A 72,089-nucleotide genomic window follows, 5' to 3' on the forward strand; every position below is an offset into this window, starting at 1 on the left:
AAAAATATTAATTAAAAAATATTTCATATATCTTCTATCACATGATGTTAATTTAAACTCATTTATGGATCAAATTTCACAGCATGTGTTCCTTTCTCTTGCAAAGAGAAAGTTTTCCTCAAAGCAGAGCAAATTAATGAGAATGGTTTCAAGTCACGGTTGGGAGTCAGCCTACAAGCACATGCTTAGAAGGCCAATGTACATTCAGCTGTACCTCAGCCTGATATACTCTGCCCTTCTCACCCCCAAAAGGTTCAATCTGTATCACTAATGAGTAATTCCTTATATGGAGTCAGATAAATTACTAATGTACCCAAACTAACAGGATTCAATATGAAACAAAGTAGCTGGAGTCTAATGACACCCTGGTGGTCTCCTGGTTCTGTTTTTAGAAAAACAAGCTCATTCTAGCTAATTCACAAAAATAATACTTTAACAAAAAAGCATTCACTTGGCATATATTATTTCCCTAAAATACTGTGTGAGCAACTCAGACTTAAATAATATTGGGATATAAGAATTAATAAGGACACCTAAAGAAGACAAGGGGCGTTAAGAACTGCTTCCTGTAATCCTAACCACATTATCTCATATAATTTTCAGAACATAAAAATACAATAAAAACTATAATGGAAATAGAGGGATTCATTTATTACTTTTTTGGTTTACAAACAAAGGCACCCAATAATGCTTCTATTTACTGCTTATAAAAGATTATCTGTTTACAATTAAAACAAAAAATACAAACCAAAAAATCCTGAATCAGTTCCTGCAGACAAACACAAAGAAAGGGGAGAAGTGAGTTCCCCCCCCCCCCACTTCCAAGCTTTATTATACAAATACAAAGAATCTTCATTCTATGCCATCCTTAGGTCAAAGAACAACATATTGCCATGTTTCTCTGCACTGAGCTGTAAGACATATAGTGTTGCCAGATCAAAATTAAATAAACTCTTAATGACATCACAATTTAACACACATGTCCCAATTAAGAGTGAAAAATGGGAACTATCTAAAATGTTTTAGAATACAGTTTTATCAAATGAACTAAATGAAATGAATCTATTTTATAAACTGTCTTGTTAAATGAGTTTGTGAGAAACATACACACAGAACTAAAAACCTTGTCTATGAAACGATACAGAGAACAGATTTCCAAAATCTTTGAATCTGACTTAAATCCAAAATCTAGTTGGTGAGGATTAACAATCTATACACTCTTTATACTAACTTTAGAATTTTAAGTCCTAGGATGACACACTTAATTTACCCATTACCCTTCTTTTGACACAATTCTAAACACAAAATTAATACAGTAGCCTCAGCACCCTCCCAATTCGTATTTAACTTAAATTATAAGAACAGTAAAACAGTTCAGAAGACAAAATACTCCCAAAGCACTTCACAGGCCTAGCCAAGTTGCACCTGATCCTCTTGTTAAGACACAAAGAAAATTCATCTGATTCTAGGTATCTCTGGCAGAATTACAAAAGTCATACAAATGTTAGCATGTTTTCAACATGTTATGGAAATATATTTGGAGAGATGAAGTACTTAATGTAAATATATGGGCCACCTTAAATCCAAGGCATCATTATTTATTCCATTTTCACACTGTCATGGTCTCTCACACCTTATACAAGGTATGGTCCTTGACCAAAGACTTTAGTATCATTCCAAAGAATATATAGCTATTTACATACATATTTCTTTTAAAATAATGTTTAAAAGTTTTACTACAGAAAATCTGGCTTCAACATGGAAGCATTTTTCTTTTTCAAGATTATACACCTGCATGGAAGAAGGTGATTTCTTTTACATTTAGTTTTTCCACAATATCAAAATAAACTTTTTATACATTGCATTTAAATTGACAAAGGAAATTGAGAAGTTACATGTAACTTTGTACTGTGAACTGAACCCTTTAAACATATTCACGATACATTGCTGATGATTTAAATACAATACAACTTGATCAGCTTAATTAGAACAGTGTAATGCTGAACAATCTGTTAAACCAAATATATGTTAAAATAGTAAACTACTATTGCAATTTAAAGGGAATTATAATGTATCATTAAAATATACATCAATTTTCTTGCTATTACTTGTTTCTATAATGCATTTCTTTCTAAAGCTAAAACCACATGCAGAAAAAATAAATGATATCTTCAAACTCATTCAACAGTTTGCTACTTTATATGGTATGTAAATAAAGTCCTTTATTTTATACACATTTTGTATTATTTTCTTTAAGGAATTCAGCTTTCAAGGTCAAAATTAATGTTTACTTACACACAAGGACATTTTCTTGATGTTATTAGTAGCTGCAAATACATTCTTCCATAATAATGCACTTTCAGATCTCATTTGAAAAGCAGTACAAGCCTTTTAAAAGTCCTATGATATAATGTATAAAGGAAGGAGAGCCCAAGTATGGTGAATCCTTCCCTACACCCACCTCCAATAAAGTCCTAAAAAATCCTCTTGCTTCAATATATAAACACAATCTCACAGGATTGATTTTTATTTGACTGAAATTTGGACAAGAAAAAAGTACTCCTATTCTTTTTGATACAGTTTCAATGAATTTGTTTTTGTTGTCCTTTAAAAACACACAGCATATATTGATATGGATTTTCAAACCCATTTAGATCCAGTGGGTTTTTAGAATAATATATAGCCTTCTCATTATAAAGCAACTGATTACTTATAGAAAAATGATATGCACTGGACATTTAATCAGAAAAAGAAAACTGGAACACGTTTTCATGTTTGATATCACTCAATAACTTATAGGATGAAGTGAAAATAGTTTGGTTATAGTCTTAACAAAACTCAAACCCACTTCAATTGATGAAAAAAAAAATTGAACATTAAAGAATCAGACATCTACCAACTTAGCTAGTATTCCTGTCCAAATAAATGCTACCCATTGCACTAAATAGTAGAAATTATGTTAAGGCATATTTTAATTAATATGTCCCAAAAATTGCACAGTTATACTGGTCAGGGTTCCTATTTCCTACTCTTGCCCTCACCCTATCCCTTTCTTTCCAGGGATCAAAACGTTTAGTTATGGTTTTGGTGGCTATTACAGATTTGAGCTGGCATACCACAGTGTGTTCATTAGGTTTTATGAGCATAAACATTAAATGTTACATAAAATGTACCATATTTTACTCCACATTCCAATCTAAGATGGTTTAATGTTTGACAAAAAGTGAGATGACTTTAAGTACATTTTACATTTTGTGCATTTTTAGACCACCATATGCATAGATGTTCTAAAGCTAAATTCTTGGTCTTCAGTATCTCATAGTGCTGGATGCTCGAAAGTATGACAGAAACTTGTAACACAGGCTAACTACAAAGTACCAGATGTTTCTTGCCATTTGTGATCTTGCAATAAAAATGCGCCAGATCAGGATCACAAGGATAGTATTGAAACCATACCGTATGTTCCGTAACCTGAAAAGCAAATGGAGAGATATGCTAGACAATATTTTCTACAATAAAACAGAGCACCCCTGGGCTCAATCTGCAGTACCCATCCCACTACACACATAACATACACACACACAGAGTAGACATCCTCAAGTTAGAAAGTGGAATTCAAACTAACTTGACTATAAATAACCTGCACAGTAATACATCAAAGTACTACCTCAATCAAATAGGAATACAGCAAAGGGTTTTCATAATAGTGTATTTAGAATATAAACTTATTCAATGAATATTACTGAGCATCCCTGTGTGCCCAGTATTGTCCTAGGCATGAATAATATATCTGTAGGTAAAACAGATACATGCCTTGAACTTCTGGAGCTTCCTAACTGATCTAAAAAGGTTTGTTCATTATATACATTATAGTACAGACAAAATACAATAAGCATTTTTGACATTTTTAGTTGCTTTCAAGTTTTAAGGCAAGTAAACTTACTCCTTCATTCAAAGCTGACAATCACAGTCAATGGTCAACTGACAAGTTCTTATCCAAGAGTAAAATATGGCTTTAACTCTAAAAAGGATGATCTTCCTATTCTCAAATACCAGTCATATTACCTTGCTCATGTTTCAAAACATTTCTGATGGTTTCTAATGGTGTTTGAAAGGAATACAAACCTTTAGGTATGTGTTCATGTTACATAAATTTCATTACTTTCAGCATGTATTACAAGATAGAACTGCAATATGGGAACAACAGTGCAGAGAAAAGAGCTTTGAATAAGAAGTTAAAGATCAATATTGCAGTTTGCTTTGCTATAAAAACTTTCCTAAGTCTCAAGTTTTCTCATCCACACAACTAGCTGCCCTGCAAAAAGCTGCATAGAGTTATGAGGCATCAAAAGTACAGTAATGTCAAAGTCTTGAAAATATTACCAAGATAACAAAAAAGATACTACAAACAAAAGAAATGATCATTAAAATTATCTGCATCTCTGAATGGTGAATTACCAGTGATTTTGATTCTTCTGTTTTTTGAGTTTATTTTTAATCAGCATGTATACTTTTATAAAGAGACTAAGAAAATTATAACTATTTTACAAAGATAAAATTCTGTGCTGAATGATGTATTGCTATATCTCTTCTCTTATAGAGATTATTTGAGTAGGGTTAAAAAAATCTTTAAATATTTAATTTCCAAATATTAATCTTTAAATATTTAATAAAAATATATTTTTATTTTCTGCTAATATCTTTACTTCTTCAATAGCAACATAAGAGAAGACAGTGGTGATTTTAAAAACTAAATTTCACCCCAACTTCATACTAAGGAATATATACATTGAGGAAGACGATAGTTTTCAATAGTTTCATGCCAAATCAACTGCCATTAGTTCCAACCCAAAGGTAAGTACTTTTCCTAAATATAATACATTTGTAATGTATTTTAGATATACCAATTTACCAAAACAGTTGTGTAATATTTCATAAGGTAGACAAGATGCAATCAAACCAATGTAAAACTTACTTGTTCAAATGTTTTCTAGCTGCAGGAAGGCCAGACATTTCTTCATTCAATACATATTTCTTAGTTCCCATGCAATAGTTTTCTATATATTCTGCCCAATGTAATTGCCGTACATCAATATTGAAGGTCTACATTAACAACAACAAAAAGTTAAATATTTTCCTGAGGAATTTTTCTACAACTTGTCAAAATTCACTTTTTCTAAAAGGCAATCCCAAATAACAAGGTAACAAAATATTATAACATAGTATTAATTTTTTATATTGTCTATTTCTTTATATTCCTATTTTATTTCTAGTTCTTTTATATCTGCATCCTCTCTTTTCTTCCTATAGTTCCTTGTGTACCACACAGATTAATTTTCCTAGAGAATACTTTTGACTTTAGGAGGGAAAAAAACAAAACATGTTACAAAAGCTGGCTTAGAACTATAGATAACAGTTACTAGACCATTTGATGAAAAGGATAGATAAATCCAGAAAAATAATCTTTACAGAAATACTATTTCTTAGCAAAATAAGAGTTGTCTATTGCTCAGTTCTCCTAGCATTCAGTGGAATAATTTATTTGGAGTGACAAGGAGATTATTCACTTTACACCATCACTTACCTAAAAATGGGTAAGTTGGGGAGGGGCATTTGAAATGCTACTATAAATTAATTAGTAAAATATGAAAATACAGAAATATTGCACTAAGATGGGAGACTTAGCAAAGGAGATGGGTATAAAGATGGGTATGGGCGTGGGTGTGAGATTGTCCCACAGGAAGAAAAAAAAAAAATGGAACAGAAATATATCTACACATCTAGGCACCAGAAAATAAATCAAAAAAGGACAGATAGATGACTACTGGATAACTTCTCACCAAAACCAATGTAAGTCAAAGACTGTGAGATGTTTTCCAAGTATAAAAGAAAGGTATTGCTAACATAAAATCCTACACCCGTGGAAATATCCTTGAAAAACAAAGGTGAAATAAAGATGTTTCCTGAAGAATAAAAACTGTAACAATATGACATGAGTGTACCCACAGTGAAGTAACTACACTAAAGAGGATTATTCAGGGCAGAAAAACTCCAGATTGAGTCTACAAAGTCTGGAGATGGAAGAAATGAAGATCAATAAAAGGATCTTCATTTCAATTATTTCATTTAATTAATTTCAATTATGCTGGTAAATCATATAAATAGTTACTGCATAGACTGTGCTACAATTTGAATATGTCCCTCTAAAAGCACATGGTAGAAATTTAATCCCCAATGCAATAGTGTTGGCAGGTGGGGCTTAGTACAAGGTGATTAAATTACGAAGGTCCTACCCTCACAAACAGATTAATACTGATGATAAAAGGACTTGAGGCAGAAAATTTGAATGCTTGCCCTCTCTTTCTCCTTCCATCATTGGTGAATTAGGTCTTCACCAGATACTAAGCCCCTTGATCTCAAGAATTCCCAGCCTTTAGAACTATAAACAAACTTCTGTTTATGATAAATTACCCTCCTCTGGTATTCTTCTAGAGCAGCACAGACAGACTGTAACAAAAATAACCTGTGAGGCTTAACATAAAATTAAGTTATGTAATAACAATAGCAGAAAGGCATTGGTTATTATCAGAGAAAATGTAAATTTTATAGTAGCTCTTGCTAAACTAAGAAAAGATATTATAATCTCTAGAGTAACCTACTAAAACAATTGAAAAAGAATGTATTCTATGAAACTTAGACCGGAAAACATGAAATAGTGGAAAAAAATATCACCTAAAAAAAGCAAATAGAAAAAAAAGAACTTAGAACGAGTAGGACACATAAAATGTACTGAAATATTTAAATAGAAAATTATCAGGAATTATGTTTTGGACTAAGTTCTCCAAAAAAGTGTCAAAAAGAGACTGGAGGGCTGGGGTTATGGCTCAGTGGTAGAATGCTTGTCCAGCACGTGTGAGGCCCTGGGTTCAATGCTTAACATAAATAAAAAAAATAAAGGTCCACTGACAACTAAAAAATATAGATATATAAAAATATGAGGCTGGGAAAAAAAACCAAAAAACTCTAACTATAAGCTACTTATTAAAAAAAAAAAACTTTTAAAAGAGGATACAAACTGGTTGAACATAAAAGAATAAAGAAAGACATGCCATACATTTCTACCAGTAATGTATGAGGATGTCCATTTGCCTAGGGCCTCTTCAGACTATGCTGTCAAAGTCTGTATTTTTTGTAAATCTGCTAAGTAATAAATAAAAACTTAGTCTAGTTTTAATTTAATTTCCTCGATTGAGTGTAACGTTATCTTTTCAAATGGTTAACACTCATCTTCTGTAATTGTTTTTCTCTAGCCCATTTTCAACATGATTATTGGCTCTCCCCGCCCACTATTTTTACATAAGCATTTTTTTTATGTAGTAGAAAATGCATACTAAAATCATAGAGATACCACTATACACTAAAGTAGTATGGGATTGACAGGAGTTATACATTAGCACTTAGAATGGCCTTATCTACTAAATTGAATATACAAATGCCTTATGACCCACCACATAATGACCCAGAATATATACACACTTTACACAAATGTGTGCTTATGTTCATAACCCAAAACTGAAAATAAATGTCTATCAAAAGAAGCATGAAAAAAATACTGGATGACAGATACCATTTGTGTAAAGTCAAAAAATGGGTAAAACTAACATTTAGTATTAGGATCCAAGACAATTATTACCTTTTGGAAAAGAGAGGAGGTAATAATTGAGTTACGCTAGAACCTAATCAGGTACTTCTCAGTAGCCCTGGCTTGTTAATGCTGCCAAACTAGTTAGTGCTGATAGATACTAGGCTAGTGCAAAATTTATTTGCAAAGGCAAATAATTCTCATTAGACACTGCAGGTGCAATCTATACCTTCAAAAAATTCCAAAATAAATTCTCAAGAAATATGAATTTACAGGAAAACATATAACAATAAAAAACAAAGAAACAAGGTGCCATGAGTGAGACTCAGCTCAAACAACAGTAGCAGAATAGACACTATCCATCCTTTAGGTTTGAATTATCAGGTAGAAAATTTTTTAAAAATTATTTTTAACATGTTCCAAGAAAAAAAAATACTATAGGCTATTTAAGAAATATCTGTGAGATTAAAAAGTACGATGAACTTGTTAAAAATGGAAATATAAGAACTGAAACCCAAAATTCAAGTAGATGGTTTAAACTCAGCTGTGATTGCCATAGAATTTAAATAAATAATTTAGATTTCAGCCCAGAAAAAAAATGTGAAATACACTTAAAGATCTGAAGGCAGAATGACCTAACATATAATAGGAACTATGGAAAAAGATAAGAGAATGGTGGTATTTGAATGCATATTTCAAGAAATTGCTGCTATGTGTTTTACCAACATTGCTAAAAGATACCATCTTCAGATTCAGGAAGCCCAACCAAAGCAACCAGACATATTCATAGAGAAACTGCAGAACGTCAAATATAAAAGGAAAAGCTGAACATGAGCCAGAAATGACAGCTCTCTTATAAAGGAAGAGCAAATTCCTGACTTTTCAATAGCAACAATATTGACAGAATATAAAGAGTAAGTTACCTTTAATGTGCACCAAGGTCATGTTATAAAACCTAATAGTGAGCTGAGTTCAATACTAACAATCCCCTAACTAAACTATATTCTGGTATTCTAAATATATTTCAGACAGAAAGAAAATATTTGAGAAAAACATTGATAAACATAGTTAAAGCTAAAACTAAATGAACTAAACATTTTCTAATTGTGGAGCTTACCTGGAGAACTAAAGTAATGTACAAACGTATACATGGTTTGCAGGTGCTAACCACAATAAAAGCATTTTAAGTTTGTATAATGTTGTGGAAAATATCTATTTCTCAGGTTGCTTAATAGTTTTCTGTTATGCTACTTACTTATAAAACAGAAAACACTTGCCTTTTTATCTTCTGGGTTTAGTTGATTCATTAACATATTGACATTGTCAGTATTCCACACCCAAGAATTACTTGTGAAATATTCGAGGAACACCATAGCTTTGTGAAGACGAGTTATTGTTTTCATCATCCTGTATTACAAGAAAAATTGACAGATTCATATACTGCCTAGATTAGGAAAAATCCCAGGGTACCAGTTTCCCCAATATATTAACATTAAAGTATAATTTTAATATGTAATTCAACAAGTGTATCAAACCAGCAGGGAATAAGAACATTTCTGCATCTTGGGAATACATTTTGCAAATCCAAAATGAAAAAAATTTTCTTTGGAAATAGCAACAAATAAATTTAGCATTGCTTAAATAGAATTCTGCTGATATACATAATTATTTCTTAATGGCTGTGCAGTACACCTTTAAGGTCAAATTTTCTATATAAAATATTAAAGCAAATAAATGGATCCAATCAATTTCCTCTTGCTTTTTTTTCTTAAACTACACTTTTCAGATGCATTTCCTAAGATTCCCTATGAATTTATAATATACTGTTATGATTCCAAATCTTTAGCATCACTGAGGCAAAGTATGCAGAAATATTCACACAAAAACTTCCGCTTTAATACTGACTGGGCTCCAATCTTGATCAGCTGAATGTGCTATGAAATCAATGACTCATGCTGAAACTTTCTGAAATAGATGAATATATCATCTCCCCATGACCCCACCAATGTCCCTTTGCATAAAAATAAGGGAGTATAAACCTTTTTGTTTCTTTAAAAAGGACAAAGGTCTTAATCATTGTATCTGTTATTTATTATTGCTCACTGTTAGTCATTGATATCATAACACTAATCTGAGCAGTAACAACTATAAAACAATAATTACCCAAAAGGAAGAAAGAACTTTTTGAAATAAAATAACACCAAAAAAATCCCAACTTCTGAAGACAGAAAATAAATTTATTGAGAAATAATTTATTGAAAACAACTTTGAAAGAAGTCCATTTATGTTCCCAGAATAAGGATTAGCATTATATGTAGTTTAGAAAGTTCCCAAATTAGAGCTTTAGAAACTGGGGATATGGAAGAAAACTGGAATATCAGAAATGGGGAAGAAAATCAAAACAGTATCACTATCTAAGTAATTTTGGTAACATATTCAATACATTTAGAAAGAAATCTTGAATCCAGAATACAGGAAAATGAGGCAATATGGACCATGTAAAGAAAAACTATTTCATCCAATAACGTAATTATAAAATAACACATCTGTTAAAAACCAAAAAAAAAATAAAACATCAAAAGCTGTATTTGGACAGAAATAGTTCACATAGATAGAAAGTATTTGGGGTGGAGACAAAAGACATATTGCTTTTAGAAGAGGTTAGGCAATTAAAAAAAAAAAAAAAAAAAAATATATATATATATATATATATATATATATATATAACTAAATACTATCACAGCCAGTATACTATACTTGAATCTACACACACACACACACACACACACACACACACACACACACACACAGTTAACATATTTTTCCAACATCTATTTTATTAAAAAGTTTTTCTCCCTTACTTCTTTTTCAGTGATAATTCTCACCTATTCTTATCTTCGGATTCATTCAAATGAATGAAGTGCCCTAAAAAAAATCAATCCAGGATTCAACTACTCCAACAATAATTGCAGGGAAAAAAAGGTGGGGGAGATATGAAAGGTCATAATAAGTGAAAATTTATAAAATATTTATCAGGCAATAAAATTGAATTGAATACTGGATTGAATACTATGGGGGATTAAAAAAAAAAAACTAAACAAAACCCCTTAAAACTCTACACTATTACTCTTTGATTAAACAAATAACAGAGCAAATAAAATGTTTGTGACGAGTGATGAACATTCTGAATATTTATTCTTTATTATAGCAATCTTCAAAATATAGTCAATCACAGTCCTGTAAAGTAGTGTAAAATCTTAATGATATCTAATCTAGCACTTGTCAACCTTGGCTATAATAATGAGTCAGATAATTCTCTGCTTGTGGCAGGTCACTGTTCTGTGTTCTGTAAAATGCTTGGCAACATCCATGGCTCTACCACTAGATGCCAGCAGCACCCCCCACCTCATTGTGATAACTAAAAATAGCTCTAAATATTGTCAAATGTCCCCAGTTGAGAATCACACAGATGAAAAAAAATCAGATTCAGAGAAGTTATGCTACATAGAGTTAAGCTAAATAACCAAAAGCCATGAAGCCAGTTGTTCTAGATGCTGTTTTTAACACTAAGGAAATGTTAAAATTTCAAGAGCTAAAATAAATAATTTATACTGCTTCTATATACAATAATGCCATGCATCTTGGTCCCCACATTATAAGAATCCATGATGCATATCTGAGTTAGACTATAATTACGTCAAGATAAATAGCAAGTCAGATTTTCATCTGGCTGACACTTAAGTTAATGCAAATGAGTAAAATGGATACCATGAATGACATGAGTTTAATGTAGAATCAGGCAAGGTGTAAAGCTCAGTACCTTGGCTAAGTAAATATATGAATAAATTAAACAATATAAATTTTAAGACTTTAGTACTTAACTTTTATAAAACTGCCTACATAAAAAAACGTTTATGTCCTTTGTTACTTTTAGACTACACATTCCCAGAAGTCAATGATCACTCCTGCTTTGATACTTAGCCTCACATTATTATCTCCCATCCTACCTGCTCGTCTATAATATCACCCAGACTATATTCCGCTCAAGAGGGAAGGTAATTTATAACCAACAGAATGAAGTAGAAGTGACACTGTGTGACTTCTGGGGCTAGGTCAGAAAAGGTGGTAAGTTTTCTGCCTTGCTCACTGGAATACTCACCCTTGAAGCCTTCAGTCACCATGTATGCTGTCCAACTCCCCCCGAGGCTGCCATGCTGCGAGGAAGCTCAAACTAGTCCATGTGTAGAAACCACATGGAGAGACTCTCAAACTACATGAAGAGAGAAAGATGCCTGGCCACCCCAGGTGCTCTGCACCCTTCCTCCCCTTTACCACTTTCTCCACAGTATACCTGTGTTAGTCCTTATCTGAATGCAATCATTTGAAAGATCCTGAGCTAGAACCTGGCCAAGTCTTTAATTCCTGATCCACAGAAATTATGACTAATAACTTGTTTAAAGACACTAAGTTTGCTGTGATACATGATACAGCACAGAAGACAGTAACTTAGTACTATTGGGAGTGCTGGGGAAGGGTACTATTCTAAAAATCTAAATCATGCAATATTGGCTTTATAATCAGGTGGTAGACAAAATTGGTAAGGCCTTTGAGAAGAGTTACTGAAATCTGAAAGGATCAGGAAAGAATATTAGCAGAAGATTTTAAAGAGCTCTGAGGAGACTCTTAGTAAGGGCGTAAAATGAGGAAAATGGGTTCAGGACTGTAGTTTGGTGATAGAGTGCTTGCTTCGCATGTACAAGGCCCTGGTTTCAATCCCTAGCACCAAAAACAAACTGGAAGCTAAAAGAACAACAACAAAAAAAAAACCCACAAAATTGTCACCTGTAATAATATGGAAGATAACAGAAACTATACCTAATAAAAATTAATCCGGTCAAGACTTCCTGAAAGAGAACAAAGATGATCTTTACAAATGAACTGTCTGAGGGCTGGGGTTGTGGCTTAGTGGTAGAGTGCTCGCCTAGCATGTGCAAGGCACTGGGTTCGATCCTTAGCACCACAAACAAATAAATAAATAAATAAAGATAAGAAAATATACTTTTTTAAAAAAACTATGAACTGTTTGAGGACTGAGGATACAGCTCAGTTGATAGAGAGCTTGCCTCGCATCACAAGGCCCTGGGTTCAATCTCCAGTACCACAAACAAACAAACAAAAACTATTTGAATGATATTTGGAGATAATGTAAAATACCAGCCAGGAATTCTTTAAGAAATGGTTTTTGAGCATAGATCACATCCAAGCTAAGAATGTAAGATTCTTTAATACTTTCAAACAACCTAAGATAGATCAAAGAATCTTTCAGACAAAAGAACTCTAGATCTTAAAGACATGTAGTGCAGAAACTTTGCTGTTTGAAATGCAGGATGTAAGATCTAAAGGTATTGTCCCATAGCAACTTCCTAAGAGACCCAGATTGAAAAGGGTTTGTCTCAAAGTGATCTCAAAATATAGTTTTGGTCTAATGGAATGAACTGCTTTAAAAGAGATACACTGAAAACCCACACAATCTTTAAAACAATCACATTAGTTTATATGTAAAAGGGACAGACAGAATACAAAATGAAGACATCTCTGTATCAAGGATCAGTAAACAAGGGCCTACACACCAAATCCTGACTACTACCTGTGTAAATAATATTCATTTATATAGGTTCATTCATTTATATACGTCTATAGCTGCTTTTATTCCTTCTATTTATTTATTTTTTATTTTTGGTACCAGGGATTGAATCCAGAGGAACTTAAGCACTTGAGAAACATCCCCAGCCCTCCCCCCCCCGCCCTTTTTTTTTTTATAGGGTCTCACTAAATTACTTAAAGCCTCGCTTAGTTGCTGAGGCTGGCTTTGAATTTGCACTCCTCCTGCCCCAGCTTCCCAAGCCACTGGGATTACAGGCATGTGCCACAGAGCCTGGCTGCTTTCACTCTTTAACAGTAGAGTTGAGTAGTATCAACATAAACCACATGGCCTACAAAGCCTAAAATAATTATTGCGTGGCCCTTTTTAGAAAAGTTTGATCACTTTGAGACAAGCTCTTCTCAATCTTGCATGTTGTTACGGTTTGGGTGTGAGGTGTCCCCCAAAAGCTCATGTGAGAGACGATGCAAAAGGTTCAGAGGAGAAATAATTGGGTTGTAAGAGTCTTAACCCCATCAGTGATTTAATACCCTGAGAGGGATTAAGTGAGTGTAACTAAAGTGGTAAGGTGTGCCTGGAGGAAGTGGTTCATTGGGGGTACATATTCAAATCTGGTGATTGGAGTCTCTCTCTGCTTTTTGATCACGATGTGAGCTGCTTCCCTCCACCACATTCTCCCGCCATGATGTCCTGCCTCACCTCAAGCCCTGAGGAATGAAGCTGGCCTTCTATGGACTAAGACCTCTCAAACTGTGAGCCCTTAAATAAACTTTTCCTCCTCTGTAATTGTGCTGGTCAGGTCTTTTAGCCAGAGCAAAGAAAAAAGCTGATGAAAACAGGTATCCTAGGAAGTTGCTATGTGTCTATCTAACACTTTAGATCTTAATTACTTCCTTCCTAAATCCTGCCTTTCAAACAGCAGTTTCTGTGACACATCTGTGTCACCCCTGCCCAGGATGCTTAACTTTTTAATAGGCAAGAAGAAGGGTAAGTAGGCTATTCATTTTCACACATAGATCATTTTTGTAGCAAAAGGATGACTCAAGAGGGCAGAGTCAAGAGCCTCCAGGAAGTCCCAGAGTAGAAGTGAACCCTAACTAAGAAACTATCAACAAATTCCTGACTGGAATTCAGAACTGGCTGTGTACTTCCTATTTTCTCTTTGTGAAGAATACTGCCTGAAATCACTATCCAATGCTGCTTCTTCATATGTTGGGTGTGGGTATATGAGTAGCTAGTAACTTACTTGAGTACACAGGTTTTCAGATTAACATTTGAAATACACTTGAGGAGCTATATTTACAATATCACTCCTGAAGAGCCTGATCTGCAACTGTATCAGATTTAAATGACAAAATCTTGGCTTCAAGCTGATGCCACAGGGATCCTGGGGGAAAGTAGCAACTTTATTTTCCATGTGGAAGGAATAAAAATTGTTTTGGCCAAAAGGCTGACTATAGCAACCTGCCCTTTCCAAAAATGACTTCAATTTTTATCTCATTTGTTCATTTACATCATGATCTTAACCATTCTCTATATCCCTTTACCTTAAATCTAGGAAGATCTAACTCTCTTATGTCCTGAAAGAATGAGGCAAAAGTGATAATGCATGACTTCCTTAAGTAAAACAGAAAAGGCAATGTAGCTTCCACCTTTCTAACTGAAATACCACCTCCTCAAAGCCTTTAGCTGTCATATATGAATTTAATTCCCCAAAGGCTACCATCAGGCCTTGCAAAGAGCCTACGTGGAGAGATTCTGATACCATAGGAAGGGACCCCTGGTCCCTAGGTGCTCCACTGTGCGCCATTACACTTAGCTTTTTCAGCTCCATCTGATCACAACCACATGAAAGTCCCTAAGCCAACACCAACCAGCTCATTTCCTGCCCAAATTCCCAATTCTGAGAGAAATAATAAGTTGAAAAAAAAGTAAATGTCTAAAAAGTCTCTCAATTTCAGATGATTTCTTATATAGCAACATCTACTTTGAATCATTTAGTAAACTTGAGCTATTCATTCTTCAAGTTTACTAAGCCCTATTTCTCTGTGTGAGGCACTGTGAAATTTTAACCTGTTTTACTTTTTTTTAAACTATTTGTGATTTTCCTGCCATAATCTGTAATGACTTAATTAATATAAAGAAAACATGTACTGCCATCATTAATTTTTGCCTGCTTATTTAGCCATGAAAATATGCTGTCAATGGTAAATACTCCACTTTGAAGATCATTGTATAAAAACTTGAAAATATTTTCTTTAAAGTTATTCAACACTTCTCACATATGTCCATGTGTATGAACATCATGGACAAGTGAATCCACAGAAAGTCCCTACAATTAACTCAGATCCTGATACAGTTTACACTATAACTAGCAGATACCTCACTTTTATTTCTTGAGTAGCTGATGGAAGTTCTGGAATCAGCATCTTCTTTATACATAATTATTCTCTAAACAAAGGTTCCACTGTAATGCCAATGTAGTTAAAATAAGTAAATATTTTTGTGATACATTTCACTGTAATTGTGTGGTAATGACAGCAGAACTGAATGTAGGGTTTCAGTAAAAATTTAAAAAAAAGAAAACAGGAGAGAAGAAAGGCTATTACAACTATGAGGAAAAAAAATTTTCCATTTGCTATTAACTTTTTAAAAAACTACATATCATTCCCAACCTGGAAAATTAGTCAAAAACTGTAATTACCATATTATAAGCTGAATGGACAGCTGAGATATTTCAAGTAATTAGATTTTTAGAATCATCTTACATTTTTTGTATAAAACTGTACCATCCATTTAAAATAAAACATCTTACCCTTAATCTCCTGTGAAAATTCACCCCTAGGTTTTTAAGGGGGAGAGGAAAGGGCTCAATTTCAGCTTATAATAACAATGACAACCCTGATGTAGGACATTTCCTATTGTTATGGGATTCTGGAGGATCAATGGCCCAATAAAATGAGATCGATAGTTAGTGTCCCCAAATGTCTCCCATTTCTAAAAAATGTCCTAGCATCTTGATTGTGATTGTGATTAATAAGGTTAGTAATTCTAAAGGTAAAGCTCATGCTAGCGACTTTTTGTCTCTCCAGCAAGCTTCCACCACCTTACCAATACATAGTGTATTTACTGCTATTCTTCTTACCACGGTTTCTGACCTGTCAACCTGAGTGCAAGATCGAGCAATAATGCAGGTACTGTATGTCTGACACCCTTCCAATAATGAAGCAATAGGTTGTTGGAATAGAACTTAACATTGGGGTGCCTGTATACTTGGTTTAAAGGATTCATCTTGAAGGAATGGTTTAGATAATATCCTGTAGGAAAAATAAGCGTCAAAGCATTTTGAATATTATTTGTTATTCAGAAAAGTACCTAAAGTTAGACCTAGAATTCAACACATAACAATAATTTATCATCCAAATAAGTTAGAGTGACTTACAACACTACCTTTGTTTTTCTGACAAAGCCTTAAATTCAAGAGTCTTCTCATTCACAAAAGGCCATTAAGCCTTATCATAAGCTTAAACAGATACAGAGTTAATATGCATTTTAGTGTAAAGCATGGGTTGTTTAACAGTCAGAGGAACAGATAAGACAGAGCTAGTCACCATTACCTTGGGCTTCTTCCAGTCATCCTGAGGTAGATATCATACAGGAATGCTGGGGCCTTATGGCTTACAGCAATCCAGTAATGATATAAAAGGTGATTGGAGGTTAGATTTACATTGGGCCGTCTGAAGGCCTGTTCGAGAGGATTCCTCTTGAAAGTGGAAATTACATGGTATTCTGAGGAAGAAAAGTTGTGTAACAGCTTTGATAATAACCATGTAATGAAGTTTTGAAAAAAAATGTTTTTACAATGCAATATTTTACCAAAGATGTCAGAGTTCGTTCATTTAAAAAACAAATTTTTCTACTCTCTATAGTAGCTAAGAGAATATGGGTATTAGACTTCCAAACTTGAGCGGTTTAAAAACTGCCACTATTTATAAATTTTAATTAGATAAATGAATTTTTGCTAAAATTCACTCTTAAGATCTTTTTAATGTTTTACCTATGTCAGTTTATAATGTCACTTTCTATATTTCACCTCTCACGATAGCTTCTTTCTTTCTGTTCCTCTTTCCAGATTCTTATTACTGTACTTACTTAAAAAAAAAAGGAAAATCATCATCCTTTGCTTATGAATAATTAAGTTGTTCAAATTAACATACATCAAATAAGTTTAAAACGACCCAAAAATAACCTCTGCTGCAATTTTTTTAGGTTACTCAATGTCAACACAATCAACTTGGTATCATCTATGTTAAAGACTTTAATGAAAATGTATATTGAGATATTCACTAAAAAAAAGAAAAGAGCCAATGTGATTTTTCACTAAATTTTATAACACAATGGAAGACTATTAAAAAATCCTTATGTAAAGTGTTTCAATATTCTCCAAAGAAGAGTACTTAAAAATCATCCTTGATTTTTTTTCTTATATTTCTTTTCTTTTTTTTTTTCTTATATACACTAACAGTCAATGTTTAAACTTAAATAAAAATGGCAGAGAAAAGCCCTAGGACAAATGCCATGAAAGATATACTTTAAAAATCAAAATTGCTTTGCAGGGGTAACAAAAATTAATCAATGGTAAAATAAGACCCATTACTAAATCAATGCTGTAAGTATGTTTTACTTTAAATTTGAAACCATCAATCAACAATTTTTAAATGATTCCATTTCAATAGGCTTTATATATTATTCCTATTTTAGAACTAGTAACATATCATACACACTATTTGCTGTGGATCTGGGAATTTAAATACATTAATAAATGTTAGTAGAAAATATTCTGGCAAAATGTATCCTAATTCCTACTACATCTTTCATTTATTACTCTGGGGGCCATTTAATACACTAGCTCTTATAAGCAGGAGTGATACTGCCTATGGATCAGCAACATCAAGACTATGGGTACTCAGGAGAGTGAAAAAAAGCACTATTCCCGTACCACAGGTTATCTATAAAGGTTGCTGCAGATGGCAACAGAAAAACAGCAAGGGTCAGACAAGGGTAGGGTGGATGGGAATATACAGCAGGATATTTTTACATTTTGAAACACTATTAAGGATGGACCACAAGGCAGTACTGGTAGGTATTACTTCTAAAATGGCAATTAAAATAAGAACAAATTGGTAACTCAATGTCCTTAATGCCTCATGGGTATTCTAACAATAAAAACTCAGTGAACATTTTAAGTTAAGATATATTCTAACATTCAAAAACACAGATAAAATCATACCAACTTCACCCCAGTGGAAAGGATTAGTGCTGCCTGTCGTGCAATTATACACCATGATGTTTCTTGGCCTGCAAAGACAAAGATGAAAGTAATGAAACATAAAAAGAAGCTAAACCACCTATTTAAATCTTACATGATATTAAAATAGAAATCTATAAGGACAATAAATGAAAAATTATTCTTAAGGATTTTCTTAATGTCTGATGACCAACACTACTTTTATCTTTCCTCTCCCCCAGAATTATAATTTTCTTTTCTTTTTACATTTTTCTTCCTTATATTAATGGGAGTATGTTTTCAAAAGCAAAAAAAAAAAAAAAAAAAAAAAGTAACAATCTCGGCTCTTCTATCTCCTAATTTTCAGAGACTCAAGTTAGGAAAAAAAGTTAAACTTAAGCGTTTCCTATAAATTTTGTTACCTTTTAAAAGAATGCTCACAGATTGAATAAAGTTGCTCTACTGTACCGTGTTTAATATATGTAAACCACTCTCAAATTCCAACTCTTTATACATTGCAAATTTATATCAAATTTTCATGTGGATTAAAAAAAAAAACAACCTTGGGAAGGACTCTTTTCTTTTTAAAATCCCTAACAAATTTATATATTCTGTAGGTACACAGAAGAATTAACATTGATTTTTCATTACTACTGATGAGTCCACTTGTTGTTGCTAGGGATATATCAATCCTTACAGTTGACTGTAACACTGCCTATATATTGCTATGGCAATATCAGGACTAAGGGATTAATTAACTTTAGTCAGTAGCTCTGTTTTCCCTTCTAAGTTACTATATATTTAATAAGCAACATTGTCACCTCATATACCTATTAACTCCGGAATACCAGGCTGCCGCAAGACTTGTGTTGACAACTACATCTACAGGAACAAGATCTGCAAGGGCATTGTTGGAGGCACGCATTGTTCGGAGAATTCCTTTCCCTGCCTTTGTTGAAATTAAAAACAAAACCTTAAGATATATAAGCTGAAGTGTATATATTTTAAAAAATACACTCACAGAAAAATACACAGAATATTAAATAAATCAAAAAGTTTACTTACCGCAATAAAAAGTCCACTTGGTCCATTAAAGTTATCAATCCATCCCTGTTGCCAAAAATTAAAGGAAAAAAAAGGAAAGGAGTGCTTAGAAATATTATGAAACTAGAGATGTGTTATTTGAAATCTACAACTCCAAATGTATACAGGTCATTTTCTTTCAAAAATTAAAAAATCTATATTACAGTCCAGAATATTGATCCCAGTCCCAAATAGAAGTAGTCTTCTTCTGGATTGCAAATGATTAAGTAAAAATATTTTTAAGGGGTCACATACTGTTCCATTAATTCTCTGCAAAGGAAATTTTATAAAGTAGAGTGTATACTGTCAATTATTTTTATTAAAGTAAGCCTAGTTAAGCCTGATTATATGCTATTTACTAATGCAGCATCCTGATTGAGGGAAAATGGCAAGTACTCCCTAAATTTACTGAACAAAACAGAGTAAGAGATTAACAAAGTAATAAAAGACATGCTATTACTTGCTACTAGCACAAATCTAGGTTCTTCCAAAATCAATTTACCTACTGGTTAATATTTCTGCTTTTTCTTATTCCAGAGATTTACAAATATCAAAATACCTTGTTTTTTTTAAACAGCAAGTTCTCATAGAAATTTCTTGTATCTTTCTTAACTTTGTGATCTATATAGGAAGTGAGTTCTACTACATCTTGGAAGGCCTGTCTTTTTTTAGTAATAAAAAACAAATGAAATTATGATCTCCTTTAATCAAGATAATACCATAGCTTTTGATTTAATTTTCAACTAGGATTCTTAAAATGTTGATCTACATTTCTACGTATATCTATATTCATGTTAGAAATCAAAGTACCATCTCTTCCTAGGAAAAGGAAACAGTTTTGCCAAAGTAAGCCATGTTCAGTAAATAATACCTATTCTTAAAATCAAACTTCTTTTACACAAATATGACTTAAAATTCTCAATTCTAATTATTTATAAAAGATTTCTAACAACTTACTGGAAAAGGTTCTTTCCAACTGGCACCAACAATTGATGGCCTTACAATCGCCACATTTAGCTTTGCTCCTTCTTGTTGTACAACATACTCTGCCAATGCTTTTGTGTATATGTAAGTATTAGGTCTGTCTCCTATCAGTTTTGGTGTGATATCATTTACTAGTCCGTCATCCATCCACCTGGTGAAAAAAAAAATGCATACAAAAATATTTCCAGGTATTTTAATTTTGAATTAAAAAAAATCACTTAACTCAACTTTGTACATTCAAAAGACAAAGGAAAAAGTTTTGGTTTCATTAAAATTCATGTATAGTCCACAATCCTTATATGCAATTTCTATATCCAAAAGGGTCTGAAAACCAAGAGTTCTTTCAAAAATCACATAACAGATAGCAAAAGCTAATCTGAAGTCATTTATGGTCTTTTAAAAATATTATTTAATTTAAATAGCTACATAATTCATATGTATTCAACCAGAGGTGTCTGCTACCTGACACCAAACTGAGGTAATTCCATATCACACAGCACATAAATTATACTTCTTTTCTAAAGTCCAAATAAACTCCAACTTTTCAGATTTTACGAATTTTCAATCTGTATAAGACCACCTAACAGATTTGTGATTCACTTACAATAAAAAAGGTCTAGTAATCTAAATATTCAAAGTGAAGCACTGAAACTGTATATCCTCATAAAACTAACACATGCTAGGATAATCAATAAATGAAAATATGTTGAAGCATATTATAAAAATTCAGTTAGCAACATACTATGAAGTCATAAAATTCACCAATTCTCTCGGTTCTCTTAAAGAAATGGTCTACTCTAATCATCTGTAAAAGAAGAGCGATAGACTAGGTAATGTCTATAATCATTCCTGGTCAAAATTTCTGATTTTTATAAGTTATATACCAATTTTTGGATACCTCTTCCACATTTGTCTATGCTATCTATATAAGTAGACTCAGTATAATGTCACATTGTAATGACACCAATACAAACTGATGAGGAAGCATAAGATGGAGAAGATAATATTCTTTTATATACAAGTACTTTTATATATGAAAGAAAAATAACAAAATTAAATTCAAGGGAAACTGGTATCCAATGTAAGAAAAATTCCACAATGGAGGTGAGTTTTAAAACTGGAAAGGAGGGATTGAGAATATAGCTCAGTTGGTAAAGTGCTTGTCTCCTACGCACAAGGTCCTGGATTCAATCCCCAGCACCACCAAAGGTGGTACATGCCTGTAATCCCAGTGGTTAGGGAGGCTGAGGCAGGAGGATCCCAAGTTCAAAGCCAGCCTCAGCAATTTAATGAGGCCTTATGCAACTAAGTGAAATCCTGTCTCAAAATAAAAAAATAAAATAAAACTAAAAGGACTGGGGGCTAGGGTTGTGACTCGGTGGTTGAGTGTTGCCTTACATGTGTGAGGCACTGGGTTCAATCCTCAGCACCTCATAAAAATAAATAAATAAAATAAAGGTATAGTGTCCATCTACAACTAAATATATATAACTAAACTAAAGGGCTGGGAATGTGGCTCAGTGAAAAAGTGCTGCTGGGTTTAATTCCTAGTTCTAAAAAAAAAAAAAAAAACAAAAACCTGGAAGGGATAGATGACAGATCGCAAAAAATAAAGAATTAAGTTACAAGCTCTTTCTCAGTTTCTTGATGTTTGCTCATGCCAATGCTAATAAGTGAAAAAATAATATGTTTCATTAACTTCCACATTCAGCTTCTAACTACTGACCTGTGAGGAAAATGAAGTATATATCTGGAATCAACTGAGAAAGTAAGTCATAAAATAGAAGTCAGGAAATTACCTAATGGATATCATAGCAACCTCTCATAACTACTAACTTCTTTTAATGGATTATAATCTATCTGTTCCTTATAATGATTAGCAAAAAAAAAAAACCCCTTTTTACAAAATGGACCTGTATGCTTACTTTGGAGAAAGCAGGGCATAGTAATTAATGTGTCAAAAGTCAATAGAATGTTTGGGAAGAAAGGGGACTAAGGTGAGACAGAGAACATAAGAGAAAAAAAAGCCCATAGAGACATTAAATGAAGATTGATGTACATGTGAAGATATGACAGATGCTGGAATATTTCTATTATTGTAGCCTATAAAAGAAAAAGTGATCCACTTTCCGTTTTTTTTTTTTTTTTTCTCTGAACCTGTTTGTTTCACTTGACAAGAAAACTGGCTGAAGGAATGAGAACTGGGCCATGGTAGATGCATACTTTATTTAATTCCCATTTATCAAATGCTCACAAATATCATTCAAGTCTAAACTGCTGATGGGATCCTAGTCCTTGGGAAGATAACCAGTGACACTTGGAATATGAATTAAAGGACTATGACTCCTCTCATTCCCTAATAATTAAAGACCTCTCTATTGATAGACTCCATTGTGGTGGGGGTTGATAATCCTTGAATAAACTAGACCCTAGCTACTGAGCAGGCAATCATTAGTCTACACAGGGACTTTTGGGTTGCCAGAATTGATTAATTGGAAAACTGAACCCCTAGTGTCCTAGTTTGTTCAGGTCTTTCTCTAATCATTTACACTTAGTAAAAAGTGAAATTTGTACACTAACTTCACAGCAACACCCAGACATAAATCTATACAATAAAAAGAGCATAGTAGACATGCAATAATTTGTTAAGAAAGAGATCAATGTATGCATGTATGTGGGGTGGGGAAAGGGAAAAATAGACAAACTCAGATATAAAGCTTTGAGATAAAAGCAATGTATACAATTTCAAACAAACATACTCTAAAGAATCAATCAGCTTCTTGGGATCTACAGGAGGTGGATAGACTACTTCATCAATATGCTTTCGATTACAGTAGGCATATGCTGTTGACACATGCATGAACACTTCCAGGTTCTTCATTTGTTGTGCAAGGAGAATAAGCTGTCGTGTAGCAATTACATTTAACTGCACAGCATCTCTGTAAAAGAAACTGACAATGAAAAACTGGAAACCTATGTTACTTATTTTACCTGTTTAAAAACATCTTTTTCTCATTAGAAAGGCAGAGAGAGACAGAAACAGGTTCCTGATTCTTTTCAATTTACCCTTCTGCTCTGATTTTGATTTTTACTTCAGTATTAAGTACATTCACTGTAGCAGCTATGTTTAAAAAGAAATTTTCTGACTATAAGATAAATAAGTAAATAAAACAAATAGGATTTAATAAATTAAAGTACAAATTTTAAAAACTGTAATTACCTAGAAATAAAATCAGATAATTTCAGTCTTTAGCTTTTATGTATACGTTTTGAAATCATTCTAGACTTCTTTTGAATTCTAATTTCTAAAAGTATAATCTTTCACATTTGGATGTTTCAAAAGGAGAAGAAATTAGGATGATTAAGTAATTATAAAATGCTACTATAGCATTATCAGTAACTAAAACAGCCAAATAAAACTTAGAAATATTAAATTATATAATCAAATAAGAATACATTTATTTCTCTCTCTGTAGAAATAATATAAGTTTTTTAAGGCCACTTACAAAATATAAAGAGTATTAAAATAAAACTATTAAAACAGGCATATATAAGAACCAAAATGACTTACATTTTACCTTCCTGGAATTTATTTATTTTTTCCTCTGTATATAAAGTATGTTCACACCAATTTATGTACTCTGTTTTTTTTTTTTTTTGCATTACAATTCTTAATACACATATATACCACAATTTTTTATATCTGTTTATATATAAAGTATGTTGACGTGAAGCAAATAATTCCACAAAAACAAAGTACATATGTAGAAAAGCAATAAATGAAGCATCATCTACTAATAACAAAAGCCTAGAGGGTCCAAAATAGTCATAATGAATGGAATAGTTTGACAAAGTAGGTATTTTTATCACAAAGAAAGAATAGTCATTAAAATAATTATGTAAAAGCCATAAACATGGAAAACCTGTATGAATAATACAAAATTGCATACATTGAGACATGAAGCAGGATTAAAAACAAAGCTATGAACTTGAGTTCAATTTCTGACTTGGCCTACCTATCAGCTAAGATACAACTAAAGAAGTCAGGCTCAGTTTCCTCACCTACAAATGACAATAATGAAATCTATCTATTAGACTATATAGAATGAAATCAAACACAGCTTATAAACACTTAATATTGTTCTTAACACAGTCCCAAAACAGGCAATCAATGGATATTAGCATAGTAAAATGGTAGTTAAGTTTTGTTTTCTATTCAACTTTGTTTAGTTTTTTTTAATCATTGATGAAGAGATAACATAATGATTATGTTAATAACATAATGTATGTGAAAATCGCTGAGAATAGACTTTTAAGTGTTTTCATTAAAATTAGCTCCAAAATATATACATATTTCAAAATACGTTGTACACAATACATATGCACAATTTTGTCAATTAAAATAATAATAATAAAAGGAGGAAAGGTTGAAATATCCAATACCAGTGAACTGGCAGGTTACCACACAGTTGGTAACATTATAAATTGATACAATTGATCTGAAAGAAATTAGGAAGAAGTGCCAGGAACTGTAGAAATGAAATATTTATTAATCTAGTTTACCTATTTTTCAGCGGAAAAACATTTTAACCTTAATTTTTCAAACAAAAAGAAATTTAAATTTTGTTTTTATATAAGGTTACTACATAAACTGTCACATATCAACACAACAGAATATCATGTCATCAAATCACCATAACCATAAAGAAGATTTTAAAAAATGGAAGATTTTTCTGTATTAAAAAGTAAAATTAGAAAATCTAAATTTATAATTATATGAAATAATATATATTCAGACATAGATCAAAGGAAAACTTAAAAAAAATGAAAATAGCTTTCAGTACTTTCCAAAATGCTTGTACTGTCAGTATTTATAAAGAAAAAAGGTCAGGAGACATCATAGACTCTAATTCCATGTGACTATAAAGCAGTGATTGAATACCTATCTTGTTTGCAGAACAAGAAAGATGAGGAAGGTACTGTTTGGGGAGAGGTATACAGAACATATTTAATTACAAGTTCCTGAGGACAGGACAAGTTCTGGGTCACCAGGAACAAGGAATAGCTCATGAAGGGAAAGAACAAAAACAAAAATTCTTGTGTGTCTCATTTTCTTTTAATTTACCTGAGATCCTACCAAAAACCCTGTAAGAAAGAATTTTTTAATGAAATTGGGGTGGAGTCTTATATAATCACAGGTGTATTTTTTTTTCTTCCTCATTTCAAGTGTGTGTGGGGGGTCTGTTCAAATTGAAACCCAGCAAAAAAGACATTTCACAGAGAGGACACTATTCACAGGACTAATAGAAAATGTGCTATTTTCTTGTGCATTTGCAAAACAATGGGAGTAAGGAAAGTAATGTTTTAGGAAAATACACAAGGGATATTCTATTACAGGTTCCTAAGGACAGTGACAGAGTTTCTGGGTCACTAAAAAAAAGAAACAACTTAAGAGGCACATTACTGTGCCTTGACTCCCCCCACTCCATTTGAAGAACACAAATTTAAAGCCATTCAGGGCCCACATAAGTTAACTCTTGGTATCTCTGCCAACCTAGTTAACCTCATTGTATTTTACCTCAATCCAATTGCTATTCCCTTGAACTTCAGGCTGAGACCATGGCATGTTAGACCAGAATACATTTGGTACTAAACAAAAATATTTTTCTCATCATATTTTGGTTATACGGAACCATAAATGCATCTTGAGATAGACTTTTGGAAGAGAGGTGGAAAACGAGCAGACCTTTTTAACTATAGTCCTTCATTAATGCAGACATAAAAAATCACTTAAAAGAAAAAAAGGAAAAGGATAAAGAAAAAGTTTAAGTTGAACTGCCAACAAATTTTCTTATTCATCTGTCTTCTACAGGCATCCTGGGTTCTTCAGGCTATTTGAGAATACTTCTAAAGACCAGGACTCTCGGTCTTGGCAGAACCTGAGTGTTTATTAAAAGACTCCTGTACCTCATACTCACACACTTTTAAGGTCTGAAATAAGGCCTCAGAAACTACATTTTAAATAAGTTGCCTAGCCTATTTTGACACTTTTTTCATCCACTCTTCTCACCTGGAGAAAATAGTGCTTATGTGAGATCTTAAAATGGCTAAAAAAGAGTAGGGAGGATAGGAAGGGCACCAGAATAGAATAGACAATATGATTGATGTATGTACATTCCATGTATGTATTATATGTCAAAATACATTCTGCTGTCATGTATGACTAAAAAAAATTAAAATAAATATATAAAAAAATAATAAAATAAAATGGCTTAAAAAAAACACTTTAATACAGACACAAATGTTTAGGAACTGAAGAATCCATCTTAGGGTAGAGGACCTAGGTATCTGTAATTTTAAAGATGTTTCAAAGCGGATTTTGAAAGTAATGATTCTAAAAGTATATAGTACAAGATCTGACAGATACTAAATTATGCCTAATGATCTTGCTAAAAATGAGGGTTCTAGGGTTGTTATTTCTTAACTAAAGAGTCCGAATTGGATAAGTGCACTCCAGAAATCTGCATTTTGAACACGTTTTTCAGTAATTTTAAAGATTCTTAATACATTCTAAAGTTTGAGAATCAATGTCCTTAGATCCAGCAGTTTTCTTGATCTTTTCTATCATCACATTTACTTCCATTTGTTTCAGAAAATCTGTTTCCAGATTCACCTACAATTACTCCAGTTTTGCAATCTTGTATTATGAATTTTCCCCTAACTACATGTTGTATCCGTCCATCTCTCCTGTTAGAAGTATGTTTTGTCCTTATCCTGGTTTTCAGTTTCTTGGCACTTCTCTATTCTCCACTCTACTGGATCTCTCCCACCAAGGAATATCAGACCCTATGACCAACTACTTTAGTAATTCTATTATCCTCAATATCATTTCTTCCCTCAACTTTCGTATTTCTTTATAATTCCTAATACTGCTGTCAATTTTTCCCCATTCTTTTCAGATATGAATATTTAGGATCACATCTGAAAAGAAATAAGCTCTACCTCCTTTCAACTTTCATGGCACTTAATGTACGCTCTTATACTATCTCCTTATTTTCCATATTATGTTATGGTTATTTAAGCATATTCTCTCTCTTCTATTAGACTATATGGACTTTGTGAATAGGATCTGTGTGTACCTTTTCCTGCCTTTCTCCCCAAGATACTGATATGTTGTAATAAAACCTGGATTCCCCATCCCCCTTGGCAGTAAAAACGTTGTGTTATTCTGAACTGGTTGGTTAACTTAATGAAGTTACGAAAAGTGCTTGTTTTGTAAGTAGCTATTATAGCCCTACCTCCAATACTTTAAAAATGTCTGGTCCATATTTAATATTGTCCTGTCACATTTAGATATTAACATTCACTGAAATTGCTTCAGAGAAACAATGACTTCAATGTAATGACTAGGGCTTGGTCAGTAAACATTCATGCCTTGACAAGAAACAGAAAAACAATGCATTTAACTTTATGAAGAATAGAACAAAATCTTCTCAGAAATACTTTCTCAGTTTTATTGGTAAAGAAACAGAGGCTCAAGGAAGTTAATAACTTGCCCAAATTTATCAGTTAATAAACAACAAAGTCAAGATTAGAACTAAGTTATGTAATTCTAAAGCTCTTGCTCTCTTCATATGATATAATGCTTCCTCAACTTCCCCAAGTGCAAAATAGATTTGTCTCTGACATTACAAATATAAAAATTAGATGGAATAAAATAATGAATTTGAAAACTATGAAGCACTACAGCAAAAGTGTAAGTAACTATTACAGTGCCCGCAAATGGAATATAGATAAAACATGCCATAAACTTTTGGCAGTGAATGCTCATATTATGTAATGCTTATAAGGTTTATACTTCTATATTCCATAGATAATATGGGATGTAATGTCAAAATCCTTTGTAATTAAAAACTTAATTTAAAAACATTTTAAAGATAAAGACTTCAAATAGTTTTGAAACCTAAAAAGAAAGCCACACAAGTTTAACTCTATCCAATTAGATTAGATTATAAAAACTACACAATTAGATTAGATTATAAAAACTGTATTTTGGTATATACCATCAAAAAAATGCTCTGAATTAAGAACCATTATTTGAAATGGATAGTCTTTTTAGATATTCTGAAGTAATGAACACTTAGAATGTTTCTCTTTTCTTGAAACAGGCATCCTAAAGTCCAATGTATCTTGCCCTTAACAATGTTATCAAAGCATTGTTTTTAAAATGATAATAAGGTGTGACAAATTTGAGCATTCTATCTTATTCTGCAAAACTCAAGTATAATTTAATTTTCAGAAATAAGCTAATGAAGGAATTACAGGAAGCAGAGAGCTAATACTCTTACTCAAGGTAAACTTTTTTCTTTCTCCTACTCCATTTCTTGACTTCCCCAACTCTTATTTAAATTCATGGCAACTTCTTCTAATAAAATACAGCAGTTAGCCTATGTTTTGAAACTGATAACAAGGAGGGTGTTCTTTTGACATTCTGTAAGATGCTGAAAGCCACATTTGACATATGGCAAACAGTTTCAAATGACTTTTGAAAACAACTTGGCAAAGTAGAATTAAAATTAAATCTTTTAAATATACTTAAAATCAAATATTACACAAATACCTGTACTTACCTTAAATTTTCATTAAACCTTACTGTAGCTGCACAGTGGAATATAATATTGGTAGAATCTATGATGACTTCTTTATCTTCTTCACTAAGAGCCAGTTTAGGTTGGGTGAGTTCGCTGTTGATTGCTATAATTTTCTCTCTAAAATCTGGATTTTCATCTCTCAATCTGTCAAAGAGCTATCAAAGGGGAAAAGTATTTATTTTGGGGTAGTATTTTTCCACTTTCTAAAACACATTATAAACCCTTTTCCCCACAAAGGGAACTATTTTATACAAAATTTAACTATTTTAAAAATAAATTGTGTAATTCCTAAATTTTCTATTTCTACAGAAAACACCCTATGGGCCCACACTATTATCTCCATTTTAAAGATATGAAACAAGCAGTTTGCCAAGGACACAGAGCTGATAGTTTGCGGAGTTGAATATGAACTGTTTGTGCTTTGGCTAATTATATTATATTACTCCTCAGAATAGACTTAAGCAAAATAGATATCAAGACAATGTTTTAAAATGATTAATTTTCTAAAATTTAGGCCTTAATTTATCACTTTATTTTATTTTCTTTCAGTAGAGTAAAACAATATGATTCACATTCTACCTTAAAAATCTGAGAACAAATTATTTAATAGGAAAAAGAAGTAAACATGTTAAAGGGGAAAACATTTTGGGAAGCAAATGTGTACTAGAAACTGGACAAATTTGGGAAGTTTTATACACACACACACACACACATCACACACACACATATATTTATCATCACATACATATGTGATTCAAACTGAAAATTCAATTCTTTTAGTATAACCAAAGAAATAAATTTTGCTAGATAACCTATCAGGCCAAAAGATAATCATAGTGTAAGTAAGGGCACATTCAATTATAAGTCAAGATTAATTTTTTAATCCTAGGTTTGATAGAGTGACAATGATGCTACCCTGCAGATCACTGCTCTATCATATTCTGACTTGCCATCGCATTTACAGTCAGTCAATGCTTCGGGATTAAGCAAGATTCCTAAGCTGGGAAGAAAGTCTATAATGTATGTGTTCACTTTCACCTTCCTGAACAATTTTAGATTTAACAGTCTTCCCCTTCACCACTCCCAGTTCCTCAAATATGAACGTATTCTTATTATTTAAAAAAAAAATATTTATTTAGAATTTCATATAGGCCAGGCACCTTCTGTAAACCGAGAAAACAAGAAAATAAGACGACTTCCTCAAGATTTTTTAGAGTCTAACAGTGAAAACTAGACAAGTAAATGGACAATTAAAATATCATTTTATAAGTAATAAAATAGGAGTAATACATTGTTATGAAACTGAATAGGAGAAATTGTTAACCCAGTTTTGAGACCACATACAACTTTCAGGGGACACTTAAGCTAAGACCAGAAGGATAAACGGAATGCCAAAATGTGTGCTGGGGAGGAGAGGTAGGAGTGAAAGAAAGGGAAGGTCCTGAGAGTATAAAGTAGAAGAGCAGTGTTCCAGAACAGGATGAACAAACTGACACGTTTTAGAGATATTTAGGCGATAACACCAACTGAATTTGGCTAATGACTAGATTTGAGGGATAAAGAAGGTAAACTCCTAGAAGAGTCTGGTAGTCTTTTAAACCCCTCAAAGACTCCTTTCTCATAGGCTTCAAGGAAGCAATGGATTCCCAAAAAGGTTCAGCAAAGAACTGAATAGAGCAAAAATGGCTAAGGAATACCAATGTATGCTAACTTAAATAATTTAAAAGTATAAGAATAATTTCTAGGAAGGAATCTTATATCCCAGAGTTTTAAAAAAGTAAAAAAGCAACATAATAAGAAGTACCTACTGCATAGTGTCAAAGAAATGATAATGGGATAGGAGAATTAGTTTCAATCCAAGGAAATATCGCAAAAGTGTATGAGGTTCATTCAAAGTCAAAAGTCTGGTAGCTATGGAGGGGTTTACTGCAGTTTGGTGTTTTTTTGTTTCTTTCTTTTTTTAACAGACTTATAAAATTTTAGATATTCAGGTGAATATTATTCTTATTCCAAAATAAATGCATTTTAAAATAGCAACTGCATTTTGTAATGCCTATAGTCAGGTTCCTTACCAAAACTGAGCTTTGAGCTTTTCATTTCAAGCTCATCATTAATGTCAAATAAACTTCTTCACTGAGAGATTGCTATCCTATAGGAAATTAATAATTTTTTTTCTTTTCTTTTACTAATTCTTTTTAGGATACCATGGACATATACTAAGCTAGTGATACATCATATTTTTTCTCCCCTCCAAATGATCATTCTCCACACTTACCTTGCCACTAAGGACTTCTTCCACTCGCTCTTGGGGTGTCTGTCCAGCTTTCTGCCTCACCAAAACGTATACTGAATTGACCTTAGGACAAGACCTTAGCAACTTTTCCAGAAGCACCTTTCCTAGGAAACCTGTAGCTCCCGTGAGGAGGACATTCTTGCCTTCATAGTATTCTGGGATTGAAACCATTTTGACCCTAAGAAAAACATAACAAGGAAGCATTAGTTCAATAATTTATGTTCATTCTTAGTAAAAAAAAAAAAAAAAAAAAAAAATCTCTTGGTAGTCATATAAATATTTTAAAAAACAAGTGAAAATCAAAACCGAACATTTAAAAGAGAAGATTGTAACCTTTGGTTAACTGTACTAGATGATCTCAAAAAATTCTTTCCAGTAATTAGAACCCAAATCTTTATATATCCTCTGTCAAATTTTAAATACAACTGAATGGTGTTTCTCTGTTCTCCAGAGGAATGTGTAACACCAAAGGTCAGCAATAAGACTCAATTGCCCCACTTATAAAACACCACTGGGTGTCATATTTACCTATCACCAGTTCAAAGAAGAAGAGGTAACACCAAGTCTTTTCTCCTACTCATCTCTCAGTAACAGGATAGCCAAAAAAGCATTTAAATTTCCCTTCTTAAAAAAGGCCTAGTAAGAAAAACATTGTCTACCTTATCCTCTCTACCCAAATTCCACCGAAACAGTAGAAAAAAGATACACTAAGATAACAAATAAACAAAAGAACCATGATGAATAAAGACAAAAACAAAGTGAAGGATTCATGCAGTATATTAGTACACAAAGCTAAAGCATATTGAAAACAATGTTCTGTACTGTTTAGAAACACACACATATAGGATAAAATATTAACAGATGTATGAGGAATACAAAACAACCAAAGAAGCAGCTTTGATTATATTTATGTCTTATTTAAACTAGAGCGTGGATATATGTGCTCTACATCCACATTTTTCATAATTAAAAAAAGAGTTCAGAGCAATTTGAAAACAAGAAATAATTCCATTAACAAGCAAAAATGGAGGGAGTAGTATTTCTAGAAAAAAACAGATGAGACTGAATTGATTGAGATGCCTAACAGAACAAACAGCAACCTAAGCCAAGAGGTTTAGAAGGGACTAAGGAGGCAAGAATTATCTTTACCAATCCCAAATAGAGCCTAGGAGAAAATGCCAAACTCAGGATCAAGAAGCAAAGTAATTAAGGCAAACCAAGGTAATTAAAAGATGCTCAAAGAACAGAAGAATCATTCATGACAGTCTTATATCGTACATAAACTTTGGGTCCAGGCTTAGTATCCAAATGTGTCTGAGCATCTAGATGGGTGCTGGGAACAAAAGAGAAATAGGACTAAGCCTAAGGTTGCTCCAAACATCCAAAAATGGAAGTGGGGGAGGCAGGAGGTCAGGATAGAAGAAACAAAAATCATTTAAAAAAAAAAGTCTATATAGGGCTTGACCTCCAGAATAAATGTTAGGGCCTTAGTCTACCTTTTGCTGCTGACCCTTAAAGCAATCTCACACAGAGTTCTCAATCAGTAAACCTATCTGGGGAAAAATTATTTTGGGAAACAGATCTTTAAAAACCCAGGAAGCTGGACTGGGGCTGTAGCTCAGAGGCAGAGCGCATGTGCGAGACACTGAGTTTGATCCTCAGCACTATATACAAATAAAATAAAGGCATTCAAAACAACAACAACAAAACAAAACAAACAAACAAACAAAAACAAGAAGGCAATATTAGCAACCAAAACCAACTATTGCAGTCCTTCATCAAGAATACCAAAGATAACTAGGTATTTTAAAAACACGTACAAAAGAACGACCAAAATGAAAATCAATAGAACCAACTAAACTACAAAGGAAACTAAAATAATGAAAAATTTAAGAGAATTTAAATTCTTATAAATATCCTCTAGCCCATTTATAAGAATATTGCAAAAATAACAATATCTATGAAAAAGGAACAAAGAATATGAAAACAATGAAAATCAGCAATTTAGACAGAGCAGAAAAATCCAATAAATAAATTATTAGAATTAAACCAGTGAATTTAACAAGGTCACCAGATACAAAGTTTGTCTGGGAAAAATGTATTTTTAGACATATACACACACACTCATATGTATACACATTTATTAATATACACATGTACCAACAGATAATGAAGTTTTAAAAAAAATTCCAAACTATGCCACTTATCATCAAAAATACAATAATCTAGGAAATAATAAGTGTTGACAAAGATACAGAGAAATTAGAACCTTCGTATGTTGCTAGTAGGAACGTAAAATGGTTTAGCTGCTGTGGAGAACAGTTTGGTATTTCCTTAAAAAGTTAAAACATAAAATTTTATGACCTATCAATTCTACTCCTAAATACATACTCCGAAGAATCTAAAACAAGTACTCAAACAAGTTGACACAAATTTATAGCAGTACCATCATTCCTAATAGCCAAATAGCACAAACAGCATGCACGTCAATAACAAATGAATAGTCTCTCTCTCTTTCTCTCTCTCACACACACACACACACATCCATTATTCAGCTTTAAAAAATAATTAAGTACTAATTCATACAACATGGATGAGCCTCAAAAATGTATCAAAAGTGTAGAAGTCAGACACAAATGGTCACATATTAAATGACCTGTTTATATGAAATACTCAGAATGGATAAATCCATAGAGACAGAATGCAGATTGGTGGCAGCCAGGGGTTGGGAACAAAGAGTACAGTAAAGAATGGAGAGATGCTATTAAGGAGTTTTATTTTACAACAATGGAAAAAAATAAGAGAGCTCATGTATAATGGCATAATTTAGTGTGAACATACTTTATATACAGAGTTACAAAAAAATTTTGCTGTAAATGGATAATTAAGAATGTAATGCACTCCACTATTGTCATGTATGTAAGAAATAAATTTTAAAAAAAGGGAAAGAAAAGAAATATTTTCAAACTAATGGACTGATGGATGCATAACACTGTGACTGTATTATATGCCACTGATTTGTTCCCTTTAATGGTGTTATGGCTTTAATATGCCCCCTTCAAAATTCTTGGCAATGTCATAGCATTGACAGGTGGGCCCTTTAAGAAATGATTAGGCCATGAGAGCTCCAGAGTAACTGAAACTCAAATCACTGCTAGAAGAACCATGGACAAGTATATTATTTAGGAAGAATGGTATTAACTATTAGAGATGAATAGTCCCTTATTAAATGATCTAGTAATTCCACTTTTAATTACACACCCACACAGCTGAGTAGATAGATACACCAGTAGACTGATAAACAAATACAGTTATAGCAGCACTCTTTTTATTGACCAAAAACAAACAATAACAACAACAAAAAACCCCTAAAGCAACCCATGTTTGTCAACAGTTCAATATATAAACTGTGGTACATTCGTATGATGGAATATTTTAGAACAACAAAAATGAAGGAACAATTGTTACATACAATATGGATGTATCTCACAAAAAGAACACCAGATCAATAAGGCCAGGTATAAAGAGTGTATTACATAATGCCCTTTACATAAAGTTCAAAAATAGGTAAAACTCATCTATGGTTAAAAGTCAGAATGATGGTTATCTAGCAGGGAAGAAAAGGAAGTAACCTGAAGAAATGTGAAGGCTTCTGGGATACTGGTAATGTTCTATTTCTTGATCTGGGAGGCTCACTTTAAAATGTTCAACAAATTGTCCATTTAGGATGTATGGACTTTCTTAACGTATGTTGTATTTCAATTAAAAGTCTACTTAAAAAACTTAAAAGAGGGCCATCATATGTGTCCTGGTCTGCTAAAACAAGACATACATATATATATATATATACACTATCCCAGCTTAATTTTATATAGAGCTCCCTTTTTCAAAACTGTCACTGTTTGCATAATAAATTATATGGTTATCCTAGTTGCTGCTTATAAGCTGCTTCAGGTCTGAGACTATTTCTAGATTTCAATGACTGAAAGCCTAACTGGAACTATAAAGTATAATAACCTTATGTGAGAAATATGAAGAATAATTCTGCATCAATATATCCAAACAATCTGATAGGTATTAATAATAGCTACATACTAAATAAATATTAGTGTCCTGAGAACAGAATCAGTACTATACCTTTCATCCCTTCAGAACTATTTTCAACAAATCTCCAATAACTTTTCTTACCTAAGGTCACTGAGCACATCTGTAGGACACAAACTTAAACCAGTATCTTCCAACTAAAAAGCACATTTATAGAAAGCATAAAAGTGAGATAAGTCATCACTAACTCACAAACAAGGACTGAATGCACAGTACTAGCAAAGAAGTTCAAAGAAAGTGTAGGGGCTGGAATAGATGATCCTAAAGGTTGTACCCATTTCTAAAGTTGTAGGATTCACTACAGAAAGAAAATTAGCCTTCTTCATGAGGTCTTCTGGCTTTTACTAAATGCATATAAGAATTTGCTCCACAGACATTTTTAATATGAAATAAAGTGAATTCTAGTTGAAGATTCCTTAAAGAATGCCAATGCAGAATTAACTGGTTCGGGTGGACTCTTGAACAGCTAAAATTCGTAGGCAACTAAACTTTACCACAATTTCCCTGAGGACCATTTCCAAAGACAGATAACTAGAGTAAGAAAAGATAAAGAGGTCCACTGTCAAACTTAGAACTGGACTCACAAGAACACTCAGGTGGACTTAATTATAATTACCATCAATTTGAATAAAAAGATATCAATCTCAGGTTAAGAAATATGCACATATCAAAGATCAGTGTATTTACTTCCAATCCTAACCCACTGTACGACCTTACATTGAATGAATCATTTATTGGAAATGATGTGAGTGAACTATACCATTAACATACAATGAACATGTCTGTATCTTTCCACATGTTAGAATTTATTGAATAAATCAATTTCATCAGCTTTAATTCAGGGAGTATTCATACTTTCATTTTATTGCAAGTTATTTTATTCTATTCCAATCTCAATTACTAACATTTATAACACTCAAGTTACACACCACACTTCACACTATGATATATATAGGTTATACAAAGGAGGAGAAAGGACCACTCCAAGAGTAAAGGAAGAAAGCAGATACAATGCAAGAGTCACTGCAGTCATCTTGAAGTAGTCCATGTGCCATCAGCAGGAGAAATAGTGCTGAGCTGAAACCCAGGAGCAGGAAGGGAATCTTTGTTGTGGTGATCTTCCTGGGCACGGCTCACAACAAGTGATTGGGTAGAGGGGTCAGTGTGCTATCGTAACACAGTTCAAGGTACCTCTGCTTTTAAAGGTCTTAAGTGAGAAGATTACATCTGGTATGATTCATAATTTAATGTGCCTGGTGTTTCTGTTGATTTGATATGCCCAAATGTCCATGTTCTTCTAATTTAATTTGATATGCCCAAGTGTCCATGTTCTTCTAATGTAATTTGATAAGTTTGCAGGTACTAATTTTTTCTTTGAATGAATAAATTATTCTTCAGTTTGTGCTTTATGGTTGTGCTGGGCAAATGTTGGTAATTTACTTGTACAAACAAGTGTAGAGTCATTTTACCTTGACACTACACTCAAAATGGAGCAATTCATGGCAAACCGCTATTTAATATAATGGAGTAACACAGGACTAGGCACAGCCTGAAAACTGCTACTCCATATAACATGGAATAACCTGGAACAGGGCAGGGACTGCTCTCCACAGGAACAATAGAAACAACCCCAGGGCAAAGGAGGTGACAAGGTAAAAGACAAGAAACTCTGTAGCCTTGCTTAAGAGTAACATTTCTACAAAAACCTGTACCAATGTAATCCCATGGGAATCACTGAATTTTGAGATATCGGGAACTAAATATCATTTCAATACTGAGTGAAAATCAGGATTTGCTTATAAATGACTCATGTTAAGTAAGGTAGGTCCTTAATTCAAGCAAAGGCTTTCTGATAACCAAGTGCCAAGCTGCAGTAAGCCCTGGGGTTCTTAGTCTAGCAAGCCAGAGTTAGAAGCCAGGCTTATCCATTTATACCTTGGGGATGAGCTTATTTACTGGTTTCATTTTATAGTTTCTTCATCTCTAAAATATAGATAATAGAACCATTCACTTGCCCTCTACCTCATAGCATTTATGTGCCAATTAAGTGTAGCAAACTAAATACTACACACACAATTACATTTCCTTATTAATTTTCCCTTTATGTACATGGCAGAGATTCTCAGTATGGTCCTTCAACAATAAATCTGATCTCTAACATTTCAGAATAGTCTTAAAATTTTTAATGATCTTATTATTCTAGAAAGAATAATTTATTTATGAGTGTAAATTTTCAGTCTAGGGAAAAAAAAAAACTACTGAAGTATGATCAAAAGTTATTCCCTCTCTGAACCAGACACAGTAATCTCTTTGCCTTGACTATTCTTAAACTTGTAGATGATGATACAGAACAACTAGAGATATTGTAACACTACTAATACTGGAAAAGGGTGCAATCACTTTGGAAAAACCAGCTATATTCACCAAGAACATATGTATACTCTGTGCAACCTTGTAATTTCTTCTCAGGAGTACACTCAACCAAATTGCAAATAAACAAGGATACTAACACTCATGAACAATAAGGTTCAAAGAAGTAACATCATAAAAGTGAAAAAAAAATTCCTCAAATATCCATCAACAGAAAAATGTATAAATGATATTCCATAAGTTCTACACAGAATTCTCAAATATTAGCCAAAGAAACCAGATGCAAAAACAAATCTTGTGTGACTCCAATTATATAAAGTTCAAATAGATGCAAAACTAATCTAGGAGTCAGAAGTCAAGATAGTGATTATCTTGAGAAGGAAAGGGGCACAAAGTGGGTTCTCTGGGCATCTAATATTTTCTATTCCTTGACCTGGATATGATTACCTGATTGAGTCTGCTTTATAGTATTCAATGATTAAGCTGTATGTGAGAACTTCTCTACACTAGGATTCAAAGAAGTTTAAGATGATTTTTTTTCCTACATAATAAAAAGGTATTGTGTTTTGAATGCCCTTTCCTAGGTATTCCCTCTTCATTTATATAAATACTACAAGAAGCAACTTCCAAATTTAAGAATCACAGGTGAGTCCAAGGCAGGCTATTTGATAACCACACATAGAGAAACACCAGCCCATTTTCAGAGTAAAATGTAGGAAACACATCCCAATAAAATGGAAGATTCGAAACATTCTTTGCCGCCTGCAAACATAATACCTGTTCAGTTTGGGAAACTTTCACCTGAAAGCTGGTCCCCATCCAGGAACTGTGCTAAGGAGAAAAGACCAGGCAGAGTTTTTAACAAGGCCCAATTTTATAAGCAATTTGGAATCTATCAGATAGATGAACATCTCAGGCATTCACCTGCTCAAAGACTGCAGCTTATTCTGTTATCCTAACATGAATCACCCAGAGAAATTTCTCTATTGAGATGTGGATATGAAGTATATCCCCCATCGCAAAGATTCGTGTGTTGAAGTCCCCAACACAGCATGATTCAGATATGGGGCTTTGGGGAAGTGATTAGATCATGAGGGCTCAACCTCATCAGTGGATTAATCCTCTGAATGGACTACTGAGAAGGTGGTAGAAATTTTTGGAGGTGGGACCTAGTTGAAGGAAGACAGTCATTAGGAGCACACCTGTGTTCTTCTTGCCCCCTACCCCTCCCTGACTGCCATAGCTGAACAGTTTTCCTCTGCTATAGCTTTTGTCATGATGGTCTGCCTCACTTCAGGCCCAAAACAATGGAGTCAGCTTTGATAGACTAAAACCTCTGAAACGATGAGCCAAAATAAATCTTTCCTGCTCTGAGTTGTTTTTCTCACATATTTGCCAGAGCAACAAGAGTAAATAAAATAGAAAACTGGTCCCAAGTGTGGATGTTGCTGTGATTACCCTGACCATGTGGTTCAGAAGCCTTTGGAACTGGTTTGTGGGTGAAGTTTGGAAATGCAGACTATAGAATCCTTAAAATGGTTTAAGTAGAGCTTAATGGATGATTTTGGTGTTATCTTAGAAGATCACAACACTGATAGTAATATGGACAGTAAAGATTGTGTGCTCATAAGGTTTCAAATGAGATGAAGATGCTATTGGTAATTGAATTAGGGGCCACTCATTACATTATGGCAAATAATTTGTCTACATTTTGTCCATGACTGCGTGTGATGCTAAATTTAAAGATGTTGAACTGGGCTAGGGTTGTGGCTCAGTGGTAGAGTGCTTGCCTAGCACGTGTGAGGCACAGGGTTCACTCCCCAGCAACACATAAAAAAAATTAAACGAACAAAATAAAGGAATTGTGTCCATCTACAATTAAAAATATAAAAATAAAGGTGTTTAACTAATTAATCTGGTGGAGGAAATTTCAAGGTAGCATAGCATTTGGGTGATAGCATGGATATTGTTGGCAGTTTTTAGCCAGGCTTACCATGAGAATCAAAGCAAGAAGATCAAAAAATTCTGAAAAGTTTGCAGTTTATCCAGGACAGCACATGCAAAATTGGGGCCAAAGAAGTTGTGGTTGTTGAAGAGATTAGCACCACTAAAAAGAAACCAAGAACTTTGTACCAAAGCAATGGGAAAGATGCTTTGAGGGCATCTCAGGAATCAGCAAAACCACATCAGTTACAGGTTCCACAATGTAAAAATGTAAACTCATTTGCTTTGAGGGTAGCCTGTTTGCACAGGACCACCCATGAAGTTGTTTACACAGCAGTTTTTTGTTTGGTTGTTTTTTTTTTCCCCTCAGGTATTCAGGCACTCTAAGATTTCTGCAAACACAGTCCAAGCAAGCCTGGGTACTGCTTCTGCTGGCATGAAGGATGCCAAGAATTACAGGGTTATGTATAAAGGCTTCTATCAAGATTTCAAATAAAGGTTTGTAAGGCCAGACAATGTGTGTCAGGATCAGAATCCCTGGAGGTACTCCTCGAGAGGGCAATAATAAAACTGTGAGAGTGAAGCCAAAACAGCAATGGAGAGCCCAAGAAGTTAGAAATGCCAGAAATATGAAATGTCTGCCGAGGAAAGCTGCAAGCAATGAGCAGAGCCAGTCCAAGAAAAAGGGCATGTGGGCTGCAACCAGCAAGACCACAGGGTGAGGCTGCTCCAGTCTTATTTTGTATTTTATTTAGAGTCAGGATCTTCGAAACACAAAATCCCACACCTACAAATAATTTACCAGTCTAATTTAGTACCAAGTTCATGAGAAACACCTACCCTACATCTCCTTAGAAATGGTACTTTGTATACTCTCCTTAGGAGGTCTTTTAGACTGGGCAAGCCCCTATAATAGTAACTCCCAAGCATTAACGTGCAGACAAGTGACCTGAAGATCTAGTTTAAAAGATCCGAAGATCTTCTTATTCCACAGGTCTGGGGTGGGTCTGAGATCCTCCACTTCTCAAAGCGCTAAGTGATGTTGGAAACTTGCTTAATTAAGTTTATTCACTTGCAGTGCTAGCACACCACTGAAGCCCAGTGTTCCTGAACACCAGGGCAATTTAATGATCTGTTTTACGTAAAAAAAAAGAAAACAGAGAAAATAAATACTATTCCCTATACTCCACATGTACACACACATCCCTTTCTATTATATACCCATGGTCTCCGACCCAAAACATGATGTTTTAAAATGCTATAATTGGCCCATAAAGTAAACAGTCATATCGAAGACAAAGGGCCAATTTTTATAACAAACAGCATCTGTAATTTAATAAGACCAGCAATTAATTAGGCAAGCAGAAAACAAAAATAGAAAGTAAACATTAAAAAAACAAAGGGTTATTGAAATATTGATAATAAAAGTATACAAAGTGGAGACTTGATCTTTATGGGCAGTGGCAATTAAGCAATATCTACAAAATTTTAAATGCCCAATACCTTTGACCCTGAAATGCTTTTTTTTTTAATAGTACATGTTTATTTATTTATTTATATTATTTTTTAATACACAACAACAATGGAATGCATTACAATCCTTATTACATATGTAGAGCACAATTTTTCGTATCTCTGTATATAAAGTATGTTCACACCAATGTATGCCATTACACATGTACTTTTTTTTGCATTTCAATTCTTGATACACATATTTACCACAATTTTTCATCTCTGTTTGTATATAAGGTATGTTGTCACCCAATTCAAGTCTTCATACATGTACTTTGTATAATGATGACCATCACATTCCACCATCCTTGCTATCCCCTTTCCCCTCCCTTTCCCTCCCACCCCTCTTCCCTATCTAGAATTAATCTAATCCTCCCATGTTCTCCCTCCCCTTATATGAGAGAAAACATCCGGCATTAGTTTTTTGGGATTGGCTGACTTCACTTAGCATTATCTTCTCCAACGCCATCCATTTACCTGCAAATGCCATGATTTTGTTCTTTTTTTAATGCTGTGTAATATTCCATTGTGTATAAATGCCACATTTTTTTTATCCATTCATCCACTGAAGGCAGTGGCAATAAGCAACATCTACAAAATTTTAAATGCCCATTACCTTTGACCCTGAAATGCTATTTCTAAAAATTTATTTTGCAGCTATTCTTGTGTACGTAAAATGATGTATTCACTGCAGCAATGACAGCAAAAGATTAAAAACCTAAGTGTCCACCAATAGAGAAACAGGTAAACAAACTGGCATATTCTTAAAATGGTATATAACTCTATATTAAAAGAGTGAACTGGCATAACAAATATTGATACAAAATAGCATTCAAGATAAAATTTTATAAACCAAGATGCAATGCACTGAATGATATACTCCTTTCATGAAAAACCAGGTAACTGCAAAATAGAAATGAGAGGAATTTACTTTTCACTATATATCCTTTCATACATTATTATGTCCATGTATTATCTGTTTTAAAAAATCAGCATTTTTCTAAAATAAAAAAACAGATATCAGAAAGTACCAAAAACAATTTTTGAAAGTACAAATATCCTCCTCAAATTAGCCACTCTCCACCATCTTTGGTCTTAAAACAATTACAAATTCAGGTTTATTTTTTATTTAGAAAAAAATTCAACAAATCTTTTTTTTTTTTTTTTTTTTTTGGTTCTGGAGATTTGAACCCAGGGGTGTTTTATCACTGAGCTACACTCCCGGTCCTTTTTGTTTATTTATTTTTAAATTATTTTCATATATAAGACAGGCACAGTGGCTCACACTTAATCCCAGCGGCTTGGGAGACTGAGGAAGGGGGATCATGAGTTCAAAGCCAGCCCCAGCAATGGTGTAATGCTGAGCAACTCAGTGAGATCCTGACTCTAAATAAAATACAAAATAAGGCTGGGGATGTGGCTCAGTGATTGAATGCCCCTGAGTTCAATCCCGGGTACCAGCTCAAAATAAATTTTTTAATTGATTTTATTTCTGAAATACATGACATCAGAATGCATTACAATTCTTATTATACATATAGAGCACAATTTTTCATATCTGTTTGTATATAAAGTATGTTAACAGCAACTCATGTCTTCATACATGTACTTTGGATAATGATGTCCATCACATTCCATCATCCTTGCTAACCTCCTGCCCCCTCTCTTCCTTTCCACCCATCTGCCCTATCTAGAGTTTGTCTATTCCTCCCATGCTCCCCCTCCCTACCCCACTACAAGTCAGTCACCTTATATCAGAGAAAACATTCGTCACTTGTCTTTTTGGGATTAGCTAACTTCATTTAGCATTATCTTCTCCAACTCCATCCATTTACCTGCAAATGCCATAATTTTATTCTCTTTTATTGCTATGCAATATTCCATTGTGTATATATGCCACATTTTTTTTTTATCTATTCATCTACTGAAGGGCATCTAGGTTGGTTCCATAGTTTACCTATTGTGAATTGTGCTGATATAAACATTGATGTGGCTGTGTCCCTGTAGTATATTGTTTTCAAGTCCTGTGGGTATAGATGGGGGAAAGGGATAGCTGGGTCAAATAAGGGTTCCATTCCCAGTTTTCCAAGGAATCTCCATACTGCTTTCCATATTGGCTGCACCAATTTTCAATCCCACCAGCAATGTATGATGTATCTTTTTAAATTTTTTATAACTATTTTTAGTTGTTGATGGACCTTTATTTTATTCATTTATTTATATGTTGTGCTGAGAATTGAACCCAGAGCCTCCCACATGCTAAGCAAGTGCTCTCTACCACTGAACCACAACCCCACTCCCTTTTTTGTTTTCTATTTTGAGCTCTAAGATAGGGTCTTACTAAGTTGCTTAGGGTCTCGCTAAATTGCTGAGATTGCCCTTGAATTTGCAGTCCTCCTGTCTCAGCCTCCTGAGTCCCCAGGATTTCAGACATGTGCCCCCATAACTGGCTCAAATATTCTGTTTTTAAGTGAAAATAAGACAATTATCTTTCATCTGCCAATTATCACTACTATATTTGCTCCATTTCTTTATTAGATCAAAAAATATTTTAGATTAAAAATCAGATAACTACTTATCTATGAAACTATGGATGAATAGATTAAATTTCCTGAATGGGATGTGAAAAAAAAAATCCCCCTTCAGGATAATGTTGATCTCAAAATGAGATATAACTCTCCTTTATTTCCTGAGAGATTCACCTCCTCCCCAATGTCTCCATGTTCATAAGGGAGTAAAGTACACAAAAGTACCAAAAATATTACCATAGTTGTTACCAGAGTCTTAAGTTAGAGGCCCAACTCTGGCAGTCATAGTGAAGCAGATCCAACCACTGACCCCAAGAGCCAAATGGAAAAGTAATGATGAAAAACAAGAAAGGAACTTTAATCAGTTCAGCCATATTGGGAAGACAAAGGCACCAGAGTTTCCAACCCTGTCTTCAGAAGTACTCACATGAACTCCCAAATTATACAGACAAGGGGAACCAACAATATGCATATATCAAGAAGTCTTGGTTAAACTGTGGTCTGATTGATCATTACCTTGTGATTGGTTAGGCCTAGCCTTGTTGGCAATGCTAAGAAAGTTGCTTTGCCTGGGGGTATAGTTCCAACACATGACAAGATGTTTATCAATCAGACCTGTTGCTCCTGTTGAATCCAAGGTGACTGACTCAGAGTAAAGGAGACCCATGCAAAATGAAGGCAGAGACCCCTAGTTTTCTACATTTGAAGCTACAGGTGTTTTTAGCAAAATCAGCCTCTAAATCCCTGTTATATAGTAAAGTCAACACTGACTCTATAGCAACTTTATGCATTATTTATTGCACATACTCAGTAACCAACAAAATCTTTGTTTTACCTGCTAAAATTTATTTTTGGAGAACTAAACACCGAATATGAAAATCTCAAAATGAATAGATAACCATTCAATCCAACTTTCTATAAATTTCCACCATCTACAGCTATACCTGAAAGTAGCATCCATTTAGTTTTCTGTTAAAACTGAATCCTCTGTACCTTTAGCATGAACACAAGTTCAAAGTCAAAGTCTACCAGTGGATTAAACAAATAGACAAAGAATAAAATATTTCGTTCATTCTTTATTTTTAAAAACTCCAATTAGGTGCAATTCCTGCATTTAAAAAAAGCTACATACATTGCTGTTTTGTGGTTAATTCAATTCTGTTTATCTCATTCTCCTCTTCTTCGCAGCTGGAAGACCATTTGGCAGGAATACTGCAGAAAATTCAAATGCAAATAGAAATATTAAGCTAAATTATCTTTTAATACTGCCTTAGATTGATGACATATGCAAAAGAAAAAAATCAGACATTTAAAATGGAAAATTAAAATGTGGAAAAAAAATAAGAGAATTAACTGTAAAACATTATAAACCAGGAGTTGGCAAAAGTTTCTGTAAAGGGCCAAGTAGTACATATTTTCAGTTTTGTGGGCCATTACTCAGTAGCAACTTCTCGACTCTGCTACTATAGCACAAAAGCAGCTGCTATTGGTTTGAAAATGGTTTGTCCCCACCAAAGCTCATGCTGGAGTTTAATCCTCATTGTGAGTTATTAAGAGGGTGGAACCTAATAAAGTGATATGGATTAGAGCATCAGGGTAGAACTCCCATGACTGAATACTGGAGGCTTTTCAAGGAAAGAGAGGATACAGATACGGTCACACACACACACACTATCTCATTGCCATGTGATGCCCTGCACTGCCTTAAGACTTAAAGAGGCCATCACCAGAAGCAGCCCCTTGAATCTCCAGATCTGTAAGCTAAATAAACTACTACATCTTCTTCTTCTTCAATAAAGTGACCCAGCCTCAGGTATGTCATTGTGGTAAATAAAAATGGACTAATATTTATTAGTTTATCATTGTAGCCACAGACAATAAATAAATGCTCATGGCCATGTTCCAATAAAATGGAAAAAAAGTTTGCCAATTCCTTTATTTTTTATATATATATTTTTTAGTTGTAGACAGACACAGTACGTTTGTTTAATTTATTTATTTTTAATGTGGTGCTGAGGATTAAACCCAGTGCCTCCCATATGCCAGGCAAGCGCTCTACCATTGAGCCACAACCCCAGCCCTTGCCAATTCCTTTTTTTTTAAAAAAAAGATGTTGATGGATCTTTATTTCATTCATTTATTTAAATGTGGTGCTGAGAATCGAGCCCAGGGCCTCACACATGCCAGGCAAGCACTCTACCACTGAGCCACAACTCCAACCCTGCCAATTCCTTTTTTAAACAGTATTTCACAAACTTTCAGAAAAAAATAAAGTAGAAAGTAGAAAACATCAATGGAAAAGCAGTATGGTCTAAAAATACAATGTCTAAGATTTCACTACTTTGATCTATAAAGAGGGTCTCACATGTAAGGACACAATCAAACAAGGAGAATAGCATGTGAGAACAATGGCAAAGACTGGAGCTGCAGGGAACAAAGATGGCCAGTAAAGAATGCCAAAGAGGCAAGGAAGAATTTCCCTACTGGTTTAGTTTCCCTATAAGATTAGAGGCAGCACAACCCTGCTGACATCTTGATTTCCTACCTATGGCCTTCAGAACCTTGAGACAATAAATTTCTGTTGTCTTAAGGAGCCAAGTTTATGAAAATGTATGGCAGCCCTAGGAAAACTAAGAGGACAAATATCACAGTAACTACAATAAAGTATAGTCCAAAAGGCCTTCAAAAAGATGGTGCATTTGCTTGCATGTCATAATACATTATGGATCCATTCCAATACACATGAAGAAAGCTGCAATTACAAAAATATACTCAATTCAACACTTATGGACAGAATGGCTTTTTCAAGATGGGTATAGGAAAGATAGAAAAGTTTCACATGCCAAAGAAAAAAGATCAAAAGAAGGTAAACGTTCAGATTGCAGAACAAATCACTGAAATCTACGGACCTGCACCCATTGTATCTTTCTGTTCCTTGTCAAATTTCGGTATATGGTAGCAGTTTCAGGAAAATTAGTATTCTAATTATTACTATATAATAAAAATCATTCTAAAACTGTCCTACAACAACACAGTCATTTAATTCTCTAACAATTTTTGCAGATCAAGGATTTGGAAAAAGGAGCTAGGGTTGTGGCTCAGTGGCAGAGCGCTTGCCTAGCATGTGTGAGGCACTGGTTTTGATTCTCAGCACCGCATATAAATAAATAGAGGTCCATTGACAACGAAAAAAAAATTAAAAAAAAAGAATTTGGAAAGGGGTCCACTAAGCAATTCTGGCTGAACAGTTCTAACACTCCAGCCTCTTCACGTCTCCCAATGAGGCAGTTTGGGTTTCCTAATAAAGAATTATAATTTCAGGCTAGTCAGACTGCATACAAAACTGCTAATGGCTTAAAGACCCTAGTGAGCTAGATAGAAACTCTCTAACCTTTTCCGGCCTAGCCCAGGAAGTCACAGTATAACTTCCATCACATGCTGTTGACTATACAGATGGTGCAGAAACAGAAATGTAAATAAAGCTCATCAGGACATGCAAGCACCCTAATAGTTTTAAACACTAGAATTATACCCACAAATTGTAGTCCTGGCTGAGACTAGTTTAGTCAGGTTTTTGTTTGTTTGTTTGTTTGTTTTGTTTTGTTTTGGTGTTTTTGCAGTTCAGTGTGTAAAAAATAGAAATGTAGAGGATAGAACTCTAATACCTTTGAATTCTGGGAACCAGTATTCACACTCACTGTAGGACTGCTATCACTGTCATCTACCTTTAAAACAGCACATTTAGGGTTGGGGATGTAGCTTAGTGGTAAAGCCCTTGCCTAGTATGTATTCAGGCCCTGGGTCAGATCCCCAGTGTTGGGGGCAGGGGCGGACCGCAGGTAGGTTGGACACCACTGTAGCTTTTGCCAGTGACTCCTATGCCACAATGCAATACCCCATAGTCACCATAGTCATATGCTCTCCCACAATGCAAATTAATGCTGGCACCCCCAAAACCAAAAGATTGTGAACTCGATGCGAAAGGGACTTATAATCCTCATGGCTCCATGAAGAAGACAGGAGACTGTCAGCAGTACCTCTCCTGCATTCTTCCAGGGGTCTGGAGAATAATCAGCAGTCTCAGGGACCTTTCCTCAGTAGCCAGATATGTCAAAGGACAAAATTGCAAAAATTTAGTTTAACAATCTTTTTTTTTAAATTTTTTTTTAATTGTAGTTGAACACAATACCTTATTTTATTTATTTATTTTTATGTGGTACTGAGGATCGAACCCCATGCCTCGCATGTGCTAGGTGAGCGCTCTACCACTGAGCCACAACCCCAGTCCCTAGTTTAACAATCTTAGTTGGTTTTATTTTCTATTCTACAATGAAACTTTATTCTATAAAACAGAATGAGCTAAGCAGATGTTGAACAGAAAAAAAGCTAAAGAAAGCAGAAATAAACAAAAACAGAAAATAAGATTGATCATTTTGAAGTTATTTTCCTTGTTAAGTGACAACAGGTAAACAGACTACTATTTACTGATTGGTTAACATCAGGTACTTCAGGTTACCTTTTTTTGTATTACAAATTAAGGCAGAGGGAACTTTACTATCATACCAATTGAAACTAGCCTATTTGGAAAATTTGCTGCTACTGCTCTATTTCTGATTTCTCAGAAAGTCAGACAAATAGCTTAGTTTCAGTTTGGTGATGTGAAAGTTTTACATGAGTGATTCCATTTTGATTTTTAGCCTGGTATGTTAGGGCCTAGTATAGGACTTCAGTTCAAACAATGGCTTCTTTTATTTATATGTAACAGATAATACTAGGATACAACAAAGAGTTATTTTATTCCTCAACATACATATATGTATGTGGGTGTATGTGTGTGTGTGTTTATGTATGTATGTGTGTATATATATATATATATATATATATATATATATATATATATACACACACACACACACACACATACATACATTTTAGTTGTAGATGGACACATACCTTTATTTGTTTTATTTTTATGTGGTGCCAGGGATGGAACCCAGTGCCTCACGCATGCTAAGCAAGTGCTCTACTACTGAGCCACAACCCCGGCCCCCCCTCAACATATATTTTTAGCCAATCAAAACTTTTAAAAATATGGCTCATGGACCTCCTACTTTCAAATATTTTGTCTACCAAATAATCTCATTTATTGAATAATACTTTCACTTTCCCACTTTTGATTAACTGTGAACTTTAATCATTAGTTACCACTTGAAGGTAATATGCTTCTATCCAAAAGCAAGAAAATTCATTTTAGTTATACTATGAAGAAGCCTCTAGGTAAGTATGTACTTGAAGATTTTCTATAACTCCCATCTGAAAGCATAGTGAGAACAAATGGTCTAGATGGCCTAGTCAGTATTTTTCTACTATATCTTGGTTACTCTAGAATCTTTTTCTTTAATGACAAATAAAATTATATATATCATATACAACATGATGTTTTGAAACATATATACATTATGAATGGAATCTTTAGTGTTTTAAGACTCAACATAAATGAAAACTTCATCTGAAAATAAGTTATATATGCAACAAATAAAAATCCAAAGTATAAACTCAAAGTATATAAACTTTTATTTTAGTCAAGCTACTAAGAATAGCGAGTCCTTTTTCAAAAATTAAGGCTTATCGGGCATTTTTCCACAAACAAAAGAACAGCTCTAACATCTTTGTTAACATTTCTTTTTTCAATAAAAGATGCTAGTGTCCAACTCTGTTGTAAGCATCCATTGAAGTAAATATAATGGCTACTCTGTTTGCCTACAAAGGCCTTGATATAGCAATATTTAACTCTGTGTCCTATTTTTCCCAATGTGTAAGGTATTTTTTTTTTTTTTTTGGAAGTAAGAAATTGCAATAGGTTTATTAGTGCTTAGGTCATTAAACAACTATTTTATATACAGATGTTGCTACTTAACCATGGCACTTTCACAAGAACTAAAATGCTTCTAGGATTTTATTTTATGCTGAAAATTTCTAGACATTGAAGAAAATCAACACAAGAGTGATGTAAAAACCAAATATAAAGACTTCTTAAAAAGTCAAATTCTACTACCAAGAGGAAATGTCAATTCTATGGCATTAAAATTACCTGCTGACCAGAAAACTTAAAACTCGTCAGTAATATTGTTTCTTGGTTCTAAGCTCAAGGCCTGTACCATTAGGAAATTTCCCTAGTGTAAAGCCTGTTAAAAGAAAGGCTCTGTTCTTCTTTATACATAGTTTGCAATATGAAACAATAAATAGAAATACCAAAATTTAAAAAATGTAAATAGTTCTAGCAATTAGTTATTGAGACTAAGGAGGAAGTATCTCATTTCATTGTTTGGAAAAACATGTATTTAACTGCATTCTAGGAGGAAGATAATCATTAAACAGGTATTTGCTGTAAGTCACATATGATTCTTTTTTAGTAAACTATTATCCTTTATTCACTCTTTACCTTAATAAAAATGTTTTCACAAAGACAAGTTTTTATCCTAGCATTTTCAGTCTCAAAGAAATAAACACATGATACACTAATATTTTTAAAATAGGGCTTTTCAAATTTTGCCAACACGGAAGAAACTGAAATATTCTGTTTGGCTTAAAAATTCATAAAAGTTGTGCTGTGTCTATAGTATACCTGAGGATTAATATAAAAATATTTCAAATTACTGAGTAAAACTGACGTTACAGAAAAATGTACCATGTTTACTCTGAATGCTACATGCAGACTACAAAAAAGGTTTACCCCAAAACTGATTCTGGTAATTTACTAATTATATATCTTGTGCATCTAATTAAAATAAATCAAATACTATTTATGGATATTAATGCTTTTTAAAACAAGGTGGTAGAAATGGGTATTTTGCTGATTACAGAAGCAGTTGAGACACACACTGAGGGTCTAGGAGGGTAGTTCAGTGGTAGAGGGCTTGCCTAGCATGTGCCAGGCCCTGGGTTCAATCCCCAGCACAACAACAACAACAAAAAAGATTCAGTCTGATTATAACAAATGACTTGCAACCCTTACAAGAAGAAAAGTTGCTCTGAAGCCACTTCCTCATATGTATATTATATTTTCTTTCTATATCTCACATGCCATTTTCTTACTCTATCTTAGAATCTGTTTTCAAGGCTGAACATGAAAGAAGGTTTCAATCCTCCAAGGCAGTATCTGTGGTAAATGGGGCCAGGAAATCCTATACTTTATACCCAACCAGATTAGCAAAGTACATTAGCATATCAAAAACTACAAAATGTCCCCATGAAAGAGACCTAGGAACTCTAAACTCTGCCCTTCACAAATGTCCCAGTACAGAAGAGGAAATGATACTCATGTATTAGGATCACCATCTAGGCCTTCTAAGGTAATGACTTTCTAAAAAATGGGCCAGACCTCTCAATAGAAATTATGATATTCCTTTGATCCATAAGGCTATTTATAAATAAAATATCAAGCCAGTTATCAAGAATTGCAAAAATTAACATATTAGAATGTACCAAAGACTTCAATTTGTTCTCAACTATAAGTCTAGTTACTACAACTAAGAAAGACTAGTATGTCTACCACATATTCACACTCAAAGCTGTAATTCTATGATTTAAGAGATAATGCTATCAGTTAAGTTGTCCTTGCTTGATCATGGTTTCATATTATCATTATTCTTGCGTTTTATTGAGATTTTGTTGATTACTCTTTTTTTAACCTTTTTTTATTTTTATGTGGTGCTGAGGATTGAACCCAGTCCCTCACATGTGCTAAGCAAGTGCTTTACCATTGAGCCACAACCCCAGGCCCTATTCTTGCTTTTTTAATTAAAAATTACCATAAGTTTCACTCCATCATTACCAAGTTAGTTTTAGCTGTTTTATTAAATCTCTAAAGAATAAACTATACAATTCCATCAGTAAGTTTCTCACTGGTCTAGACTTTTTTGTGATTCAATTAGGAACTATCCATATCCCTAACTGGTGAAAATGTCTCCCCAAACTACCTGTACCTGGATAACTGCTATTATCCCACTAAAAAGTGGAAATTGCTCAACTAAAAGATGACCCAGCTAAAGGGTCGGGATTAAAAAGGCTTGAAAGTCACTGTTTTAAGGGTCCTCACTCTGGCTATGATCACTAATGAGGGGGCAAGGCCTTCTCCTTGGCCACACCAACCAAATGTGGTAGAACTGAGGAGTGTAAGAAGTGTTTGAACTTGGATGTCAATGATCTCTCCAGTCTCTAGTTTTGAGTGAGAAGGAAGTGCTACAAGGATATCTTAATAAATCCCCATTAACAAGCACTCTTTGGAAAATCTTTTCTTAGTTTAGCTTTAAAATATTGCCACTTTCATAGACATAGATTGAAACTAAATGTCAGGGATCAGCTCAGAAAAATATAAGAACCATGAGGGAAATGTGTAATGACTTTCTGGATTTTTCAGTGTTTTTAGCTGTGGAACTGAATTAAGATTTATCCTAATAAACCCCGTATCCATTATACTAAAGATAGGGTGAAAATATATATTGCAAAGTATAAACAGACTATAAGAATTCAGAATTCTTAAGTCAATTTATCAAACTTACAGTGCTAAAAACCCTGTGTTAAAGACATTTCTTTCTCTGGATACTGAGATCCAGAACAAAAAGATAATGAAAATAAATAAGCACAAAAGACATAGCAACAATCTGATAGAATAATGAATAACGACATCGTTAAGATTACTATAACCAAGTGACCCCGGGCAAGTCAATTCACCTCTCTGATCACTCCTTGAATACACTGAAGAGGCAGCCAGATCAATGATTGTTAAATCATCTTCTGGCCCTCACAGTCTACATTTTACTACTATGATTAGAATAAGTTATTTGTTAGTCAGGCATTAGATATTTAGGGAATAATTATTTCTTAAGATTTTTTTTTAAAGATGGACACAAGGGCTGGGGCTATAGCTCAGTTGGTAGAGTGCTTACCTTGCATGCAGAAAGCCCTGGGTTCTATCCCCAGCACCAAAAAAAAAAAAAAAAAATGGACACAATTCCTTCCTTCCTCCCTCCCTTCCTATGAGGATTGAACCCAGTAACTCACACACACACACACACACAAAAGATGGACACAATTTCTTTCTTCCTTCCTTCCTAGTGCTGAGGATTGAACCCAGTACCTCACAAGTGCGAGGAAAGCGATCTACTGCTGAGCTATAACCTGAGCCCCATATTTAGGGAATTATTAACTACAACAAGTCACAAAGGTTATCACTTTAAAACACTGCACCTAATATTTACCATCCTCAAACACTCATGCATTGCTCTACAATTAAATGTTCTATTACCAACTACTTCATCTGGTTCCTATTCTTAAGGATTCTCCTCATGCTAATAAATATGATTATATTTTAAGTACAATGAAGTTTTTTAAACCATGTGTTTTCAAGAGATTTATTTAAGACCTTCTTTCAAACTAAGTGGCTGATGAATGTTTATGGTCTCAGGGCTGGATGGAGAATCAATCCTTTATAAATCAAAAACTGTGCATTACTTCTAGGAGTTATTTCAACATAGATGTGAACTTCAAAATTTTTTAACAAAACTTTCCCTCCAAATGATCTTAAATGCTTAAAGGTGAAACACTATCAGTTAAGTTGTCCTAACTTGACCATAGTTTTCAATTATCATTATTCTTGCTTTTTATTGAGCTTTTTTTAAATTACTTTTTAAAAAACCTTTATTTATTTATTTTTATGTGGTGCTGAGGATTGAACCCAGTTATTTCTGGGGGCAGGGAAGGGGGGTGGTGGTGATGTATTTATTCCCCCCACATGCTGGAGATTAAATCCAGTGGTGCTCTACTACTGAAGTACATTCCCAGCCCTTTTCAACTTTATCTTGAGACAGAATCTTGATAAATTGCCCTGGTAGGCCTGGAACTTGTAAGCCTCCTACCTCAGCCTCCTGAGTAACTGGGATTACAAGTATCCATCACCACACCCAGTCATTGTTCACTTTTGTATCATGTATTCTACTTATTGTTAATTCAGGATGGATAATTGTCATGATATAAAGTACCATACACCTACTCCAAAATCTTTTGTAAAATCATTCCTACTTATTTATTAACCAGCTTGTTCTCCTACATGAATCCAATTAAGAATTAGTCTAATTTTTAAAAATTACACAATTGTATGATAAACTTCATGATTTTACCACTCCTATTAAAAAATAATCATTTGTAAAAGGTGAGCATAACACATGATAATTTAGTTGAATTTTAACAGTATGTTCTCTACCCTTATATTAAAGAATGAATTATTAAACCAGGATCTACAGATCCCGAGGATACTTGAATGGGCTTTAGGAGTTTTAGTAAGTCCTTAAATTTACAAGAAAATTAAGTGTGTATGTACATTTTTCTAAAGAGATAGGACAGGGCCTTGAGAGAATGTTCAGAGAGGATTTTAAACTTTAAGAATTGCTTAATATACTTTAATGTTTTTCAGGGCGTGGTGGCACATGCCTGTAATCCCAGCAGGTAGGGAAGGTGAGGCAGGAGGATCTCAAGTTCAAAGCCAACCTCAGCAACTTAGTAAGGCCCTGAGCAATACAGTGAGACTCTGTTTCCAAATAAAAAATAAAAAGGGCTGAGGATGTGGCTCAGAGGTTAAGGGCCCTTGCGTTCAATCCTCACTACCAAAAAAACAAAATTTACTCTCAATCAGAACACCTCATAATTATCATGGTATGAATTCCCTAAACACAAGGATAGCTCATGAAATTCCAACATTTCTAAGAATTCCACAGAATGTAAAAATGATCTATAGTAGATATTTCAAAATAATCTTAAAATTGTCAAATGGTTAATATGCACACAAAGAGGCATCATTTTCTCAAAGGGGCTTATATATGAATGTTGATATGCACACTCACAAACATTCTAGCCAGAGAGGATTCACAGCACTTGCTCTACAACAGAGCTAAACAGCAAAAGCGGGATTGGGATTATGGCTTAGTGGTAGAGCGCTTTCCTAGCATGTGTGAGCACTGGGTTCGATTCTCAGCACCACATACAAATAAATAAATAAAATAAAAAATTTCATCAACAACTAATAGAAATATTTTAAAAAACAGTAAAAGCAGTACAGTTTTCATAAAAGGTACGATATCTAAAACATCCATGTTTTTAATTAGAAAGAGGGCACAATGCTTGTTCAACCACAGCTGGCTTAAAAGTTCCCCACCTGTCTTCCATTTAAAGGATGAGGAAACTAAAGACCAAAGAGGGGAAGTGACTTGCCTACAGTATACAGCAAGTTGCTAACCAAAACTGAAACTTAAATCTGCTGATTCACTGTCTAATATAAAATATCTACATCACAACACTTTTTCTACAGCACACTATTAAAGAGAATGAGTTATTTTGTCGTGCAATTTTACTACATACTTCAATTTTATATTATACCATATTTTAAAAGAATGTAATAATAGGGGGCTGCGGATGTGGTTCAAACAGTAGTGCGCTTGTCTGGCACGCGTGCGGCCCGGGTTCGATCCTCAGCACCACATACAAACAAAGATGTTGTGTCCGCCGAAAAACTAAAAAATAAATATTAAAAAAAAAATTCTCTCTCTCTCTCTTTGGAAAAAAATAAATAAATAAAAGAATGTGATAGGATAAGTAAAGGGAGACTGGGTAGAAAATGAACAAATTGGTAAGATGGTTAAGAATGAAAACTACAGACATCTACCATACTTCCTCAATTTTGAGACTTTAAGACCATTTAATAAACATTTTAATATAAAGACAAAGTAAAATACATCTTCATTTTGAAAAAATATCAGAATGTGAAAACATACATCTCTAAAGCAAGAAAATGTAATATAATGTATCCTATAAGACACATCAATAGCACTCTCATTTGAGGCAGTACTACAAGGCACAAACACTTGGAGCAAGAAGTCCAATTTTCTCTAGGGTAACAGTTATTAAATACCTATGATTATGTGGCTCTCTGCCCCAATTATAGTTACTAACATAAATAAGTCCTTCTTGTTATTTGTCTCACGCTAGAGTTTTGGAGACAAAGCAAAGTTTGAATCCCAGATCTGCTACTTAGCTCTCCAGCCTCTGGAGAATTACCAACTTCTCTGAACTTCCTTCTCCTCATCTGTGAAATAGGACACATACATGAAAGAATTGAGAAGTATGTTATTTATTTAAGGAATATAATACAGCGCCTAAATAAAATAGGAATCACATTTAGTTTTCTCCTATAATCCCCATGGGCCAAATAAAATTAAACACTAAACTGATTTATAAGACTCCTCCCTCTTCATTTAATCAATCTGTACTGATTCTAGGACAAATCCTACTAGTTGCTTGGGAATAATTCCTTGGTTAAAAAAAAAAAAAAAAAGCTTTTTAAAAAATATATTTATCTTCTTCCTTCAAATTGGGAAAACAATGATGAATTTTTAACTGTTTAAGTCAATCAGTTAAATGTAAATTCAGTACTTTCATACTGCCTTACTGAACTGAAACTCTAGGCCCAAGACAAACCCACCAAGAGAGGAACTACAGAATCAATGTGTGAGACCAAGGAAGGATATGAATACCAAAAGAAACTGTTAAGATGGTTCAATTCTATGAGTGGTTTGTTTTCTTTTAACCTTAAATTCATTTATTTACCTCTAAGAAACAAATGTTTAGGAATTCAAGACCATACCTCTAGGAGTACTTTGCTAACCCGATCTCTCAAATTAAGTAAATGCCTTCTTCTAGTAGGTAGAGTTTCAATTCCCACCAGCAATAATTCAGTTATTTCCAAGATGGGAACAGCCTACCAAAGTGGCTTATATGGAGTAGGTACTGAAATAAGACCTTCTTTTCTCTCACTCCAAGTTCAGACCTACATACTACATATTCCCTATTAGCTCATTTCTATTGAATGGTTTTTATGCCCCCCCGCCCCATTATCATTTTTTTTAAATTTGGAACTACACCAAAGTATAAGCATTTTTAAACCATTCAAGATCTTTTTAGCAAAAGATTAAAGTAATACAAGGGGACCTACCATCATCTTTCCTATGGATTTGATCAGAACTATGATCATGCCAAATATTTAAATTTGGCACTAAGCATGATTACCTGCCCATATTTTAATACCTTCATCCTGACTAAATTTACTTTTCTTTTTTTCCTTATTTAACTCAGTAGTTTCTTATCATTGCTCCTCCAAGTCTTTCAGTTAGATATTTTGTTGCTGAACACTTCCTTCTTTCTTAGGTTTCTATCAATAGCATATTCCTTGGTATCTACAAAAATCTCTCCAAGTAATCTTTTAATTTCTTCACTGGATCTTTTTCTATAACAATCTCTTAAAAAAAATGGCTCAAGCCAAACCCTTGAATTTTCTTGTCCACTAGGAATCTTGTGCATGTAGTATAGTGCCTGGCATCAATGCTCAATTAACATTGCCATTTATTAGCTGTGTGACCTTAGGCAAGTTAAATCTCTCTGAACCTCAGGCTCCCCCACCTATAATTTTTAGATAATCCAAATATGATACTTAGAAAGCTCAAAACCAAGCACTTTTTACTATCAATATAATCTACTATAAAACTCAAAAATGTTTCTAAGTATATGTGATTGACTATCAAACTTACCTCTCAATAATCCAACTTATTTTTACTACATTCGCTTATCAAAAAAATTTTTTGTGCACTTTCCTTTATTGCCAATCTTTAATCCATCAACTGTTCAAATTATCTCCTAGACACCACACAGAACCATCATTTATCAACTAAGCTACAACAAGAGGCTTGATTCCCACACCCTTAAATGTTCATTCAACATATTCAATTATCCTTAAAAAACATTTTTAATTTGTGATTCTTTTCCATAGTTGCTCATACTATGTCCAAACTGGACTGCCATTACTGGGTCTTCTATTAACTCATATCCTAACTAATACTTCAAGTGATGACTAAAAACTCACATTTTTCAGAAACCTTCCCTGATTAACTCCACACCACTAGGATTACTTCTCTGCTCCAAATGGCCTCAACACTTAAGTATTTTGTTACACTAAGGGTAAAATGTGGTCATAGTTAATAGTGTTACCAAAAAATAACTTCCACAAAAATTATTTCTGCATCCCAAAGAATGATCCATTAGTTACAATGCTTCCCTGATCTGGTAAACAAAAAAACACCCCATACAACAACTGCTCTCTTTGGATTTTGTCCTTGACACTGTAACTCTTTCATGATCCTTTGTCCCATCCTCAAACAAAAATTATTCCTCTCATTTAAATCCACTGGATAGGGCTGGGGTTGGGGCTCAGTGGTAGAGTGCTTGCCTAGCATGTGAGAGGCACTGGGTTTGATTATCAGCACCACATATGAATAAGTAAATGAAATAAAGATCCATCAACAACTAATAAAAATATATTAAATAAATACATAAATAAATCCATTGGATATGTATGTGGTAGTGGGCCACCTTTGTTCACACTACCTCTTCTCTGGCCCCAACCTCTGTCCACACACCACAAATAAACACCCCCAAAATTTCAAACAGAAAGGCAGTAATAGTGATATACATAAATTATGTCTTTCTTTTCTGAAAAGAATTTTGAACTTACTTAGCTATAAAACTTTTCAAGCTGAAACTTCCCAGAAAGCATAACACATCTTCAAATTTCACTACATTTTCAAAAAGGATGATCCTGTAAAAATAACCGGGCTGTACTTACACATTAATTATTGTGTTACTGTAAGAGGTCTTGCATCACTTTAATGCTGTATTACACATGCCCAAAAATACAACTGAGAAACTCCCCTCTAGGGCAGATATTCCCAGAGTATTTTCTGATGTTGCCTTTAAACTAACACATTTGACTTTTTTTTAATGTAAAGAATTAAGTATCTCCTCACAGCTGTCCACTCAAAAGCAAACAATATTTGTGCCCATTACTTTGGAGAAGATAAGTTTGTACGCTGCTGAAGTAAAACAATTAGTTGGACTGTCAGTGAGAGTGGCAAGTAGGGTGCGGAGGCAGAAAGAAGGATTAGCAACCTCAAAAGTGAGTTAACACGTCGGTATTCAGTCTCCAGTGTATAGTGAATCAATCAGTGGACCTGGCTCCTTCCGTCTTTCCAGACTGTTCTTGTTCAACTATTCATAAAAGATTCACAGCCTTCAGCTACCTCACATAATTCTACCTCTCGAGCTCCCTGTGTACTTTCAAAGAGGCCAAATAACGCCTCGTCAAGCATCCTCCATTCACATCTCACCTAAAGCCTCCCCGCTCAGTCACCTTCCGGCTTCAAAGATGCGTTGCTTACTCGAGATCCACGTGTCCCCATTTGTCCAAAGACCTCAACCTTCAAAACCCAAACCTTTCGCTCCCAGCTGATTTCCCCTAACCCCTGTCGCTGCCTTCTTCCAAGAGGCCAACCACGCTTCCCAGTCCCACGCTTTCTCCCCGGACACCCTTTCCTAAGCATCACCCGCTTCCCATCACTTTCTTCCTCTCCAGACCCCAAATCCTTCAATCACAGGCCTCCTTTTGCCGCCACGCTCTCTCGAGCACTCGAGCCCGCTCCCCCGTTAACTACCCGCCCCACCTTCGCCATCTCTACGCGGCCTCCCACCCCAGGCGGCGCCCCCGGCTCCGCGGCTGCCAACCAGGCCCTTTCCTACACCCCCCGGCGGTCCCGGCCCCTGGGAGGGCGGCGGCCGGGCCACACTGCAGAGACCATCCGGGCTGACGCGGGCGCCCCGGCTCCGGGCGTACGCGGGTGGGGGCGGGGGCGGGACAGGCCAGCAGCCCCACCTCGACCCAGCTTGCTTCCCGACTCCCACAGCCGCGGTCCGGGCCAGGCGGGGAGGAGCCAGCAGCCCGGCCCTCCCGCGGTGCCCCTGCTTCTCACCTAGACGCAGACACTCAGGCCTCGCTCTCCCCCGGCAATCCCGCGATGGCTGCGCCGCCGCTGCCGCCGCGCTCTCCTCACTCGCGTTTCCACCGCCCCCGACCGGCTGCTGAAGAGCGGACAGACAGCGGCACGCCCATTGGCTGCGGCCCACACTCGCGTCACGAGCCCCGACCGCACCTCGGGATGTGACTGGATGGCGCGGCGCCCCTTTTCCACGTCTGCTCTCGATTGGCTCTCGCGCACACCCTTACTGCACTCCCTCCTCCCCCGGCTCAGCCCTCCACCCCTCACCAGGTTTCCATCCGGGCGGGAGGGGGCCGGGAGCAAACGCCAGTGGGACGCGAACGGCCAATCGGGGCGCTGCGAGAGGACCCGGAGGTGGGCGCCGCGGCGGCCGGCCGGCGGGGAGAAGCTCAGCCAATGGGCGCGCGCCCTACATCCCAGGCTCGGCAGCGCCTCCTGGCAGCTAGCGTCTGTGCGGGTAGCACCCAGGGCCACGCCCGGCTGCTGGTGGCGCGGGAGGGGTGCCCACGCGAAAAGCGAAGAGCACGCGGGGAAGCCGGCGCGGGAGGCTGTGGGCAACCATTGTAGCGTGCTCCAGCTCTGCTTACACGGAGTCTGCCGTGCTTTTTGGTGGGTGCTGAGGGTGAGGGAATATCTTAACTACCATCTGGGTTTGGGTCCGTGAGAGCGAAACCTTCGCTCTGTGGACCCCTGAATCTGCATGGTGCCCAGTTAAGGAGAGCGTCGCCCAGCCCCACCGTACTGTAGGTCAAAACATTCCACCTACTACTTTCTCCAAGATCCTGCCGTACAGAATTTAGGTTTGATGAGAAAAGTTGGAATAAAGGTTATCTCTGAGGAGTAGGGACTTGTTTGGTGGAAAGGGCAAGAAGGAATCTAGTAGGTGTTGGAAAAGTTCTTTTTTTTTTTTTTTTTTAATCTGGGTAGTAGTTACTGGGGTGTGTGCATGTGTAGAGATTAATCGACCTGTACACTTAAAGGTTAGTGCATTCTACGCACTATGTTGAGATATAATTCACTTCTTAAAATAATGAAGGGATCATCAGAATTACTCCGTAGTAAACAATCCCCACTAGGAGTTAGCTGTCAATTAAAAGCCACAAACCAAAAAAAAAAAGCATTTGTGTGAAGTAAAAATGAGTTAAAGCTCCTGGCACAGTGAATAGCACACATTGGTTAAAACTTTAAGGATGGGCCAGATGTCGATTTTTTTTTAGGGCTTCAGAGCTTGTTTCAGTGCCTGGTGCTGTTAGTAACACAAAGACACTCAAAAGTACTGCACCCAGTTGAAAACTACAAAAGTTTACTAAGCTGCCTTCTCTCTGTGGCCTACCTAAACTCTAAGCCCAGGAACAAAGTTGAAAAACTTGAAACCATGGTTTCTACATCCAAAGACTCACAGTCTAACACCATTTCTGGAAGGAATCACAGAACACAAATCTAACACAGTTGCTTACCTTCAGGGAGTATGCATTCTATCTGCTATGTTAGGCAAGACCAGAGAGAGGGCCTAGAACCCACTGAATCCAGTACCCAAATTCTGAAATAGCCAGGGTCAGGTGAAACATTTCCTAAAGTGGATCTTTCCCCAAAACAAACAAAAACTCGGGGCCATGCCAGGCAGAGTGGCATGCACCTGTATCCACAGTTACCCAGGAGACTGGCCTAAGGAGTTGGAGGCCAGCCTGGGCAACATAGCAAGACCTCATCTCAAAAAAACAAACAAAAACTAGGCTAAATTCTTGACTCTAAAAGGACAATCAGAATAAAATATAGATAACAGTATTTAATTCTTTAGTCATTAATTTGTTCAATTCAGATAAATGTCTTCATTTAAAGTACTCGTTTCTAAAGTAGGCATGCAAAGCTGGATATGTCAGTTTTTTTCCACAGAGCATTGAATGTTTTGAGACAATTCCAATATAATTCAGGGTGAGAGACTACGTAGAGAATCTAACCCAGCTTAGGGAATTTTAGAAGCATATTCTTAGAAGACATGGAGTTATGTTAACCACTGCTAAGGTTTATCAACATATGCAATTAGACACTATTGCCAGAAAATACTTCATAAATTATTTGTTAATGAAAACAACTTAATCTTTAAGAACTATCTGGGGGCTGAGGATGTGGTTCAAGCGGTGACGTGCTCACCTGACATGCGCGGGGTGCTGGGTTCGATCCACAGCACCACATAAAAATAAAAAATAAAGATGTTGTGTCCACCGAAAACTAAAAAATATTTAAAAATTCTTCCTCTCTCTCTCTCTCAAAAAAAAAAAGAAATATCTGTATATAAGTGCAAAAATTAATACTTAGTTCTGAGGAAAACATGGAGTTACTTAAGTAGTTGCTTAATGACTACATTTTGACTTTTAAAAATAGCTTTAGAATTGAAAACATATAGGCATCTTATTTGATTCAAGTCAGTGTGCATGTAGTAGGTACCTCCAGCAGAGACTCCACAGATAGGCAGATAGCTTTCTGGAGGAAGACAAAAGAAAGGATCACTCTCCAAGATTGTATAAACCCATGAGTAGAATATGTTATTTGGCCTGAATCCCTATAGTGAACTATTATTCTTAAATAAATTTTAAAAATTCATATAGCTACAACAAATGAGCAATTAATAGTCTTTACAAAGGCAATGAAGGATTTGGCCCCAGAGTTTTCCCTAGAAAATGTAGTAACACTGCTGTAGTGTGAATTTGGATTGTCCCACTAAAGACTTGGTCCTCATCCTAGCTGTTTTGGAAAGTGGTGTGACCTTTAAGTGGTGGGCCCTAGTGGGAGTGGTTATTGGGGACCACATGCCCTCCCTCCCAAGTGGATTGTGGAACATCAATCTCTTCCTCTCTGTTTGCTTCTCAGCCATGGGAAGAGAGTGGCTTGCTCCACCATATTCTTCCTCCCAAGGTATGTTGTCATACTACAGGGCCAAAAGGAATGGATTCACCTGACCATGAACTGAAACCTCCAAAACTGTGAGCCAAAGTAAATCGTTTCTCCTTTTAAGGTGATTATCTCAAGTATTTGTTACAGTAAATAGAAAGCTAATTAACCCAAACACCAAAAAATGTAATCATTCATCCCATGGTTTTCCCTATCTTTCTTCAACAAGAGCTTGGAAAATTAGGCTGCTGAATATTAGATTCAACTGCATTATAATTTTATTGAAATATAGAACAGCTGTACATGCTTTTAATCCAGGTTATAGAAACTGTACTGCAAATGTTTTTCTTATGGCAAGTATCATTTTCTAACTTACGATATATTTTTCTGTCAGTGTTATATTAAACATAGTTCTGGTGAGTTCTTCATTGTATTCCCCACAAAAACCTTTTGCAAGTACTCATCTATTCATCTGCATTTTTTGGGAGAGGAAATTGAGGTTCAATGAGACAAGTCACATGACAAAGTCACACAGCTATCAGGTAACAGAAGTGGGATTGAAATGTAAGTCTATTTAATAGCAAACACCAGAATTTTTCTACTGTACTCCATTGCCACCTCCAAAACCAAATCAAATCATTATGTCTTGTCCTAATATATATTTGTATCCCCCTCAGTGAGTAGCACAGAATCTTATCTATGTCACTCATGAAATTCACCAAATTAACAATTATTTTCATCATGCTTCATCTTTACAGATTCCGTGACAATTTAAAAGTAACTGTTGCACATTAAAAATGGTTTTTTGTTTGTTTGTTTGTTTTAACAAAACTGAAGGGAATGCAGCTCTCTTTGTAGATTCAGGGGAGATCTCACCACACAATGTATCAGAGATGTTCATTCTGATAGCAGTTTCAGGCAACTTTGCTCCAGTGAGCTAAATTCCAGTTAAGGCAGTTATTCTCTGCAACTCATGTGGTGATTTCTACCTTGACCCGCACCCAATTATGACATTTGTAATTGGTCTGCTTTATAGGCTGGTAGAAAAACCACTAACAAAAATACCCCATCAAGTTTCTAACATTTTTATTAGCACATCAATTGCCAGTCTGAGCAAGTATGCACAGGCCCCTGTGGCTACATTTCCACATCTCTGAAGGAAAAGTGAAACCCAGTATCTGTCTTGGGTGTTTCAGAGATCTGTGGAATGTGTTTGGGTTTTCATGTGGAAGTAAGTGATCTGACATCCTACAGGCTTAATCTAAGTGGAACATTTCCTGACTCCTTTATAGTACTCTTTGTCTGACCATTTACTTTCTTATTCTCACCTGTTTTTTTTTTTTTTTTCTATATCGTGTTTGTTGATATAGGTGTCCTGGAGTTACCTAGCTCACTGATCTTAAGAGGAAAAGAGTTACAGCATTTGTATCTTTTCTTTAGATACCATCTGTCAATTTACCAGTCGTTATTGTGAAAATCAGAAACTATCTTGCTGCCCAATTTCTTTTCACATTTCATCAGATGGTCATTGTTTTTTGTTTTGTTTTTGTTTGTTTGTTTTGTTTTGTTTTTTCTCCACTTTTTGCGGTGGCATTGTCATCATTTGGACCTCATTTGGGGATAGTGGTAATTGAATATAGAACCCTGAGACCTGAGAATTCTTTTCTTTTTATTTCTTAAGGATTTACTCCCTTTGTATATGAGTCAGAACAGAGCTGCTGCACATACCCCAAAATGAGAATCACTAGTTTGCCATGTTTATTCTGTTATAACATGTCCAAGGTGTAAGCCACAGACTCCAACGCACCTATTTCCTCTTCTTGGAGTGGTGCTTCTAGAGAACAGTGCCTGAAGTTCTAAAGTCAGCACCAGCATACCCTGGAACTTCTAGGGTGAGGCCTCCTCCCAGACATATTTGCTAACAAAGACTCGGAGCTGAGAGAACCTCAAGCAGCCAACCACACCAACCACACCTACCACACCTATGTGTTTAAAAAAAAAAAAAAAAAAGTTAGTGTCTACAAAGGTATAACTCTTTGAGGAAATAAAATACATTTTATTTTATTGCTGATCTCTTATTATCCAGAATAGAGAACAATGTGCAGATTATAGTTTCTCCATAAGAAAGCCATTTAATTCCTCGACTTGTAGATTTTTTTTCCTACTGAAATAGGCAATAGTTGGCTTGAGAAGAATAGAGCATAGTATTAAGGATCCTGATTCTAGAACTGAACTCCTGAGTTTAGAATCTCAGTACTACCATTAACCACTTATGTGACCTTGGGCAAATGGAAATGGCAATAATTCTACCTGCTTTATAGGGTGCTATGAAGCTGGATATTTTAAAGCACTGAGAGTAATCTCTGGCACATGTTATCTAAAGAATTGTTATATTGTGTGTGGGAGGTGTTACTGGAGATTTAACCCAGGGGTACTCTACCACTTGAGCCACATCCCCAGCCCTTTTTATTTTTTATTTTGAGATAGGGTTGCTGAGGGTCTCACTAAGTTGCCCAGGCTAGCCTTGAACTTGTGAACTTCCTGCTTCAGCCTCCTAAATAGCTGAGATTACAGGCAGGCGCCATCACACCTGGTGCATTTATTAAATCTCAAGGAAAAAAAAAAAAAAGTGAAGTGCTTTCCAGAACCAATAATGTCAGTCTTTTATTTTTGTAACACACCAGACACTTTATACATATTATTTTAAACCTCAGAATAAGGTAGGTATTAATACCTCCATTTTGCTAATGAGGACATGAAAGACAGGGGAATTTGGTTAAAGTGCCTAAGATCACATAATTGAGGCGTAGAGTTGGAAATTCTAACCCAATTGTCTAATTCCAAACATTTGCCTTTCTGCTGTTCCCCATTGCCTTCTAAAGTGTCTTATCTATCCATCCATTGTTCTCATGACTCTAAATGCTCTTCTACATTTATTTATAGCTACACTATTTTAGAACTGCTCTTAAGAATTTCTTTGCCCATGCCCTCTCCTTTCACAAATAAGCAGATTGACAGTATAAGAAGTTAAGCAATTCTCCCAAGGCTACCTAATTACTTAATAACTATTAAGTAGCCATTGCAGACCAGCCAACCATTTGCTGGTAAGGAAAGGAATAAACATTTATATTACTTATCACAATGTCTTTCACATAGTCCAATCAACATTAGCTCTTTTTATCACTTATTCACCTAGCTATTCATTCAACAAGTATTTATTAGGCATTTCTTACAAATCAGAAACCTGAGATTATAAAAATTAGCAACATATGATTTCCCTTGAAGCTTATACTAACTGTTCAATATGAGAGCCACTAGCCACCTGTGACTTCTGAACACTTGAAATGAGGCTGATTCAGAATTAGGTGTACTATAAGTGTGTGTATAACAAATGATTTACTAAAAATAAATAAATAAGGTAGAAATACCTCATTAATAAAAGTCATATTACTTTCATGTTGAAATTATAGTATTTGGGAAATGTTGGTTTAAGTAAAATATGTTATCAAAGAGATTTTCATCCATTTCTTTTTTTAACCACCACCCTCAAGATGTGGTCTTGGTAAGTTGCTCAGGCTAGCCTTGGACTTGCAATCCTTCCTGCCTCAGCCTCCTGAATAGCTGGGACCACAAGCACATACTACCACATCTGACTTCTTTTTTGCTTTTTAAAATGTTGCTACTATGGCCAGGGTTGTGGCTCAGTGGTAAAGTGCTTGTCTAGCATGTGTGAGGCACTGGGTTCAATCCCTGGCACCACTTAAAAATAAAAACAAATAAAATAAAGGTATTGTGTCCATCTACAACTAAAACATATTTTTTAAAATTTTAAAATGTGGCTACTAGATAAGTTTACATTTTATGTGGCTTTTATTATGTTTCTATTGGACAACATTGGTCAATGGTAAAAGAGGAGAAATGATGAAATGTGTTACAAGTAGTCAGTAGAAAGCTCTGTGGGCGCATAGAGGAGGAGCTATATAGGGGATTCTAGGAAGGCTTCAGAAATTGTAATATTTGACTTGAATATCAATGGATGAATAAGAATGTTATCAGATGAGTATTTCCTAGGCAGAAGTTGAACATGCAGAATGTTCCATAAACATGAAGAGTAAACAACTAGTTAAAATGTAATAGATAGCTTAGTTTTTCTTCAAGAGCAAGGTAAAGACAAATGTACTTGATGAGAGTATTAACAGATGAAGTTAGAAAAAATAAATTGAAATAAGGTTATAATAAGTCATGTAAACTATATAATATTGATATTTTTATAAGGAGAACTTGTTTTATTACCACTTTTGAAAGATAACTTTAGCAGCTATCTGAACTGAATGGAGGAAAAAGACTTGGAGTAGAAAGATGGGTAACAAGAATAGGTTTAGATGGCCATAATTTTGAGCATCTAATTTTTCTTCTTCTGTGAAGAAACAGGAACTCCTTTAAAAACTGCTTGGTAGTGACAGTGAAGAGGAACATAGAGCCACAAAAGACACCTCAGAAGTAGAACTAGTGAGAGCTGGTAAGGGAAGCAAAGTAGAGAGGGGGAATTAAGAGAGACACCAAGTGACAATTTTCTTCTATTCATTCAACAAATATTTTCTGAAGGCCTTCTTATGTACCCGGCAGTAGGGTATTAGTGCTTAATGGAGTCCTGGTGACAATGTCTTAATGTTGTGTGATTAACTATAAAACATTTACTAAGGCAATCCTAAGGAACTTAGTGAGACCCTGTCTCAAAACAAAAAATAAGAAAAAAAAAGGACTAAGAATGAAGGTCAGTGATAAAGTGCCCCTGGATTCAGTGCTCAGCACAAAAATAAATTTACTAGGGATCAGAAAAGAAAAACAAATGACCAAAACCATACTTAAATATCAATCATTAATGAAACCTTTCTTACTTCTATATCATATTCTTGAGGACTATGAAGGGTCAAAAGCCTTATACTATTGGGGGTGGGGGGAGATTTTCATCTAATTGATAGCCAGTTAAAGCAGGAATCTAGTCCTGAGGGGAGAAGTCAACTCATAGACCAATAGATATAAAGACTGATAATACAATAAGTTTAGGGAAGGATGTGAAGAAACAGGAACTCCTTTAAAAACTGCTTGTAAACTAGTACATTACATTTTGAAGAGCAATTTTGAAATATGTAATAATATTATGCCTTGCATAGTATTCAACTATTGAACTTTGGTATCTACAAATCTCGCAAATGAGGTCCAGCATCCCATCACATGTGTGGGAAGGGAATTGTGACTGCTTCTAACTATTTAATTGCAGTTTTGAAAGTTTCAGTTCATGATTGATTGGCCTATCAATTTGGGCCTGTGGTAAAGCAATACATAATGGTGGGAAGCATGTGGCAAAGGAAGCTGCTCACTTCAAGGCAGTGGGGAATCAAAGGAGAGGGGAAGAGGAGGGCCAGAATAACATATTCCCTTTATGGACACACTCCCAATGACCTTACTTCCTTTCACTAAGCTGTAGTGGTAAAGCTTCCACCACCTCCCAATAGCACCATGGGTTAGGGACCAATCCTTTAGCACACAGGCTTTTGAGGAACATTAAGATCCAAACTATAGCACCAGCACCTTCATTCAGTTTGTATATTAGAGATCATACGAAAGCTGACAACTCTCAAATTTAAAAATCCAGGCTTTCCTCTCTCTAGCAACATGAGGATATTGAAAATATGGAAATATAAAGAAGTTAATAGATAATTTATAATAAAATAGATGAATCAAGAGATTAACAATATTTGAATATTTTATTGAAAGTTAACAGGCTAAAATGATACATTTACATCTTGAGGTACCAGAAATATTTCTTCCTTTCCTGCCATTCCCTTGAGGTGCCATTCTGCTCCCTCGCTGACAATTGAGAGTGAGCTTCCCACAGAGCCAAGTTACTGGTATTAGTCTAAGAGAAAGCTGCATGGGAGTGGTGTTGGGCATGGAATGGTTGAGAAGAGTGGAGCAGATGGTGACTTTTACTGCTAAGGAACATCTGGCCAGAGGCTGAACCACAAGGCATGAAATTCATGAAATAAAGAAACTAAAACAAAGTTAAAGGGAACAGGGAGAGGCTTATATCAAGAAGTAGGAACCTAAACATTAGGACGGGGTGAAGGGGGTTTACCCTTTCCATTTCTTTAAAGTAAAAAGTGTATATTTACTGGAGTAATCACAAATATATATATATATATATATATATATATATATATATATATATATATATGTAATATATATATATGTAATATATATATATGTAATATATATGTATATAAGTACATATAAGTATATATGTGTATATATAATAAGGTTTGAAGAATGAAGAGGAAACAAATGATCAGCAACCTTAGTTTTTGTTCTGGTTTACACATCAAGATGCCCTGCATGCCTTATAGTTTATTCACTAACTCATTGGAGCTGTCAGTAGAGGTTCATGTGAGCTTTGAGTGGTGAAGTTTCCAGTTACGGTAGTTATTCAAAATTATTGACATCCAGATTAGAGTTGTGTTGCCCAGAGGAACTTGAAGTTCAAAGCAAAGCTTAGAAATTTTTAAAATAAAGTGAGAAAAGAAGAACCAATACTTGAAATAAAAATGAAAAGACAAATTTTTCATCTCTGAAAGACAAAGTGGCAATTCAGGTTACACAGGCCTTCAAATATACAATGATAAGGGAAAGCACAAGAAATGTACACAGAGATTAAAGAAAATTAGTCATTCACAATGGAGAGTAGTTCTTTTCTTTTAACATGTTAAAAACCCGGTCAAGGTGGGATTCTAGAGTCATTGTTCATTATGCTTTAATTTTTCAATAATATACCACAGCTTTTACTTAATAAAAACATTAGCAGGAAGGGAATGTCATTTTTAAAAATTTATTTGCTGTACTAGGTGTTGAACCCAGAGGCTTTCTAACTCTGAGCTACCTCCCTAGCCCTTTGTTTATTTTTTAAATTTTGAGTCAGGGTCTTACTGAGTTGTCCAGACTGGCCTTGAATTTATGATTCTCCTGCCTCAGTTTCCCAAGTCACTAGGATTACAGGTATAGGCCACTACACTCAGAAGAAGTCATTTAAAAAAAAATTACAGAAACTAGTATTCATATTCTTCAAGAAAGTAAAAAGAAATGCCAAGATATTAGAAATAGGCTTAATTGTATTTAACAAGTATGATGTTGCTGAGGGTGTCTGGAAGACCTGGCTGCTGGGAGGTGCAATAGGCTAGAACAACAGGGAATAAAAATATAAGGGAGTAGGGAGGTAGGGAGGAGTTGGAAGTCCCAGCAGATTATAGGATCTCATTCTGAGTCTTGGTGGTCTAGAAAGTTGACTTTGGACCCAAGGATGAGCAGGTTCTCAACAAAAGACTCCAAGACTAAAATTGTTTTTTCTTAGTTGTAGATGGACACAATACCTTTATTTTGTTTATTTATTTTTATGTGGTGCTGAGGATCAAACCCAGTGCATCACACGTGTGAGGCAAGCGCTCTATTGCTAAGCCACAACCCCAGACCCAAAGCTAAATATTTTTAGGTTGGTACAATTGTCCTGAATGCCAGTTGATTGATTTTACAATTAAGAAATGTATCTTTCCAGGAATGGGATGTTTATGTGCCCTCTTCAAAGCTTTCCTCTTCCCAGGACCGTACTCCCTTATAGACTGAATTCCGAAGGTCACTGGGTAAGCTGGGAATTTCTGCCAAAGGAGGGGGGGGGCATTTTTTAGCTTATGGTGAGACCTGGGGAACTATTTCTAACCTATAGAAGAAAATTTTTCTTAATGCAGAATACTCTGTCAAAATTTATTTTTCTGAACCTACTTAACAATGTTTTTATTTATTTTGGAATCATTTTAGATTGACCAAAACGTTGCAAAGGTAGACCAAAGAGTGCCTGTGTATCCTTCACCTAACTTCCCTCATGTTTACATCTTACACAATGACTGCAGTTGACATTGGTGCAATGCAATTAACTATGGGCTTTATTTAAATTTCATTAGTTTTTCCACTGATGTCCTTTTCCTGTTTAAGGGTCCAGTTCACAATCCTACAATATATTTAGCCATCATGTTTCCTTAATCTCCTCTAATCTTTAAAAATTTCTCAGTCTTCTTGTTTTTTGTGACTTTGACAGTTTGGGGAGTATTAATCAGATATTTTGTAGAATGTTCTTCAGTTGGGATTTTTCTGCTGTTTTCCTCATGAGTATACTGGAGTTATGAATTTGGAGGGAAATTACAACAAAGGTGAAGTGCTTTTTTTCATCACTTCCTGTTTGGACACATGCTATCAGCATGACTTTTAACCTTACCCACTTGGTTAGGGTGGTGTCTGCCAGTTTTCTCTATTGTAAAGTTACTGGGTTGTTGTTGTTTTCCCCCCTCATATTCTGTTCTTTGGAAGTGAGTCACTAAGTCCAGCCCACACTAAAGGGGAGAGGAGTTAAGATCTACCTTCTAGAGCAACAATTTCCTGCAAATACTGATTTTAATTTTTCTATAAGGAAATTTTGTTCCTTTTCCTACTTGTATATATATTTATTCGGTTATTCACTCATCCATTAATCAGTATTTCATATCATATAAATTATTTAGCTTAAAATTGAATATTGTCATTATTTATTTTGTCACTCAAGTTGCTCCAGATTTGACCATTGAGAGCTCTTTCAGGTTGACTCCTGTGTCTTTAGAAATGTATTTAGAAGCAAAGATTTGGGCGTTGGGTGTGCTCTTTGCTACTGAAATGTCATTGCTTCTAGGCTTGCTCATTGAACAGAGCTAGCAAATGTGTGTATGTGTGTATACTTGGGCGTATATTCACTCATGTACACACATACCTATTTATCTGCACATATATTGAAATAATCATGAATTCATACAGATATCACCAACTCTTTTTTTTTTTTTTTGACCATGTATTGAACCCAGGTGTGCTTAACCACTGAGCCACATCCCCAGCCCTTTTTTTGTATTTTATTTAGAGATAGGGCCTTGCTGAGTTGCTTAGGGCCTCCCTAAAGTTCTTTGAACCTGTAATCTTCCTGCCTCAGCTTCCTGAGCTGCTGAGGTGTGGGTCCCTGCATTCAGCTGATATCTTCAACTCTTAATATAGCACAACAGAATTAATCTCCTCGTGATGAATTTGTGACTTTTTTCTCTGATAGAAACCTAGCTCCTATTATCTACTATTTGTTCTAACT

General features: G+C 34.8%; 1 protein-coding gene across 1 annotated transcript; it reads right to left on the bottom strand.

Annotated features, from left to right (window-relative positions):
• Positions 1–625: 625 nt before the first annotated feature.
• Far1 (fatty acyl-CoA reductase 1) lies at positions 626–60,060 on the bottom strand. Its single transcript, XM_071616375.1, has 13 exons — positions 59,966–60,060; positions 45,193–45,272; positions 31,585–31,780; positions 29,289–29,464; positions 23,418–23,597; positions 20,632–20,809; positions 19,657–19,701; positions 19,422–19,540; positions 18,595–18,662; positions 16,922–17,093; positions 8,920–9,049; positions 4,976–5,103; positions 626–3,471 (listed from the first exon to the last, which is right to left on the bottom strand). Coding segments are annotated over exons 2-13 (1,557 nt in total). The 5' UTR covers positions 45,195–45,272; positions 59,966–60,060; the 3' UTR covers positions 626–3,308.
• Positions 60,061–72,089: the final 12,029 nt, after the last annotated feature.

Source organism: Marmota flaviventris, chromosome 9, assembly GCF_047511675.1.
Source record: "Marmota flaviventris isolate mMarFla1 chromosome 9, mMarFla1.hap1, whole genome shotgun sequence".
Classification (NCBI taxonomy): Eukaryota; Metazoa; Chordata; class Mammalia; order Rodentia; family Sciuridae; genus Marmota; species Marmota flaviventris.

Excerpts from the sequence above, each read along its gene's own strand:
- Far1 (XM_071616375.1), bottom strand. Across the intron at positions 20,810-23,417 it reads AAGCTGATTGATTCTTTAGA|GTGGATGGATGACGGACTAG; the intron begins GTATGTTTGTTT and ends TTTTTTCACCAG. Across the intron at positions 18,663-19,421 it reads TGGTATTCCGGAGTTAATAG|GCCAAGAAACATCATGGTGT; the intron begins GTATATGAGGTG and ends TTGTCTTTGCAG.